At 41.2% G+C, this 72,089-nt stretch overlaps 1 protein-coding gene across 3 annotated transcripts; it reads left to right on the forward strand.

Annotated features, from left to right (window-relative positions):
* Positions 1-14,426: 14,426 nt before the first annotated feature.
* NTF3 (neurotrophin 3) lies at positions 14,427-56,632 on the forward strand. Of its 3 annotated transcripts, none has more exons than XM_075275099.1 (2): positions 14,427-15,317; positions 55,035-56,632. In XM_075275099.1, the coding sequence occupies exon 2, from the start codon at positions 55,056-55,058 to the stop codon at positions 55,833-55,835; it is 780 nt and encodes a 259-aa protein (XP_075131200.1). In that variant the 5' UTR covers positions 14,427-15,317; positions 55,035-55,055; the 3' UTR covers positions 55,836-56,632. The 3 variants fall into 3 exon arrangements, with proteins under 3 accessions (XP_075131200.1, XP_075131201.1, XP_075131199.1); XM_075275100.1 differs by having other exon boundaries at positions 14,427-15,169; XM_075275098.1 differs by lacking the exon at positions 14,427-15,317 and adding an exon at positions 15,964-16,149 and having other exon boundaries at positions 55,035-56,630.
* The last annotated feature ends 15,457 nt before the right edge of the window (positions 56,633-72,089 follow it).

A 72,089-nucleotide genomic window follows, 5' to 3' on the forward strand; every position in this document is an offset into this window, starting at 1 on the left:
TCCTTCTTTTTCAGCTAGAAAATATTTAAAGGGAAACTCCAATGACGTAAAAACAAATCCCTGGTGTGAATACTGAAGTCTTGTTTTAAGGTTTTTTAATTGGCTTGGCATTTACTTAAAGGGAATGTGTCACCAGAAACGGACCTACTTTTTTTTATGAAAAAGTCTTTATGATAAGTCCTGTAAAGTACAATTTTCAATCTGACCACTGAGCCTAATAATGGGCTAACTCGAGCCAAATCTGTAGGGGTTTTCTTTGTCACAGTCACCCTTTACATCACAGACAGGATTACAATAGAAGATAACACCTAGCTAATACCAATGACCCATCATTACATCCAATACTGACAATAGATGAAGTCACAGGTTATCTCCTCCCAGTCTCTGTACTGAGCATGTCTAGAAAACTCCCATAGACCGCCATGAGTTGGCTTCAGTCACTTGGATCTATAATGGAGTTCTTGAATTCTCACACGGTTTTTGTTCAGTCTCCGATGGTCCCACCAGAGTATCAGAGGATCTTCCGGTGGGCCCAGACTCTAATGACCCAGCAGAGGACACTATGGTCTATTTCCTAGAGGTTGTTGCAGTGTATGAATCATATATGGTGGGCCCAAGGAACCACGGTCCAACACTGTTTTTCTAGCTTGGAGCAGAAGTATAGCAATAGACATGGATGAACCTCTGAAGAGTCCTTTTATTTTGGGTTTGGATGGTTTGATCCAAAAAGTTTGTCATGAACAGGAAGTGAAATTTTTATACTCTTGAGTCCCTTGAACCCCCAGAATATAATAGGTGGAGGTCCAAGTGAGGTACAAAATGCCCTATTCTGGGCATCCTTGTGGCATCCCACTGGGCCCTCTTCAGGCCTCTTGGGTGCCATCATGCGCCCTCACAAACTTCATGACTTTGGCGCTACCCAAGTGCCCTGAGTGGTGACCCAAGGGTGCATGACATTGCCTAGAAGGCCAGTAGAGGACCCAGATGGATCCCTGGATGCCGCAAGGTTGCCCAGAAGAGGGATGAAAGGTGAGTATATTTGGCCTCTGAGAGACTCCAGAGTATAATGATTTCACTTCTATTTTTGGGTGCCGAACCGCCAAAATTTCAGAGTCGAACCTGAAACTTTTTGATTGATTCGAAGCGATTAGCTCATCTCTAAATAGGCCTGATATCTGTGGCATCAGAAGCAAGTGTGAACATAGCCCAAAGCCTCTTTTATGTAATATGGGATGGATGATGTATGGTGGAATGGATGAGCCACGTGCAAATGGGAATTCTCAGCTGGATTTGCCTGGGGTGTAGGCCACACCATAAGAAGGTTGGCTGAGCCACCAGTGCAACACTATAACCTCAATACCAGGAAAGCCTGGAGATACTTCGTGCCATATCCTGTCCGGAATGGAAAATCCATTTGATAGAAGGAGGAATTTTTAGCCTCCAACGTAGAACTCGTCTGAAGTCGCCAACTGCGCAACAAAACGATGCAAAATATCATCATAAAAACCAAGGGGAAACGTTTGGGAACAAACCGGCGATGCCAACATAAGCAATAACCGAGCTTAACACAATCCTCCTATAAACGATGGATCATAGACGTTCCGCCGCTGAACTGTCGTGGATTCTTAATCTCCATCTTGAATTAACATTTGGAGGTTTTTCAAAGATAAACTATTGTGATTTTTTTCCTGCCAACGAAATTCTGACTAAAATCCTTATAAATACTACAGAAGATATTTCGGGCAGTCATCTGGGAACGTTTAGCAGTGCGAGGAAGGTTGTGATAAAGTGTTTTATAAGGGCTCGGAGGGAGAGACATCGAAATGGAGGTCACAGGGAGAAGCCCATAGGGTGGAAAGGAAAATATATAAGAAAGTATAGTAATATTTTATCACAAATTATATTCATAGATTATATACAGTAATGGAAGATATATGTAAGATCATTCCTATCTATCTATCTATCTATCTATCTATCTATCTATCTATCTATCTAGCTCCTATCTATCTCCTATCTATCTATCTATCTATCTATCTATCTATCTATCTATCATCTATCTCCTATCTATCTATCTATCTATCTATCTATCTATCTATCTATCTATCTATCTATCTATCTATCCATATCTATCTTCTATCTATCTATCTATCTATCTATCTATCTATCTATCTATTATCTATCTATCTATCTATCTATCTATCTATCTATCTATCTATCCATATCTATCTATCATCTATCTATCTATCTATCTATCTATCTATCTATCTATCTATCTATCTATCTATCCATATCTATCTATCTCCTATCTATCTATCTATCTATCTATCTATCTATCTATCTATCTATCTATCATCTATCTCCTATCTATCTATCTATCTATCTATCTATCTATCTATCTATCTATTATCTTCTATCTATCTATCTATCTATCTATCCAAATCTATCTATCTATCTTCTATCTATCTATCTATCTATCTATCTATCTATCTATCTATCTATCTATCTATCCAAATCTATCTATCATCTATCTATCTATCTATCTATCTATCTATCTATCTCCTATCTATCTATCTATCTATCTATCTATCTATCTATTATCATCTATCTATCTATCTATCTATCTATCTATCTATCTATCTATCTATCTATCCAAATCTATCTATCTTCTATCTATCTATCTATCTATCTATCTATCTATCTATCTATCTCCTATCTATCTATCTATCTATCTATCTATCTATCTATCTATCTATTTATCTATCTATCCATTTCTATCTATCGATCTATCTCCTATCTATCTATCTATCTATCTATCTATCTATCTATCTATCTATCTATCTATCTATCTCCTATCTATCTATCTATCTATCTATCTATCTATCCATATCTATCTATCTATCTATCTATCTATCTATCTATCTATCTCCTATCTATCTATCTATCTATCTATCTATCTCCTATCTATCTATCTATCTATCTATCTATCTATCTATCTATCTAATATCTATCTATCTCCTATCTATCTATCTATCTATCTATCTATCTATCTATCTAATATCTATCTATCTCCTATCTATCTATCTATCTATCTAGCTATCTATCTATCTTTCTATCTATCTAATATCTATCTATCTATCTATCTATCTATCTATCTATCTATCCCTTTAGCCATCTATCTAGAATGACGCTGATCTGAGCTGCAGTACCAGACTAAGCCAACAGACAATGGTGGCGCTGTTTTTGTGAAATATTTTTCAGACCCTGGATAACCCTTTATTCCTTATACAGTATCTATAAGGTTCCTTTAAGAACAATTTTAGTCTGTGTTATTATCAAATAAAGCCACATACAGGCCAGTTACATGTATGGTTATATTACGTACAATGTTCCACCATTGATCAAGCAGGGTTTACCATGGCAATTCTTTTCCTGCCGCCTCCTGCCAGAGGACCGCGCTCCCTTGGTATTCACATGCACACCTGTCTTACCTTGCAGCTGTCTCTTGGAAACCAAATCTCTTGCATCAGAACGACAGAAATACAATGGAAAACAATTACTGTTCATTAAAGAAAAAGCGCCAAATGGGAGGCAAAAAATAGAATTAAGACGCAGGTCGTTGTTATGACGAAAACTTTGGGATTTCCTTCTCCGGATTCGCATCTCAAGGTTATTAATCTGACGGAGCCGGGGGGAGAACCACGTACAAGAGGAACCCAGAAAACAGGAGCGACCCTTCTGGAGTAGGACACCATCTAGAATCTCCGATGTGGACCCGGGAGTCAGATGGGATGAAAAAGTGGCCGACATCCTTCCAAATGTGATATGACAAAGGTAACGTAAGCGACTATTGCACCTATGATCACCCCCCCCAAGAAAAAATTTCAATGTTAGTTCATATTGTGATATGTTATGGTCTTAGTATAAGGCTTATTATATGAGATTATGTGTTACGTTAACAAACCCACAAAGGGTTAAGATCTGGTTGATGTTGATTGGGTATTGCTTATGTTATGTCATCTTAGAGTATGAGTGTGTGTGTGTGTGTGGGGGGGGGGGTGAGTACAGTTCGGTATATTGGATATAAGGGTTAAATTTAGTCTAGGTCATAGCTCCAGTGATCTTGCAATTCCTTTAGTGATGTCATCATTCACTTAACAGCTGCAGCCAATCACTGGCCACACCTGTCGTGTGCTGTACATGGTCACGTGATGCCATCCTGTAGTCATAAAACCCCCAAACCCCTGTGATCCTAAAAGGAGTTGTACCGCTAAAATAACTTTGGTGGATAGGTGATAAATGTCCACCACTTGATCCTTCACCACTCACAAGAATAGGGACACCATGTCCGCCACTGGAATGGAGCAACGGTTGTGCATATACGGTGCGGCTCCATTCCACCCAAGGATGGGCAGCATGAGCGTTGCTCCATTTAAAGGGAACCTGCCAGGTTCATATGGCGGAAAATGAAGAGGCATTCCTCTACATTTTCCGCCACTGGCATTTCCGCCGCAGTCTGGCCGCAACGGGATACTGATGCAGTGCATTCCGTCGCGGCCTCCCACTACTGATTAGCCTCGGATGACTGCTCCGAATCAGCAGGGAGTCTTGAGGCGCGCACACCGTGGCTTAATCAGCTGTGGAATCCGTGGCAAGATCGAGCAGGACGCTTTTTTCTGCCCCCCATTGAAAACATCCGGGAGGTTTAGTATCCCAGATCTTTGTGTTGTAAAGCCAGGAAACAAAACCTAAACTTTATACTTACCTAGAGATGAGTCTGAGAGTCTCATCGGACTCATCTCTGGGGCTCCTGGCACCAGTAAAGCTGAAGAAGAGCAACCCCGCTTCACTGTGCATGCACCCTAAGTCATATAGTTACATAGTAGATGAGGTTGGATGAAGACATCAGTCCATCAAGTCCAACCTATAACCCTACAGTTCCCTACCGTGTTGATCTAGGGGAAGGCAAAAAACCCCATGAGGCTCATGCCAATTGCCCCATTTCAGGAGAAAAATTCTGGCATTCAGTAGTCCTTAAAATCTAGAGTCCATAACTTGTTATATTTCTCTCTTCAAGATAGTCATCCAGGCCCTCTTTGAACTTGCTTAATGAGTCCACCATCACCACTTCCTGGGGCAGAGAGTTCCATAGCCTCGCTGTTCTTACTGTCTGGCGCATGCGCACTGAAACCAAGGTGCACTCTGGGCCAGGCGATTTCGGACACAAAACACTTGGTCCATAAGGATCTGTATGTGGTTTAGTGTCCCAAATCATCCAGACAGGTTCTATTTCAGTGGCGGATGGAGGACATCATTCTTGCATTTGTTAGAGGTCCCAGTAGTTAGAGAATTTGTCATGAACTGGACATGACCTGAATTTTCCAAAATGGAGCCTTATGGGTTTCACCACTTTTTTAAACCCTATTTATGGGGTAGAGGTCCCAGAAATGGGACTCTCCAATCAGATGTTCCTGTAGATAGGACAAGTTGCTGTTATGGGACAACCCCATAAATAAAGGAACATAAGGCTGAGGCCCCACGTTGTAGAAACGCAGCTTTTTTGTTGCAGATTTTTGAGACAAAGCCAAGAGTGGTTTGATCAAAGGAGAAGTAAAAGAACTTCCTATATGTTTCCCATTCCTTTTGTAACCATTCTTGGCTTTGCTTCAAAAACCACACAAACTTTGCAACACAAAAAGCTGCGTTTCAGCAACATGGCCCCTTGGCCTAAAGGGTTTTTCTTGGAAAAGACCCGGAGAATAATAGTGATTCGTGGTGGTGACACCCAAAAGATTCAGGATGAACCAAAAATTTTTGGAAACTCAGAACGAATCCAGTTCATTCCAAACAGGCACAATCTGAAAAGTAATATCTACAGGTAGGGTTGCAATATTTTGGAAATTTCAAAGATATAGACATAGACCTAGAAAGCAACATGGAAAACAGCAAGAAGACATGAAAATAATTTACATAAAAAAATTTTTTTCTTGTTCTCATGGCATGCATTAGTCACGGGAACCAATATAAATATTCAGCAGACAGAGAGATTAAGAAGAGAACAATCCGGAAATTAAAAGTTGCATCATTTACCCACAGAGAGCGGAGTGCTAAGCCAGGCGGGAGGATGGAGGAGTGTTGACACACATATGTGTTTATGAAAGAGATATCACCAGCTACTGTGTAAGGGACCAAACATTTTCAGTCCCGGGGAGTTGTTGAAGGGTCTCTTAATCTTCTCGGAAGAAGCAGAAACAAATGTGGGCTCAACAGAAGTGTTACGAGGATCTGTTGCTAATACTACATATGAGACGCATGTAATAGAGAGATCAGAACACACAGATAAAGATTACGCTGAACCGTCACATTGTACGGAAGGGTGGATGCACCACATGGCTGCCAGGAGGCTCTTGGAGAGATCTACTCCAACTTGGATGGTCCCATCCTCTTTGCAACTGACACTCGTCTTCAGATGAACAACACTGGTCCATGTTTAATGGAACGGGACGGTAGTCAAGTCTTTCCTCTTTAAAGGTTAATTTGTCACCATCTTCACCAACTCCAACTCTTTGCCTTCAATGCGCCCCACTCCGCTGATTCCGAGGTAGTTGGAATTTTTTCTCTAACCCCCACCGTTCCTGAGTAATCATAGTATTTAGTTTTAGCACCCAATTTGGCTCTCTACTGTCAAGTGGGTGGTCTTGGGCTGTAGCAGATAGTCCAGGGCCACCCACTTGACAATAAAGAGCCTAATTAGTATATTGGGTGCTTAAATGAATTCAATGATTGCTCAGGAGCGGTGGGGGTTAGATAAAAAATTCCAAGTCCACGAGTGACGGTCGGGCTGGATTCCCCTTGAAGTCTTCTCCCGGCGCAGTGCCCCCGTGGCGTCTTCCGGCTGGAATTTACTCTGCCTAGGCATCGGGGCCTAGGCAGAGCCAACTGCGCATGCGCGGTTGGCTCTGCCCGGCCTGACGCCTGAGCAGAGCCGACTGCGCATGCGAGGGCATGCCTGCGCATGCGCAGTCGGCTCTGCCTAGGCCGGATGCCTAGGCAGAGTGAATTCCAGCCGGAAGACTCCGCGGGGACGCTGTACGGAGAAGACTTCTAAAGGTAAGAGAAGAACCAGCGTTGAATGGCAGAATGTATAGCATTCTGCCAATCAACGCTGGTTCTGCATCGAACCTTAAACTTCGAACAACTAGTAGTGTTCGATTGAGTACGAGTATTTCGAATACCGTAGTATTCGATCGAACACCTACTTGATCGAACACTACTCGCTCATCTCTATTTACAACATATCATGTAAGAAGGAAGAGGTTCATGGCAACTCCCGGACCTCTTTCTGAGAATCAACCTTTGTGTGGCTTCCTCCAACCCTGTGGGTCATGTGATCCACTGGGGGCTATGAACTACAGGAGATGTTGGGTCCCAGAAGACCCAGATTAGCCCTGCGTTATATACTAGGGTACATTTCTTCTGTAACTGGGGATAACATATCAGCCCCTGTTACAAAAGAAATCAGAAAAAAAAAGGTCCTGCTCGTGAGGTCTAAACATCATCCACCGTGTCCTTCATATCTTCACGGGAAGAATTCTCCATTCTGTTTTTCTCAATGCTAATTATCCTAATGAGAATTGAATGTTTTCAGAGTGATAACAATTAGGAAGATTGCTAAAACCACCGGAGGCCACCAATGCAAAAATAGACCCAACGCATTTCATTTATGCCATTGATAGGTGCACATCCAACACCTCTCATGGAAAATTTCCCTTTGATGAATGGCTCAACAATCCAAGTCCTATATACAATGTTATTGAAATGGAATCTGAGACCTTATCTGGATCTTCAAGGTTATCTTGACTGTTCCAACATGTGGTGACCCAAATAAATATTTCGAGAGATCGGGTGTAAGAGGTAATGATGGAGTTTCCACTCATTTCTATTAAAATTCTCCTTATCGTTGCGGTCCCTAAATCCAAGCTTAAGGCTTTATCAGATTACACGTTGGAACACTTAGTACTTGTGTCAGGATCGGACTATATTTGGCGCAAGTATAAACTCATCTAGTAAGAGATAAGATACAGACGGACTCTCCATTTTCAGATGACTTTGACTTGTTGTATATATTTAGCCTTACGACATTGAACACCGTGATTTTTTTCACGCAGGCAAAACTTCTTGTAGTAGAACATTTTTATGCATTGGGTTTTCCGATCCCTGGTGGCCCGGTGGAGTAGCATGTGCTTCCTGATAAGCCCATGTGATAGCATTCATTCCCTTGCGATCCAGTTAAGTAGTATCTAGTCCCTGATGATCTAGTTGAGTAACACCTAGTCTGTGGTGATAGTCTACAGGGACCCAGTGGGAGAGCAACTACGAATGAAATGGTATCTGTTCCCCGGTAACCTCATTGACTAGCATGAAGTCTCCGATGATCTACATTTGGTCTGTGAACAACTATTTTATGGTAAACCCTTCATTTAGTACCTGGTGAGCTTATGAGATGGCATTCATTATCAAGTGACGTCATTGAGTATGTGACAGCTTGGTGACCAAATAGCTCACAAGGTTGACATCTTCTAGGTGAGCTGGCTCAAACACCATGATATGTCAGTCCAACACTTGGGTTTTGGTTTTCATCACAAATGGCAAATGTACATCATGGTACAGACCTTGAAATTAAAAATTTACTAGCCTCTGACTCCTTGCCATGTTCTTCACTATGAGACCCTTAGCCTCCAAACATACAAAGTTCATACCAACGTCATGGTGGAGATGACTCCCACAGACAGGTCACACTTGTTCTCCTATTGTGGAAAAGCTTGCCACCATCTTACTGAGCACCTGTATGAGTCTCGTAATGAACCTAATAGAGTAGAATAGGAATCCAAGAAGTATCAAGTCTCTGTTACCAAATGGGTTGACACCAATTTTGTTAACCTAGTAACCACTTTTATCGGAGAGGATGGGATGGCATTCATGCCCAGTTGGTTTATTGAGTAGTATCAGGTCTGTGGTGACCAGTTGGATATCACCTATACTACTGTGATATAGTGTCCATTACCTATAACCCTGTAGTTTCCAGTTAGACAGCATCTGCTCCCTGAGATCACCAGGATATGGGATAAGTAATGGCATCCATCCTCTGGTGATCCCAATGTAGTGTGAAGTCTCTGGTGAGAATGAACCTTTGGATAGCACCTAATGTTTGGTGATCCATTGGGATTGGTTCCATTCCCTGTAATCTCATTAAGTAGATTGGAGCCTCTGGCGATGTAGCTGGACAACACCCAGTCTGCAGATAGCAAATTGTACTAGTGGCAGATCATCCATTACCCGATAGTATGAAGTCTCTGGTGATATTGATGATACTGTGGTGACCCAGTGGGAGAATATACGCTACTATACACTACTTAGTGTACCTATATACTGGCCTTTAATCCCTGGTGAATTTATTGAGTAGTATCAAGTCTCTTGTGACTTGGTGATCTAGTTGGATAACAGCTATTCTGTAGTAATCCGGTCGTATAGCATCTATTCCCCAGTGGTCTCTACTTTGTACCCTCGCTTAAGCCCCTCCTCTCCCTACTGTTTGTGGGATTCCAAAGGCAGACTAAGTCCACCATAGGCCTTGGGCTGTTCACAACATTTGGATCTTCCACCTCCAACCAAGTCTATAGTCAATTATGGAATGGCCCATCTAGCAGCCAAGCCAAGAGCAGGAGTTTGGAGTCCATGAAATAGATAGGCAGCTACTTGAGACCAGTCATGGAGTAGAGGTGGGAAAACAGGTGTCAAGAAATGTGGGGGTCAGCAAGGGCCTTTGTATCTAGAAGATCCACCAGCCTGCCAGGAGCACGTGGCCCACCCTTTCCCTTCTCGGTGACCATGCTCTGAAGGCCTGAAGCCAACTGAAGTTATACACCAACAGCTAATAACAATTAACTTGTATTGGGTGGTTTGGTCGGCCATGGGTCCTCCAGGAACCTCAGGCTTTGAGCAACCCCCCAACTTGGCCACATTATCACACCCAACTTGAGAGATTCCTTACTCTAAACTATTCCTAGCTAAATAAAATTGTATGAGAGATGAATGAGATTTCCAGACACAATAATGAAGTACACCCTGATGCGTAGAATATTATGGACATACTATTAGGATGGTCACCTGCCCTAAAATGTACAGAACTATAGAAACGCTTCTCGAATTTCCATCCCAATAAAATAAAACCAATTGGCAGTGCGTATCACAAGTTGTTTTTTCTCTCATTTTCCTGTAATAAAGATTATCTTGATGAATATGTTGTATTTTAAGCCAAATTCTTCCAGCAGACGTCTGGGAATGTGAAAATTATTTTTTCCTTTCATACGTTTCGTTCTGTTGTTTTGTTTTTATGCTCAAGATAGGGAAAATATTAATGGAACTTTCCTCGCAGGACTCGACATGCACGCCGGACACACCTTAGGGTTATTACTTATTTCTAAGGGGTTGACTCAGGATAGACATTGGTGGAAGATTGTCTCCTGTTGCTTCTGCTCAGTTTTCATTGAAGGCTTTGTGGTTGACCTATTATACTAAATGGGCCACCATGGGTTTGCCTTGAGTTTCTACATCAGGGAACTTTTTCTCTGAATCCTATTTCCTCTTCCTTTTACCATGACCATTCATTATTTCACCCCTAGACCTTCACAATTCTTCTTTGGGTCCCCTATTCAACCTCCAACTGCTCCACCTTCACTTTCTTACGACCATTGTTTCAGTGTATATTACATTCCTGGTTTTACCCTTGACTAAATCTCTGGTTCTGCTTTTGGATACTAAGTTCTTTGGATTCCCATGATATGGCCATTTTATGAGGATTTTCCTACAATAGACTGGAATCCAAACCATGTGAGGGGCCTATGGTGAATATCCACGGATCTCATAGCCCCAATAACTCCATTAAAGCTAGGGTCGGAGTCCACCACATTAACCACAGAGGATCGGCAGAGAGATCTTTTCTCTCCGGTGGTTTCAGTATAAAAATGGTGGACATCTCACGGACATTATAGCCTATGGGGTCTCCAGGTGTCCACGGGTGACTGCTGTTTTAGTCGATGGGCTCTTCGGGCGGGGGGGTGGGGGGACACCTGCACGCCTTAGGCAGGATCTTGTCCAAGAGGTATTGTGCTCCTTCTTCTGTTGGTAGCCCTAAACTCCTTATGGTATTTTTTTTTCTGTTTTTGGGTTAACAAATATACTTATATATGCCAAAAAAAATGAGGGTATACGTGCATGACTAGTAGACAACCACAAATATATCTGATAGAGGTGATCCCGTAAAGCTCATACAATGTCATACTCAATTATCGCACTCCTACCTATGTCCAGAATCCTTCTTCTATTGTCCTCTCCCCTGGCCGGATTCCTTCTCTTGTCCTCTGTAATTCCGTGGCCCTGGACAATCCTGCCACATCTAGTTCTGTGCACAGGTGCGGGGCCAATCCGGCCAACCTAGTTTTTTTTCTGTGCCCTTTCTCTGTCACCAGTCTAAGTACTAAGGTCCTTTAGGTACCATTTAGCTGTCATGGTGTTCTTCTATTTGGTATTCTTGGCTTTTCCTCTGATAACCTCAACCTGTTTGCTGTTATTTGTGACTAGAGATGAGAGAGTAGTACTCAATCGAGTAGGTATTTGATTGAATACTACGGTATTCGAAATACTCGTACTCGATCGAGTACCACTCGCTATTTGAATGTAAAAGTTCGATGAAGAACCAGCATCAATTGGCCGAATGCTATACAGTCGGCCAATCAACGCTGGTTCTTCTCCTACCTTTAGAAGTCTTCTCCGTGCAGCTTCCCTGCGGTGTCTTCCGGCTCTGAATTTACTCTGCCAGGCATCGGGCCTGGGCAGAGCCGATTGCGTATGTCCGCTTGTAGTGCAGGCATGCGCAGTCGGCTCTGCCCAGGCCCGATGCCTGGCAGAGTGAATTCAGAGCCGGAAGATGCCGCGGGGACGCTGCACGGAGAAGACTTCTCGGAGGATCCAGCCCGACCCTCACTCGTGGACTTGGTAAGTATAATTTGATCAAACGTTGCCTACCCCTGAAACGAGCATTTTCCCCCCATAGACTATAATAGGGTTCGATATTCGATTCGAATAGTCAAATATTGAGGGGCTACTTGAAACGAATATCGAACCTCGAACATTTTACTGTTTGCTCCTCTCTATTTGTGACCTATTGCCTGTCCTAACCATGGCCTGTCTACAGTGGTGAACCAACTGCACCTGTCCTAACCTCTACCGATCTCACTACGTCCTCCGAGTATTGCATCCTGATGTCATCTGCTCAGATTTCCATCAGTTTCTGGTAATGGAGACCACGTCTGGGGCAGAAATATAGAATATTCTCTGCAGCAAAGTAGAGGTTAAAGGGTAAAAACTTGGGGGCAGGGGTGAACCTGCCCCTTTCGCCACCCGAGGCAAAGTGCAGAAAGCTTAGTGGAGGGGGCGGGGCTTAGTGCCGTTCGCCAGCAGAGAGCAGGCCCGGAGACTGCCTGCTCTCTGCCTGAGCGTGCGGGGAGGCTGCTGGAGCAGCGCTGCTCCAGTGGCCTCCCCAAACCACCGCTCCGTGCTAAACCAGTCCAGGACAGCTTGTCCTGGACTGGCTTAGGTTAGCAAAAATGCCGCCCTCCCTGAGGCCCTGGCATAGCGCCGCCTGAAGCGCTCGCTTCAGGTCGCCTCATGGGAGGTGCGGCGCTGCTTGGGGGAAATCCTTACTGGGTTGAGTCGAAAGTCAAATCCAAGCACTTCGAGATTCCATCTTCCCCTTATCTGAGGTTCCCTTCAGATAAAATGATGGGGGCCCATCATCTAACACGCCATAGGAAAGACCATAATACCCTTCACATTTGGGTGTCTTCTCCTGAGCTTGAGGAGAACTCTTCTGGAGTTCTGGTGGGCCAGTCTGACTCTAATGAGATATAGGTCCTTATGGAGCCATAGGCACTCTGTCTATGATGTCTATGATGTCTGTAGGGTACCAATTAGGATTGAGCGATCGGGATCGGAAAAGATCAGATTCCGATAGGTGATCGAGTAAATTTCACAATCGCGATCGGCATTCCGACCCGATCTTTTCCAGTGGGATCGAGATCGGAGGTTATCTCAAGGTCGGCTTAACCCTAAAAGTGACTTTTCCCATAGAAATGCATTGACTAGGGTTGAAGATCGGGATCGGAAAAGATCGGATTCCGATCGGTGATTGAGCAAATTTCACGATCGAGATCGGCTGGAAAATGATCAGAAATCGGATTTTAAAATCGATCTTGAAATCTCAAGATCGGCTTAACCCTAGCACCAATACATATTGTACTTAATATCCTATCCTATCAGACAAGATTCATTTAGAAAACAGTGAATACAAAAATCAGAGGCACACGATTTACGATATGGGCCCAATATTTTGGATAAGCAACCTACTCCAGATTCCAACAATGCAATATGGTTGTGTGATCGGGTCCTCACTATATAATAAGGGGGGCCCTATTAACCCCCTAGTTGCATGTAACATAAGCATTCCATTGTCTTTTTTTTTTTTTTCTAAATTTTTACCTTTTTTAGCCACATAGTGGCGCTGTTGCCGTAGCTGAAACACCATCATTCGATTTCAGCTTCTCATCCTCGTTTTTTTTGCAGAACCGCGTGTTCCTTCACTTCTAAGTACAAAAAAGACAAAACGCGAAAAACCTCTAAAAAATATTTATATCGCGAATGAGATACCCCAGGCGAGTCTTCATCTGTTACCGTGATTATTTTTGGACTCTTTAGCGGTCTTCAGGAATATTTCCGCGCACGTGCCGCCTTTCATGTTTGTTGACATGGTCAGGGTAAAGGTACCTAAAAATATAACAGTTAATTCCCCCAGGAAGGGGCCTAGGACAATCGGATCTGGATTATAACACGTCTTAGCTGCCAGTCTATCGGCCTTGTAGAGGAGCAGAACATCCTCGATCTGCGAGACGGGTTCTTCTGTTTAGAAAAAAAAAATGTACAAAAAATTCATGGGATATAATAAAATCCAGAATCGGTTTCAAAGGGTCGGTATGATGAAGATTAAATAGACTTCCACCGTGATCAAAGATAAGTGATGTTTGAAGAACCGAGAACATGTTTGGTGCTGAGATGTTTCATATTTCATCCCTTCTCCGCAATGTTTTTTAACTTTTTTTTTTTTGGAGACTTTTCTTCTGTGTACACATTTTTGGCAAGTTTTAGCTGTCAGATATCGTATTACAAGGCGTGTTGTTTGCATGCAAATGTGTACAGTACACACACATACGTTATCCCCTCTCGCACACACACTCACGAACACATTTAGGCTTATGACCCCCCCACCCCACCCTCCCACCACCCTTAACAATCCTTATGCAATAGAAAAGTCAGCCTTGGTCCACGTCTCTGCCTGTCTCTCGGGAGCTCAGTAATAACAGCGAGCCTTGTGCGGTGCTTATCGTAGTCAGATTTTCACGAGGCTTGGTGGGGATGAAAGAACCTCCTAGATCTACCTTATCTGCCTTCGAGTGTTAACCCTTGTGGTGGCCACCAAGACTGGTTGACTCTTTGTTCGACTCTGAAGCCTTCTCTCCCTCTCTAAAATCTGCATTGGATGGCTTAATCTGTCACTCAACTATCCAGGGGGGGTGGTGTATCCCTATGGGAAAACATATTCCGAGATTTGCCAGCCAACTCTTTCACTGCACTTCGTTTGACTTGGCTTGTTCGAAACTCCCTGATCGGTTTGTTGGGACTCATGTTGGAGAGTCGATCTAAGAGTGCTGGGAAACCTTTGCACACTTTGCAATTTTTTCTTTCAACTTTTGCGGACTCAGAAAAATGCTCAGACCATTGACATTGCTACCAGCTACCGAGAAGCAGTTTTCGAAACAATTTTCCGCCCAGGAGCGCGTGGCTGATACCTCTTTCGTGTCCGATCGTGAGCTTCCAACTGTGACCATTACAACAGCCGGGGATGTTCAGACCAGGGCAATTTGTATAGAGCAGATTTTTTTCAAGCTGTTTTGTCTATTTCATCTGATTGGAAAAACTCTTCGGATTCCAAGTGAAATTTACCCTACTGAGAATCCTAGACCCAGAAGAGGGTGTAGGATTTCCTGAAAAGAGGGCACAGGTAGGGTCAAAATGCCAAAAGATATTTGAAGATGCAAAAGGGGAAACTGGAGATGGATATACTCAGGAACAAAAGGAGTTTTGGGAAAGTGGAATAGAAGCAACTACACCTAATTTCAATGTAACCCAATGCTTTCAGTCTCTAAAAGGTATTTGAAGGTCCACTTAACAATCGCATCTTAACTGTTCCACCGATAGTCTAACCGATACCTTGACACGTACCCATGGTTGTTTTTGCTAAATAAGATAAGATTTCGAGATGTGCGTTGCGAATATGGGCTGAACATAGATCTTTATGGGTAAAAATGTCCAAAAAATTGACCATGATACGTGATTTCACATTCGCTAGACTAATGGAGGTATGTTTTTGTTTAGATAATATTGTTAACTTTTTGACGCCGTGACTGGTGGTGTTTAACGAGAAAGAGCTAAGTAATTTTTTATTTTTCTTTAATTAAATTTTATCCATGTTACCATGTCGTAAAATAATTTTATAAAAAAAGAAGAAAAAAATTGGGGTGATAAAAAAAAATTTTGAAATTTTTTTTTTTTTCAAAAAGGAAATAAGTTAAAAAAATATATAAATAATGCAAAAATGTTAGTTCTAGTATATATTAAAAAAAAAAAAAGAATAAAAAAATGAGAAAGCTAAGAAATTAAAATGAAGTAGCAGCTCCCGAGATCCTGCACAGCGTTGCTTAGACACTTGGCAGGGAAAGGGTTACTCTTCAGAGCACCGAGCCATCTGGCTGGGCTGGTTTGGTATAATCGAGCAGATTATGTTCACAAGACTCAGAGTTTAAGGCTCCTCACCCATAGAGCAACTCAGAAAAATCTTTTGTACAAGGCTCGCAAAAAAAAAAGCAACTTTTTTTTTTTTTTTTGGTGACTCTGAATGAATACACTTCCAGCAAACTACAGCTTCATGTCGATGTTTCTTAATAGATTAACACGGATGCCATGGTCAATCCAACCACCACGGTAAGGAGAAAAAAAAATTACCTATTAAGGTAGGCAGCTGAGACTGGGAAAAAGGGGGTGGAGGGGTAAATTTAGAAATTTAATCAAAAATTTTTGAAAAAAAAAAATTGAGTTTCAAAAATATTCAGCCTATTTTGCAGGTGTTTTTTATGTAGCATTTGGAAAAGTTATAGGTTTAGATTTTAGTTAAAAAAAATAATACATAGAGAAGAAAAAAAAAAAAATCTTTGTTCGCAAAAGGAATGTAGAACTAGCTGTAACAGACCTCATTTACCCCAGAGGCAAATTTTAGCCCTTGCAAAAAGTAGTCAAAAATCTCTCTGCTCTTACTGCTTTCCTGCTCAGGTAATGCACTTAAGCTGCCAGCTTAGTTAAACATTCGCCACCATTGTTTGTGTTGTTTTTTTTTTTATATTACAGTCTTCCACCCACATGTGCTGGATACTGTAAGTGTTCTCGTAGAGCGTGGTGATAGGGTTATTTACTATTCCAGCCATCTCTCGGGTATACTAATTCTGAACATACCATTTCCACATGCTTAAAAAGTTACTTAATAGAGTGCGGTATCCAAAAATAACGTCCCGTTCCTTAGGACACGTCAAGCTGTTTTATGGCCGTATTTATTTTAGTTAAGTGTAGAAAAATAAATCTTGAAATAATATATTAGGCAAAAAAAATTTCTCTATGTGTTCAGGTGCCTTTAGGAGGTTAAAATTCGAAAAACGTCACTTTAGGTGGTGATTTATAGAGTTGCGACCTCACCGGGTCGAGTGTTGTTTTTGTGTTGCTTGAGAGTCGGTCTTCTGGGTTCTCGTGGTGGGAATCAGTTGACGATGGAGTGGTTGGGTTAGGAGTGTCATCTGTGTTTAGACGTAGGTAGGTTTACAGAGAAAAAAAATTGAAAGTGCGAAAATGTTTGGCATGGACGACGATAAACTTGACGGATGGTAAAGGAGTCATCGCGACATGCATGGGCATAATAGATGGTTATGACTAAACGCTAAAGGGAAGCTCCGGGTGTTAAAGCGATGAATGATCTCAGCTAATTACTTTGCTCGCTCGAAAAAACCATTAACGTGAAGCATTTATGTGTGTTTTTGAAATCCTTAAGTCACAAGTTCACATTCTCTTGGAATCCTTCGCTTTTTTTTCTCCCCCCACCCTATCAGTAATTACTTTAAGGCAATGAGTTAGCGCGGTATTGGAATCTCATTTGGTAATTCTCGACTAATAGGATTGGACCGGATATTTCTAAATAGCCGTTGCCAGTTTGCTGTGAGCAAATCTTTGTCACGTGTTGATTTATTTATGGACAAGTGAAACCGGAATGCAACTTTTTGAATCCTCTCAGACTTGGTTTCAATTTTTTGGGGGAATTGTGTTCTTCAAGATGCTTATGGATTTTTTTCTCGAGCAGGTAGACTTGGGCCACGAAGTTCTACTGAATCTCGTAATAGTGGAAATGGCATGAGTTGGAGAAATTGGTAGACCTGTAATGGATTGTTTACTCCACTCTTAGATCTTCACCATTTTTGGCACCTGTTGCCCTCACAACAAGTTGAGGGCTTGCTTCTAGGAGTAATGTGTAGGCCCAGACATTAAGAAGGTCCTTTAGGCCAGAAATCACTATAGAGTCCACCATATACAGGGAAGCAGGTAAGTAGTTGAGGAATGAGGTGGTATGTAGTCAGAACATTTGATAAAATGTTAATTTTTGGGATTTGGGTTGGTAACCTACAGGTATGGAGGAAAGTGTTGGCAGTGTTGATGGTCCTGATGTCTTGAAGATGGTTCACAAAGTCAGTCTTTTTGATCTTGTTGTTTTATGTCAGATGGTACAACTCTATGGACTGTTCAACTGGACAATGGAAAAAGATCCTTAACATTCTATTGTATTTCTTCTTGTGAATATGTCCCTTCATCTTGTGTCTTGAGTGCCTATACCAGGAGTCATTTAGATCTTCCAGTTCAGAAGAACACTTGAGAACATGTTGTTGGCTAATATAATGTGACTGTAGGTAAGGGTCTTTCAAAAGGGAATAATACTAAATATTGTCATAGTCGAGAAGATGTTATCCTACTACTGAGATCCTCAGTGATCAGCTGAGTCAACCTTACAGAAGGTGGTCAGTTTCTCTACAGCACCACCGCAGGAGAAAAGAAGCATTACACATTTCTCAGTGAAATCAATAGGCTGCAAGTGTCGTGTACAGCTAGGTTGGGTCCTCCACAGTGGGTCATGTTCTTTAGAACCTCTAAAAGATGATGTTCTTTAGAACCTCTATGAGATGTGGGTCAATGACTGAGGGATACACATCTAGACACATATCTAGACTTGTATTTTGTTATATGGGATTTGGTTAGATATAGAGTAGGCCACATTCAACGACAACCCCAGTAAGATGAGGCTTGGCTGGGATATTCTTTTGGTGAAAAGCTAATCTTAATATTAAGGGGTGGCTTGTAGGACTTTTGTTGAAGAGGTCCTCCTAAAGAAAGGTAACCTTGGAGCATCTAGGTGGTCAACATGAGCAAGGGAATTCTTAGGGTCGACGGGATTCGTAAACTGGAGTTCACCCAAATGAAATTCTCATGGAATCATTCCAGTTTGTAAAATTCCCACCAAGGTCTAGATGTTGTAGATCTTTAAGATATTGAATGAGTTTTGCAACCAATTGTTTTTGCCTGCAGTAACTCACTGCCAAGTTTCCAGTGCAAACAAATGGAAACCTCCCCCCTTACTAAGACTTTCCTCCACTAGATCTGGGCCATGTAGACATGTCTAGTTTGTGGTGTATTTGGATATATGAAAAGATAGGCAGATAGAGATACTTTATTTCCAAGTGGCAATGCGTGTTTACATGAAATATAGATGGTTATTGCTATCGATGGTGTTTACAGATTGGTGGGACGTCTTTAGAAGAGTTGGGTTGTGTTGGGTATTACTAAGTTGCCCGATAGAGTGCCACAAGATCCAACTAGAGTCTATGACTCAATATTGAGCTGTAATATGAAGTAGAAGACAACCACCATTTTTAGATGACTTTGGGGTCAATCGCTTGCCCTTAGCCTCTATTACTTATGTATGGGTTGATCTTATATATCCTATAGATCTTATTGGTGATCTGTTGCGTGTACTATTTGGGAAACTGGTGGCCAATTTACGACAAAATGAAGAGGAGAATGAGAAATAGTTGCTTTAAAGGGGTTTCCCAGGCTAAATAATTGACGACGTATAGGTCATCCATTAAAGACTGTCACCTGAGCCCCCAGCTGATCAGCAGTTTGAAACAGCTGTAGGGTTCCGGTGAGTGCTACTTACCAATGACAGTGCTGTGCTTTTGTATAGTGGCTGTGCTTGGTATCACAGTTCAGCCTATTCACTTGAAAGGGTCCGAGCTTGCGATCAGGCTGTGTGGCCAATGAACGTGACATCACATGGCCTGTGGCAGGGTTCCAGGACGTTGGATCCCCACCTCTTCAGTTGACCCTTTAGATTGGTTTTCAAGTAAACAGTTCCCTTTAAGATTATAGAGATGTATTAATTCTATATCTAGACATGTATTTATGAAACCTTGAAGACGTTTATGGATGGCTTTGAATGTTTTGAGCACTTTTGGACATGACTTCTACGTGACACTACATGATCCTTATAGGGATTTCCAAAATTGAAAAAAAAAATGGTTATTTTCTTCTGAAAACAGCGCCACACCTGTTCACAGGCTCTGTACGGTATTGCAGCCACTTCAATACTCGACACAACCCCTGGACAGGTGTGGCGCTGTCTCCGGAAGGAAGCCGCCATGTTTTTCTAATCCTATCCAATCCGGTACAGAATTTTGTTACTTGTGACCATAGACTGGCCCATGTACAGGGTTTCAGGTTACAATCGGGGGTTAAATTTAAGACATCCAAAGCCAAATTAACAGATGTGCACTTAGGAATGCGAATGAACCTAAATGTATTTAAGACTCCATTGTCTACAAATCAATGCCTAGAAGGGATGGAAGTAAAACTATGCCTGCATTTATGTTGTAAAAATTTGGAGCGGATCCAAAAGAAAGAAGCTTGTTCTTCGGCTGTACCCACGGCTGACATATTAAGTGCACTTCTCAGGACCGGGCCTGAGTGGAGGTTACCTATGTAAGAAGCTGACGGCACTTGTTGTGTTGAGGACGATGACTTGTTACTATAGTAATTGTACTTGTTCCGCCATATACCCTTCAGTTTACAATAGCCACTTTTACACCATTGTCTTTTTGATATCCTTCCCACTTAGTCATAGTGTTTGTCTTCATCATTAAGTTTTTGCTTTAGGGAGTGGTAACAGTGAAGACGTGGAGTACAATACAGGCCCACTTTAATGATAGGGTAAATGGTACAGCCCAACAGATCACTCCCTCTTCTTAGTATGGTCCATCACCTCGCCCATGGCCCACCACCAGTTGTGGTACATTTGGGTATGTTTTGTGTGGCAATCGTTGGATGGTGCCTCCAACTATACAGTATATACGTGCCTAATGCAGGGGAGTAGCTATATAGTGCAGAGGTAGCAGTCACTACTGGGCCCGGGAGCCTCAGGGGGGCCCAAAGTCCTGTCTATAGCATTAGAAGGTTCACCCATGTCTAGCACCGGGATGATAGACAGCACATGGTAAGTGGGGGCCCTGTTACCTTTAAGCTTTACCTCTTCTTATGAGCATGTATTTATGTATCAATTTATATCACTGGCATCCATGTATATGGTCAGCGGATAATGGTATGGCTTATGGTAAGCATACAAGTACTTGCATCATTACATGTAGTGTGTATGTGTAGGCATGTATCTATGTATCTGGTCTGTGTACATACATGTGAGCATCGATATATGTTACTATTATTTATTTATATAGCACCATTAATTCCATGGTGCTTTACATTCTTAGTATGTCATAAATCAGTCCATGTACTCAATATGTTGACTGTGATCTGTGGGATATCTGTGGAGGACTTGGTGCATTTAAATGGATTTTCCAGGAGCCAAATGTGGGTGACCCATCCAATAGGAGATCGGTGGAAGTCTACTGCCTCTTCACTAAAAGCCAATAACAGTGTGTACATTGTGTAGTGGTTATGCGTGGTATTACATTGTGTAGTGGTTGTGCGTGGTATTACAGTGTGTAGTGGTTGTGGGTGGTATTACATTGTGTAGTGGTTGTGCGTGGTATTACATTGTGTAGTGGTTGTGCGTGGTATTATATTGTGTAGTGGTTGTGCGTGGTATTACATTGTGTAGTGGTTGTGCGTGGTATTACATTGTGTAGTGGTTGTGTGTGGTATTACATTGTGTAGTGGTTGTGCGTGGTATTACATTGTGTAGTGGTTGTGCGTGGTATTACATTGTGTAGTGGTTGTGCGTGGTATTACATTGTGTAGTGGTTGTGTGTGGTATTACATTGTGTAGTGGTTGTGCGTGGTATTACATTGTGTAGTGGTTGTGTGTGGTATTATATTGTGTAGTGGTTGTGCGTGGTATTACATTGTGTAGTGGTTGTGCGTGGTATTATATTGTGTAGTGGTTGTGCGTGGTATTACATTGTGTAGTGGTTGTGCGTGGTATTACATTGTGTAGTGGTTGTACATGGTATTACATTGTGTAGTGGTTGTGTGTGGTATTATATTGTGTAGTGGTTGTGCGTGGTATTACATTGTGTAGTGGTTGTGCGTGGTATTACATTGTGTAGTGGTTGTGTGTGGTATTATATTGTGTAGTGGTTGTGCGTGGTATTACATTGTGTAGTGGTTGTGCGTGGTATTATATTGTGTAGTGGTTGTGCGTGGTATTACATTGTGTAGTGGTTGTGCGTGGTATTACATTGTGTAGTGGTTGTACATGGTATTACATTGTGTAGTGGTTGTGTGTGGTATTATATTGTGTAGTGGTTGTGCGTGGTATTACATTGTGTAGGGGTTGTGCGTGGTATTATATTGTGTAGTGGTTGTGCGTGGTATTACTTTGTGTAGTGGTTGTGCTGGTATTACATTGTGTAGTGGTTGTGCATGGTATTACATTGTGTAGTGGTTGTGCGTGGTATTACATTGTGTAGTGGTTGTGCGTGGTATTACATTGTGTAGTGGTTGTGCGTGGTATTACATTGTGTAGTGGTTGTGCGTGGTATTACATTGTGTAGTGGTTGTGCGTGGTATTACATTGTGTAGTGGTTGTGCGTGGTATTACATTGTGTAGTGGTTGTGCGTGGTATTTCAGTTGAACCCCATTCACTGGACCAATGAAAATAACGTCATAGGCCTGTCAAGTGGAAGTGGCCTTCACACTCTTTGAGCAGCTGATTTGTTGGGGTCCCAAGTATTGGACATCCACTAATCGGATATTGATAGCCTAGTCTAAGGATAAGTCATCAATATGTAACTCCCAGAAAACCTACTACACTCAGCCATGATATGTGGGGTTACAGGAAGGTCCTATATAGGCTATTGCTTGGCATGGTCCTCACATTGGACATCTCATCTAAGTTTCTTTTCCTAACTAGTGAAGTATGGAGACCCCCATGTCTTGGTCTTTCGTACCCTATGACAAGTGAGAATTGGTGTAAATATTCAGATTTTCAGGAAGTTTTGAAGGAACCTTTAACCATCTCATGTGTATGGGTATATCCAACTTTGCCACAACAGTAGATGTCGGGGGAGGTAAGGATGGACCTCTTGGATTCCTACATACCTCATCCTGCCCCATACACACATGGCCTAGCTGATCACAGGGGGCTTTCAAAAGTCAGATTCTCCATGATCACTCGATCTCTGGGTCCACATGAATACAAAAAGTGGTTGTCCAGCTGGGACAAGTCTAGGTAGTCTTCCATGCCCCATCAGACAGATACCACCCATCATTTTTCTGACTGAATGCAGCTGACATCCTTCCTTTTGAAATGTTATACCATTGTAGTCTAGGGAACGCATAAAAACCTTTTCTTGCATGTTTAAGTCAAGCTCGAAAAGTTTAGACAACTCTTCATTATAGTTTACAATTCACAATTCACTTGAGTACAATTGAAATCAACCACAGCGAAATCCAACCGTAAACCTCAAGTGTTTGTTTGTCTGCGGTAACCCCTTACCAGCCCTCTCCGATCTGCTCCATCCAACCTTCTCTAACGTTGTACGTTATAGAAAGAGACTGGAGTAGACTGGGAAGACAATGACCTGACCTAGAACGGCATGAAGAAGCAAATATCTTCCAGTGTTTTGTAAAGAACCATTGTGAGGTAATGCTTGTAGACGTCGCCAATTATATGTCTAATAATAACAGATATAGAGTATTGTGTAGAAGGGCTTAATGGGGTCTGGGTGACTGAAGAAGGACACGTTCAAGATGACCACACACTTATAGGGGGTCTCCAGGAAACATTCTAACCTTAGGGGTAGCAAGGATCGACGTAAAACAACTGGTCCTCCTTCTGTCTACTTCAGTTCTAAGCCAGATCAGAAGTAGAAGGCCCACATGACCAGTCATGGTCTCAGTGGTCAATGGTAAGAAATTGGTGATGTATTTGAGTGATTGGCCTCAATAGTCTTGTGAGTCCTTCCACTTCCAGTCCAGCCAATGCTGGTCCAGTTTGAACAGGGATCGGGGTGCACAATGGAGCACCAAGCACTGACCTCCTTGGTCACTAGTAAGGGATTAGTGAGTGATTGGCCTCAGTGGTCTTGTAAACATCTCCACCTCTGATCTGCCCATTGCGGACACCGGAGGGAAAGTGGACTTTGGTTGTAAAATGAGCACTGTGGATAAGTGAGTATTGCTTTTTTGATTTACATCTACCCCAGCTGCCCCCAACTTTGTAATATTTCCAGGACACCCCTATTAAGATAAGTTATTGGCCAAATGTTCATCCAGTTGGTGTTGTTCCCAACTACTCCATATACACACTTGCTCGACTCAATAAACAGAAGGGATTAAGCCCCATGATTGTGGGTGACTTATCTACTTTAAGAATACAAGGATGGTGGTGGTCTTCCATTCTGAACTCCGTACAGATTGTTGCAGCTATCTGATGGCCACCTTATTTAACTCAAAAGTCAACAGTGAAAGACTTAGCTTGAACTGGAGTCGCAGGACCCGCGCAATCCCTGTCTGAGCAGGAAAGCTCCTGGTGGTGCCGCGGTGCTGTGACCCCTACTTTACTGTGTAACAACTACTTTACTTACATGTCTGTAGTAATCTTATTGGAGTTAATGGTCAGGGATGGTCATTGACGGTCTGTGTAATGAGAATGACCCATATCTGAGCTGAGAGGATTAGTGGATTATTGCCTAACGGAATGGAAGGGACCGAGTTATCACTAGTTGTTAGTAGTACAGAGGTCACTGCTCGAGGCAATATGGAAGATAAAAATTGTTTAGTCAAGAGTCCTTTTAGAATATTTGATAAGAAATATCTATTTATCTCTATCTATCTATCTATCTATCTATCTATCTATCTATCTATCTATCTATCTATCTATCGCCTATCTATCTATCTATCTATCTATCTCCTATCTATCTATCTATCTATCTATATCTATATCTCGTATCTATCTATCTATCTATATCTATCTATATCTCGTATCTATCTATCTATCTATCTATCTATCTATCTATCTATCTATCTCTCGTATCTATCTATCTATCTATCTATCTATCTATCTATCTATCTATCTATCTATCTATCTATCTATCTATCATCTGTCTTTCATCCATCTATCTATCTCATATTATTCTATTCTATTCTATTCTATTCTATTCTATTCTATTCTATCTTATCTATCTATCTATCTATCTATCTATCTATCTATCTATCTATCAATCATGATGATGATGAATATGGGCCATGGCACGTCAGTGTGTGAAATCCAGCCCTGTTGGATTGCAGTGGGACCATATTCATCAGTTCATTAGTTGCGACTTGACATTGCAATCTTATGTTGCGCAGTCAAAAACCCATTGGTTAGCCCTGGCCTGGTGTAATTCTTTGCCTACAACCCCCAAATGAGGGCAAATGATAGGAGAAACCTACAAGTATGAGACTTCCAGTTATATCATGACTGAGGACAATTACATCTCTTTAAGTCTCTTAAGCAGGATTTAGAAGGAGAGAACTGTAACAGGTCTGCCCAAATGCAACCAAAGAATCCGCTTAGTCAAGGAATTACCCATGACGTTGTAACTGTGACTTCAGAGGATTTCCTTTTGTCTAATTTCAGATCTTTAGGAATATTTACTGAAATAGAATCATAGAATCTTGAGTATCTTGAGAATCTATTCTTACATATAGTATCTAGAATATCTTCCAAGTCTGTCCTATAAATCCCATAACTTAAGGCTTGATGTTCCCTTTGGTTGTAATCAAGGGTTGTTCGATTACCTGTAGTGATCTATGGAGAAATATCCAACCTCAGCAGGTATCTAAATGCAAGTAGTACATGAGTGTAGTAGTAGTGCTAGCCAAGGTCATAAGACGTGAAGGTCCAACTGAGAGGAACTAAGTACTGTAATATCCGTGAATATGGTAATATGAATGACCTTGGTGGTTGTACACCAAGACTGTGTCACCAAACTGGTTTGTCTTAGGGTCAATCCTAAGGATGTTGTCTAATTGGTCCCATGATCTTCCCTATATAGCCCTTCTATAGGGATCTGGACTTCACTGCAAGGAAACCACCAGGAGAGTTTTGGTGTTACATTAACTTCTGGAGGGCTTTTGGAAAGTCTTCTTACTAGCATTTAGACATGGGCAAACCTCTCAAGATTCCTTTTGTTTTGTGTTTGATTGTTTCCCGTTGAACAGGTTTGGATAGAATCGAAAGTGAAATTATTATACTCTGGCGTCTCCGCTTTTGAGCCTCCACATGGCACACGGGGCTCTCTCACGGTCTTCTTAATGACGACATATGGCCATGGATGTGTTGAGTATCATGACATCATGACTCTTGGCTTGCCCATGTGACCACTGTGGCCCAATTACAGGTCTCCGAGATGGCCCAGTACTCAACATGTCACCAAGAGATGAATTCAGGTCAAACCCGGGTCATGCTAAAGTGGTTCATCCAACTCTACTATTATTTTTGGCCTACAACATCCAAAATGCCATGGTATTCACAGTCACCCAATGGATTTCTTAGATGTGAAAGTCTATATTATTTAGGATAAATGGCCTACAGATGAACATTAGACGATGATCTTGGTGGTTGCCCTGCATGTACGGTCTCAATTGACAGCTGTTGTTTTTGGGTTCATTCATTCATTGAGATGTTACGATCTAGGAACATGGTTTTGAGTATTTACGTAGCTTAAAAGCTTATTCATGTGAGGTGCTTCCTTCGGGAGCCGCCTTGTACTGACGTAAAATGGGTCTAGGTGTGACCCAAAGAAGAGACACGTAACGCAAACTCAACGAGAAATCTTATACATAAAGAAGACTTTCTATGTTATGGGAACTAGATCAGTGATGGTATTGATAAGGAAATGGACTCATTTTAAGGAATAGTTGGGGTAGGCAAGCACTGAGATGTGGGGTCAGACTGGCCCACCATGGTACAAGGATGTCCTCTGGTGGAGGATTTTTACTGGTTATCTATTTTTTATTATTTTCCATTTCCTTTCCTATTGCCATATGAAGAAGAACGGACCTAAAACCAAGTACTGATAAAAAGTTTTTTTAACCCTCCCAGTATTATTAATCTTTGACTGTCTTGCTTATTTGGTACGCTCTTAGTCGCGAACCGTACTTGGCCGGGAAGACTTGGCTAGTTAAACGACAGAATCTGAATTTCTTACCTTCCTGTTTGGAATATCATATTTTTGGCTTTGGAAAGCTGCTAGGAAACATCAGTGAGTCTTGTAGCGGCTACCCTTTAACTAGGTGAAGATGAGATAGCGAGCACAAGTGATGACATTTTACAGTTGGCAACCTTCTCCTGTGAGAGGTTTATGTATCGGATTTGGTTTACTCTCGAGTAAAGATGACTCTTACGAGGGAAAGGAACACTTTTGACTTTAGGGCAAATGAGGGTTGACCCTGTTCTCGTGGAGAAACTTGATAAACACAAATTTGGTGGCTTGAATTACCGAAGCTTACGACATCGGAAAACATATCTGGTGCCAATTATGGTCTTATTACAATTCTCCACTTGCAGGGAACGTATGAAGTGTAAAGCTGGCCACACACTTTCAATAGCTGTTGGCTTGACATTCATTCAGACCACCGCTATTTTTCAAGGGGTTTTCCAGGACTATAATATTGATGTCCTGAGGCTAGACCACCACTATTAGATTGGTAAAGTCCTACAGTTGTGACACGTGGTCAGCTGTTTGAAGAGTTTGTGACACTTGGGTGAGCTTCACCTCCTCTTCTCAGGCTAATGTCATTACATCCTTTGGTCATATGGTCATGTTGAGTCCCATTCAAATGAAGGGGGTTAAGCTTCAATACCAAGCAAAGTCATTTCATAGGTCCAATCGTTTCTTAGAGGTTCCTTGGGCCCACTAAATAAAATGATTCTTGGGACCCACCATCCAACAACGCCTAGGAACTAGACCATAGTACCCTTCAAAGTTGGTTGTCTTCTGCTGGTCCATTATAGTTTTAGAACCTTGGCCACCAGAAGATACTTTCATACTCTGGTGGGCCAGTCCAACTTTGCTTTTTTACCCTCACATACTGATCTGTAGTTTTGGCCTACCTAAGTTTATTGTATTTGGCCACCTCTTAACCATTGTGGAGATGTCACAAAGCATAGCTGGTACCAGAACAGTTACTAGGGTCCATGTCTATCTGGGCCAAACCTTCTCATCACTCATGAAGCCGAACACAGAGTAGACAAAACACACTGTGACTTGTTTGTTCCAGGACCTACATTCTACATTTCAGCACCAGCCCTACATAAGACTTTATTACCTGATAGAACAACTTTTAGGACAATTATAACATCTTCTGGTTGGGTTCAATCCCAAGACTGCCCAATGCTGCATGGTACCTTTTAGGGCCATGGTAGGTACAACTCTCATCATGCTCCATTCACTTCCATGGGAGTTCCAAGAACAGCAGAGCAAGTATGCATGCTGGGAATTGTAGTTTTGCAACAGCTGGAGAGCCGAACGTTCCCTACCCCTGTTTTAGGGTATGGGGGTACCACAAAGACCCTAGCTCGAGGATCTCTAACTTGTGGCTGTATAATTTAGAACCCAAGTTCTAAGTGATGCTAGACTGCAGAATTGTCCTTAAGGAACCTCTTCTATGATCTGAGAAAGACACTGTATTCTTGTGCTGGGAAAATCTGTGTTATCAGGAAATGAAGTAAATCATTGACCATCGAGTAGATGACTTACGTTACATGGCCGACAATTCATTTAGACGGTTAGCATGTAATATGACATCTCCCCCAGAGCCCCCACCTCATTCAGACCTTAGCCTGGCCAATGGCCATACAGTACACATTAGGTAGCTGATTAGGCCTACAACTTTTTCTCCCAATCTCCCCCACATCCCCCCATAGACATACTTGCCAACATTTGTTCTCATTCACTGTTAGGAAGAATGACTGTTCTCATGCCTGTATAACAAATTTTTGGGTGAGGCCAAGCCCACAAATATTCTGCCATGTTACCTTCTGGACATTGCTTTGACCCTTTTTTGTGATGAGGACAGGAAGGGAGCACCAAACAGATGATCCCGGATTCCTGGGTATTGGACCACCACAAATCTTCAGTTGATGATCCATCCTATAAAGTCATCGATTTAAGGGATTTATAGGGTTGTTTGGTCACAGTAAGTTAATCTACCCACAGCATAGGGGGTAACTTTATGACCAGTGGAGGCGCCATCTTACAGCGTGCATGTAGTTCAATGGGACTACCAAAGGTAGCCAAAACTCTGCACTCGATTATTTCTGGAGATCCCATTGAAATTTGCCCCACTAGAGGGTCCATTCAAAACAGGAATGCAAAACACCCCAATTCTCATAATCTGTGACCCCCCCACCCCATGACTTGACATGTTCTCCTGTTGTCTATGGCACAGCTCAACAGTCTCTTTTCCAAGACGGACAGGGCAAGCTGGATTTTAACCAGTCAGTTTGACCCCTAGGATATGACTGGGGCCAGAAAAGTCTGGCGGCCCCTAATCCCGTGTTGATATCTCCGTCGCACATGTTTGGGGGGAGTCAGGGGGTGCAGCTGTTAGCTGAACTATCATCTAAGCTAATACAGGATGAAGTTATGAATTAGAATTTTTGATCATTTTTTTATTTTCAGTATAAAGTATTATTTAGTTCAAGAGAAAATCCTCAAAATGACGGGGACTCCGTTACAGCTTCTCATTCAGTCCTGATGGTGCGGCCCCTGCAATCTATACATCAGCCCCCCCCCATCCCTACAAAATACCAGAACATTCTATGATGGGAATACCCGGCCCTTATACCTTTTATTACCATTATTACCACCTGCTATCCAATTGGGATATTTTTCGTGAATCTTGTTGGTATCGGCCAGGCTTCGACTCTTCCATTACATGCTCATAAACCTGATTTTCATGCACTGAATAGAAAACGGAGCAGAACGTTGCAGAGTCGTGTCTGAGATGTATCCATGCCCCGTAGCCATTCATGTATTCATGTTATGTCTTATTTATTTCTCCTACTTGTATAGAACTTATACCGCGCTTCTATAGATATTGTCAGTCTCTGTCCCATATAGGGCTCACAATCTACATTCTCTATCAGGATGTCTTTGGAGTGGGGAGGAAATAGATAGATAGATAGATAGATAGATAGATAGATAGATAGATAGATAGATAGATAGATAGATAGATAGATAATATAGATTAATATGAGATGGATAGATGGATGGATAGATAGATAGATAGATAGATAGATAGATAGATAGATAGATAGATAGATAGATAGATAATATAGATTCATATGAGATGGATAGATGGATGGATGGATAGATAGATAGATAGATAGATAGATAGATAGATAGATAGATAGATAGATAGATAGATAGATAGATAATATAGATTAATATGAGATGGATGGATGCATGGATGAATAGATATATAGATAGATAGATAGATAGATAGATAGATAGATAGATAGATAGATAGATAGATATGAGCCAGACAGATGCATGTACGAATGGATGGATGGATAGATAGATAGATAGATAGATAGATAGATAGATAGATAGATAGATAGATAGATAATATAGATTAATATGAGATGGATGGATGGATGGATGGATGAATAGATAGATAGATAGATAGATAGATAGATAGATAGATCAATAGATAGCTATATACTTGTAGATAGATAGATAGATAGATGTGTTACGAGTCACCATATCAGGGTCTCGTGCCACGCAAGCTAACCTAATGGTGTATCTCAAGATGGTTATTGGATTACGGGGGACGCTGGATAGATAGGTTATATTCACACCTGCTTTAGAGGCTCCATTAGGACCAAATGACAGAGATCCCATAGATGAATACCTTGCTAAGAATGCTAGGTAAGGTATAAAAATAAGACCTCATTGGTAAAAAAAAGGAATTTTGCACCTAGCGCCACCTTTTGCAAGGTAGCTCCCTATAGATTAATACCTGGTTTTCAAAGATGGGAACCTCTTCCGTCTGGAGGAATCATACTTTAATGGTTATTATTCCCATATTATGTCCTTAGGTTTTGTTGACAGACAGGTATTACTCTATAGGGTGCTACCTTCTAATAGGTGGTGCTAGGAGCAAATTTCACTTTTTCACCAATGAGGTCTTATGTGTATTCCTAACCCTATGTGTATATAGGGTAGTGGTTCTTGTACATACTGTACATCCTTACTTGACCCCTACCCGTAGTACCATCTCAGTCCTCCATTGCTTTCTGTTGATAACATAGCTTTCCTTTCGCAGCAGGGCTGGAGGGGCTGGCCACATATTTGTTCTATGTAGCGTTGACAAGCTGGATCATGATTTAGGAGAGGACATTGGTGCAGGTTCCCATGAGAAAGCGCTCTGATCACGGTCCCTGACTCACAAGGTCAACTATGTTCAGCATGTCAACAATGGTAATAGCATTCACTGCTGGACTCGTGCGCACAAAACATCCATTTTCAGAGTTTTTAATGTGAACAACGTCTAGATGTAGACGCATGAGATAGGAGACGAGGGCTGTTTAATAACAATGTCAATTCGAGGGTTGAAGGTGATCTCATGTTCTGCTCAGTGGCCCGAACGATGCCCCTCTGTCCCCAGACCGTGTCACCAAACCTCATTGCAATGTGCTTGGCATCCCCCGACTACTGGAATAGATTCAGATGTAGAAAGATAAAATAAATGATCAAAAGTTGACTTTGTGATGGATGTGAGGAGTGTGTGGGAAAGCTCGGCCTCTGCTTCTAATATCATTTCCCATGCAATTCAATCTGATTTGATGTGGCCATAAATGTCCTTGTTTTTATAGAAACGTTGGCAAGTTTAAGGGAATGTGACTTTCCAGGATGGCTTTAGTAGGAGGTGCAGGTTTTAGGTTATATAAGGCTAGCTTCACACCATACATAGAATATGGCTAGCTTCACTCTATGCATAATATATGGCTAGCTTCACACCATACATAGTATAAGGCTATCTTCACACCATACATAGTATAAGGCTATCTTCACACCATACATAGTATATGGCTATCTTCACAACATACATAATATATGGCTAGCTTCACACCATACATAGTATATGGCTAGCTTCACACCATACATAGTATATGGCTAGCTTCACACCATACATAGTATATGGCTATCTGCACACCATACATAGTATAAGGCTATCTTCACAACATACATAATATATGGCTAGCTTCACACCATACATAGTATATGGCTAGCTTCACAACATACATAATATATGGCTATCTTCACAACATACATAATATATGGCTAGCTTCACACCATACATAGTATATGGCTATCTTCACAACATACATAATATATGGCTATCTTCACAACATACATAATATATGGCTAGCTTCACACCATACATAGTATATGGCTAGCTTCACACCATACATAGTATATGGCTATCTTCACAACATACATAATATATGGCTAGCTTCACACCATACATAGTATATGGCTAGCTTCACACCATACATAGTATATGGCTAGCTTCACACCATACATAGTATATGGCTATCTGCACACCATACATAGTATAAGGCTAGGTTCACACCATACATAGTATAAGGCTAGGTTCACACCATACATAGTATAAGGCTAGGTTCACACCATACATAGTATAAGGCTAACTTCACACCATACATAGTATAAGGCTAGCTTCACACCATACATAGTATATGGTTAGCTTCACACCATACATAGTATATGGCTAGCTTCACACCATACATAGTATAAGGCTAGCTTCACACCATACATAGTATATGGCTAGCTTCACACCATACATAGTATAAGGCTAACTTCACACTATACATACTATGAGGCTAGCTTCACACCATACATAGTATATGGTTAGCTTCACACCATACATAGTATAAGGCTATCTTCACACCATGCATAGTATAAGGCTAGCTTCACACTATGCATAGTATATGGCTATCTACACACCATACATAGTATAAGGCTAGCTTCACACCATACATAGTATAAGGCTAGCTTCACACCATACATAGTATAAGGCTAGCTTCACACCATACATAGTATATGGCTAGCTTCACACTATACATGGTATATGGCTAGCTTCACACTATACATGGTATATGGCTATCTGCACACCCTACATAGTATAAGGCTAACTTCAGGTAGGTTGCATAAGTTTAGCTTTACACCATAGGTAGGTTGTATAAGGCTAGCTTTACACCATAGGTAGGTTGTATAGGGCTAGCTTTACACCACAGGTAGGTTGTATAAGGCTAGCTTTACACCACAGGTAGGTTGCATAGGGCAAGCTTTACACCATAGGTTAATTTTCACTTGCTAGCTCAATGGCGCTTCTTTCACTGTCAAAACTTTTAGACACTTTTGGAGCTGACTTTTAGGGTCCATTCACACAGAGTAACGTGCCGCGTGACTTGGCATGTATACGGCGTGTGAGATTTTGAGTGCCGTAAAAGCTCCCATTGAATTCAATGGGAGCCTGGATCGTATACGTCGCGTTATTTTGCGGCCGTGATTTTGTGGAATTAGGATATGGCTTTTTTTAATGCTTTTTTTTACATGATGCGTTTTATATCACATTTTTTGTAAGCGGTTTTTGCCTTGTTTTTTTTTTTGCTCCAGCTTATCGTATGAACCAGGAAACTTCCTTTTAAAAAAACTGATGTGTTTTTTTTGTGGTTTTTGCAAAAACCATGTAAAAAAAAATGCATCCAAAACCACATAAGGGTCCGTTCACATGGAGTAACTTGGCGCCGTTTATGGCGCCGAATTCTCCGTGTCGAAAAAAAAAAGCCTCCCATTGATTTCAATGGGTGCCGCTAGCTTTTTTTTTCTACGCTTGCTAGCCATAAACAGTGCCACATTACTCCGTGTGAATGGACCCTAAAAAACCACGTTGAATTTTTTTTCCGCCTCAAGATAAGTCAGGTCGCTACTGACTCCCATTGAAATGAATGGGAAGCATTTTTTGAGGCAAAAACCTGACTCTGGCTAGTGTGGAATTTGCTCATTCGGTCTATTCCTGAAGCCGAACAGGTCTTGTTGCACACAGCAACCAATCAGAGCACAGTTTTCATTCTTCCACAGCAGATTTAAAAATCAAACCTGCGTTCTGATTGGTTGCTGAGTAGTTGGGCGCTGACAGGTGCTGTGTGGGGCTGATCGGTGGGGTTGCCAGGTATACTAATAGAAAATTTGGTCTTTTTGCCCATAGCAACTAATCAAGGCTTTAATTCAGGCCTGTGACTGGTATCCCTGCACGTACCCATTAGTATTGTGAAGCTTTATTGATAGTGACGCACACAATGTACACGCACTAGAAAACATCTAGAAAATGTAGGCTGATAGCTGCGAGCAAGGATTTACTAACACAAGGCTTTATAGGAATGTGATATCAAAGCAAAATTTTAGCCCCGCCCACACTGAGTCGCTCAGGAGGGTAAATATGGGGGATGAAACATCGTCGGCTATCAATAGATGAGAACGTTTTTGACTTTATGCTCTTACAGCTCACATGCCTATATTTTAACGCAGAAGTCCGCATGTATCCCACGCCCGAACCAGAGTAGAAAGTGCCTGAACTCTTCGTCCCCTTGAGTTCAATAGGATTTCATGTTGCTGTTAATACAGAGGAAGAATTTATTGTTGTGGCGTTGAGGAAAAAGAAATATAATGTCATCTATGCAAATCCAGACAGCAAATCTGCGCACGACGGAGCCTATCAATCTTTCTTTTAGGGCGCAGTGCTCGGTGGGAACCAGATCCTTAGTAGTGATATTGATGCTGTTTATGGGAGATCACTGGGTACAAAATGCAGGTTATCTTACAACAACTAGTGTCTCATGGCTGACAACTAGAGATGGACGAAGATTTGTTTCAGTTCGGACTCTGGTTCCTGATTTATTTCATGTCGAACAAGTTGGATAGAACCAAAAGTGAAATGATTATACTGTGGGGTCTCTTTAGGCCCCACGATATAATAGGTGGAGGCCCAGGGGAGGTGTAAAAGATAAAAAAAATAAATCCATTTTTATATTCACCTTCCCTCACCTCTTTTGGATCTCCTCATGAAGTCCAGCACTCTCTCCATCTCCTCAATAACACCGCTGAGATCTGGGAACCTGTTTGTGGGGCTAGGTTGATGTACAGGTTTTGCTGACACTAACCTATCTATCTGCAAGACTGGGGTGATATGCTGGTTCTGCTGACACTAACCTATCTATCTGCAAGACTGGGGTGATATGCTGGTTCTGGTGACACTAACCTATCTATCTGCAGGACTGGGGTGATATGCTGGTTCTGGTGACACTAACCTATCTATCTGCAGGGCTGGGGTGATATGCTGGTTCTGGTGACAGTAACCTATCTATCTGCAGGGCTGGGGTGATATGCTGGTTCTGGTGACAGTAACCTATCTATCTGCAGGGCTGGGGTGATATGCTGGTTCTGGTGACAGTAACTTATCTATCTGCAGGGCTGGGGTGATATGCTGGTTCTGGTGACACTAACCTATCTATCTGCAGGGCTGGGGTGATATGCTGGTTCTGCTGACACTAACCTATCTATCTGCAAGACTGGGGTGATATGCTGGTTCTGGTGACACTAACCTATCTATCTGCAGGACTGGGGTGATATGCTGGTACTGGTGACACTAACCTATCTATCTGCAGGGCTGGGGTGATATGCTGGTTCTGCTGACACTAACCTATCTATCTGCAAGACTGGGGTGATATGCTGGTTCTGGTGACACTAACCTATCTATCTGCAGGACTGGGGTGATATGCTGGTACTGGTGACACTAACCTATCTATCTGCAGGGCTGGGGTGATATGCTGGTTCTGGTGACACTAACCTATCTATCTGCAGGGCTGGGGTGATATGCTGGGTCTGGTGACACTAACCTATCTATCTGCAGGGCTGGGGTGATATGCTGGTTCTGGTGACAGTAACCTATCTATCTGCAGGGCTGGGGTGATATGCTGGTTCTGCTGACACTAACCTATCTATCTGCAAGACTGGGGTGATATGCTGGTTCTGGTGACACTAACCTATCTATCTGCAGGGCTGGGGTGATATGCTGGATCTGGTGACACTAACCTATCTATCTGCAGGACTGGGGTGATATGCTGGGGTCTGGTGACTCTAACCTACCTATCTGCAGGACTGAGGTGATATGCTGGGTCTGGTAACACTAACCTATCTATCTGCAGGGCTGGGGTGATATGCTGGATCTGGTGACAGTAACCTATCTATCTGCAGGGCTGGGATGATATGCTGGTTCTGGTGACAGTAACCTATCTATCTGCAGGGCTGGGGTTATATGCTGGTTCTGGTGACAGTAACCTATCTATCTGCAGGGCTGGGGTTATATGCTGGTTCTGGTGACAGTAACCTATCTATCTGCAAGACTGGGGAGATTTGCTGGTTCTGATGACACTAACCTATCTATCTGCAGGGCTGGGGTGATATGCTGGTTCTGGTGTTAGTAACCTATCTGCAGAGCTGGGGTGATAGGCTGGTTCTGTTGACACTAACCTATCTATCTGCAGGGCTGGGGTGATATGCTGGTTCTGGTGACAGTAACCTATCTATCTGCAGGGCTGGGGTGATATGCTGGTTCTGGTGACACTAACCTATCTATCTGCAGGGCGGGGTGATATGCTGGTTCTGGTGACACTAACCTATCTATCTGCGGGGCTGGGGTGATATGCCGATTCTGGTGACACTAACCTATCTATCTGCAGGGCCGGGGTGATATGCTGGTTCTGGTGACAGTAACCTATCAATCTGCAAGGCTGGGGTGATATGCTGGTTCTGGTGACACTAACCTATCTATCTGCAGGGCTGGGGTGATATGCTGGGTCTGGTGACACTAACCTATCTATCTGCAGGGCTGGGGTGATATGCTGGTCCTGGTGACACTAACCTATCTATCTGCAGGGCTGGGGTGATAAGCTGGTTCTGGTGACAGTAACCTATCAATCTGCAAGGCTGGGGTGATATGCTGGTTCTGGTGACAGTAACCTATCTATCTGCAGGGCGGGGTGATATGCTGGTTCTGGTGACACTAACCTATCTATCTGCAGGGCTGGTTCTGCACAGGAGCTTTCGGGATCCTTATATCAACAGCACAAGTCTCTCAGTCAGACGAATGTCTAGACTGGATCTAAAAGTCCCAGATGTGAGAAGTTTAGGATCTGTTTAAGTTTTCAGCCACTGAATGGAAATACAAATGTTAGACGTCAGAGATAGTGAGGAAAATCCTTTATATGTGAAATGAACTACCATAAATTGGATTGTGCCATAAACAACCATGTAAAAAAAACCAACATTTCTTCAATTATTTTTATGCTTTCTCATTGTATGATATGTCCAAAAATCTAAATAATTTCTAAGAATTCTCACTGAACAGCATAATATATCAATACCTAACATGCATATCCAATGATATGATCATATATATATATATATATATATATATATATATATATATATATATATATATATATATACATATATATATATATATATATAATGTATAATAATATAAAAAGTTTTTAGTAAGATTTTATTAGAGACTTTTAGAGTACGGCATTTGGTGAAATTTGGTCCGGGTCCTTGTCATGAAGTGGTTAAGCATCTACATTTACTACTCCACGGCAGGAAGTTGTTTAACTTGTGAATTTTTATTAGAACACATGTTTACCATGATCTCTGGAATTAAACCTGCAAATAGGCCTTAGAGACCCCGGCACTGATATCGTAAAGGTATTGGCACGTAGCCTAATACAATATATATAATATATAATGGCAAAATACGCTTGGTAAAAAATATTTCTGAAGTTGTATTCTCTTTAGGAATGTGGATGGGTAGAATATATTATTACATGTTGTGTGGACTAGAAAAAACGTCATCAATATACCGTAAAAATGAGACTATATGTGAGGAGCGATGCTGTACTCTCATTCTATAGATTAGCATGGTTGTTTAGTAAAAAAAAAAAAAAGCAGAATGGGTAAAAATCTAGATCGTTTTAAGGAAAATCCTAATTGGCATACTTGCTTGAGACTACTGTATAGGTCCCTTTCCTAAAGAGTTGCCCTAAGGCTTTATAACTTTATAAGGCTCCCCTGCAGCACAATAACAGAGGAAATGAATCATTCCATGTTCTCAGTTTCCCTTTCTTTTGTAGAAGATATTCCGATTTGGCTTTAATCCCAGACCATATCTCTAGGTTTCTTGAAAATCAGGCATTGGTCTGTAGGGAGCTTCCTTCCAGAAGGTGGTGATAGAGCAAATTATGTTTTCAATCTTGAAGCTTATTTGCATATTCATATTCCACATTGAAAACATAAGGGTTATCTAAGAACCTGTCGACACATTCTACCCCAAAATTAGGCAGAGATCGGAGCATGGCGTGGAAAAAATAAACTTCCTGATGGATTCAAGTCCGAGGCTTGCCTGTTCAGAGGTGGCAGAAAGCCAATGGGGTCAGAAAATTAAGTGAAATTGATTTTGTCCACCTTGAATTCCTCTCTATTTTCCACCATGTGGATGTAGCTTAAAAGGTACAATACATCTTCAATGACCCTTAGTCAACCCCCCGATGTCCCCATACGTGTACATGCCTAGCATGACTGAGTATGTGTTCACCCTCAATAGGGCAAAGGGAATAAACCACCATCATTTGTTACAATGTATATCCCTTAAGAACAAAGAATTGAGCAGGTTCAAATCCAACATGCCCAATCCTTTTTTGAGGGGAGAAAGTTGGTACACCCCCATATATACATTAGATGTCCGACCAGTCGTGCGGATAGGGATGAATTTAGCAGATGTACATCTAATGTGTACGGACACCTTACTATGTGATCTTTTCTTTCTCCCATTTCTGACTTTTCATGGTTTTATGGTTTTGAGATGTGAACTTATTGCTTTTTCTTGACTTTCTTTTTTAGATTTAGTCATCATCAGGGGAATACTGACTGTATAACTATAAGAAATTCCTGGTAGTAGATTTTATTACAAGCTCGGTCACTATATTTGCATCCACTACAAATCTTTAGGCAATGGCAATGGGTGTAGCTATAGAGGGCCCTAGACCCTGAGGAACCCAAAGGTTCCTCTGCCACATAAAATATACCTCTACTGTAAATGGTGTTAGGTAGATATGGGCCCCATTGTAAATTTTGCATTGAGGACTTGGAACTTGTAGTTACAGCTCTGATAATGGTCCACCTAGTTGTAGGAGTGGGGCAATAACATGCCTTGGCAAGGGTATCGAAACAGAGGGCTGCAAAGTGAGTTTGTGGGTGATGGAAAGTTTTGGATCTTGTCCACATCCTTCATTTGTCGTCCATCGTGAACCCTCCATTGAACTGGCTATTGTGTGAACCTTTAGTTTATGGTATACGTATAACATTCACCTCAGAACATGTATGGTTTCCAGGAGATCAAATTGAGTACAAAAAGCTGGGTATATGGGACGCTAAGGGACAAGACCATAGAAGAGCTAAAACCCAGAAATAAGGCTTCAGTGATCTTTTTAGGTTTAAGAAGCAACGTGTTTTGACATTATATCGTTGTCTTCCTCGGAGATCCATTACCTCTGATCAGAATTTTGATATTTTTGGTCTACTGTAAGTAAGTCACCAATTAAGTGCTAAAATGTGTCACCACCTAAACCAATAAAGGTACCCGATCCTCTCTTTCTGTATTTAGGCTTATCTATGTTCCGTGGTTGCCTAATTGTACCCAGTCAAGATAATTAAGATGGTGACTATTTTGAATCTCTGTACCTTGCATCATCTTCTTTAAACATGGCACTGGTATAACATGGTGTCTCAGTTTTGCCGGGAGTGTTCCCTTTACAAAGCTGGAACATTCAGACAATCAGAAATGTTGAGAGGTACTAGTCACAATTGGGCCCTGTTGCCTAAAGGGGCACATAGGCCCATCTGACACATAAGAATTCATCAGTATTATTAAGGGTGGTTTGTTGGTCCCCTGTCTTGGATCTTGCATTGAGATCCAGGACCTTCAAGTTATGGCTATGACCAGTCATATTTTCATAATGGTTTTGTAGTCGTAAATCCATTGCCAAGGGTGCCATTTTTACATAACCATTATATAGATCCACTGGTGACCTAAACATGACTTGCGTAGAACAATGCCAAAATGTGGCCAGTCTAGCAATGATTTTTCACCACCTCCACCAACATCAACTCTTTAATAGGCCCCACTCCACTGATTCCAGCGCAGTTGGAATTTTCTCTCTAGCTCCCACCATTCCTGAGTTATCTACACTGTTAACTTCACTCCGATTAGACTCTACTGATAGGTGGGTGGTCCTAAACTGGAAGAGATAGTCTAGGACCGCCCACCTGATAGTAAAGAGCCTAATTGTACTGAAAGTTAGAACATCATTTGCTCAGGAATGGTAGGGGCTAGAGAAAAAATTCTAACTGTGTTAGAATCAGTGGAGGGGCACCTATTGATGGATCCAGAGACTTGAAGAGGTTGGAGGTGGTGAAAAGTCCTCCTTAAAATACTATATAATGAATAAATGACTCCATAATCATTAATAACAATGAAAACTTTGTTCTGTTCTAGAACTATTTAGTTTATTCAAGATTTCTAAGAAGTATTAGAAGGAATTTTCAAAGGTGAGATCACTTTATACACGCATTCCATATAGGCCAAGGGATCCTAATCCATTGCTCTGCCCTTGAGTTACCCGCCCGTGAAAGCCTTCTAAATAAAGAACCATACTTTCCTAATCCTATGTTGACTTTAGGAAGCGATTTATCAAACACAGAGGTGTTTTATACGACACTTTAATAAATCGACCTAATAAAAGGAGAGCACAAAGTGAAAATTTTCTCGACACTGTTTTCTTTGGCACCAGACAAACCAGAGGTTCGGGTTTTATTAGAAGAACCCAATGAGACTCTTTTTTTTTTTTTTTTTGGAAAGCTCATGACGTCTTCAGAGAGGTATCGAGATCTACAGACCATCAGCCACTGTCCTACAATAAATCCTCCATAGTTTAATACCTGTTGTCTCCAGACAGTAACGTCAACCCACTCTCGTTCCAATTTCGGCCAAAGAATAGAATTACCCAGAAATCTTGTTGAACTGGGAACTAAATTTTTACTGTGTTATTAAACCTATTCACTACAAGCTGTCATCCCGGTTAGGCGTGATCTATTACTCTACCATGTGTCTTTAGTACGGGGCTGCCAGTTACTCCTACTAGCCAAGTTTTCACACACTGGGGAACGTGAGGGATGTTCAGTGTTTGCAATCTTACACTTACTCTTCGGTAACCATCATAATATTTCCAAGAAGTTACAGGGGTTTCCTGGTTTAGAAAATCCAGTTTCAAAGATCCCATTAGGAGATATTAAAAGGTATCTCCTCTTTGAGTAAGATGGTACAAAGACTATCTTCTACTCTGAAATAACTGATTTTAATAGGACCGGTGTAATACTGATTTTGCCCTGTGGGGGCACTGTCGGGGAAAATGAACACTTGCTGCCAAGTTCCTTTACAGGTCCACAGATGATCCTGAGAGATCTAAGCAGCAGAATATCTCGTGAATAGCTTTACGTTGGCGTTTTAAGTCTCAAAAATGGATATTATGGATTGGAAAACCTCTATAGAGTGAACATTTCATGTGATATGTGATGTACAAGAAAGTCGGGAAGTAATAGTGGGAGAGAAGCTGAGCTCTGTGATATATAGGGATATATGATAGAGAAGAGAAGCTGAGCTCAGTGATATATAGGGCTATATGATAGAGGGAGAGAAGCTGAGCTCTGTGATATATAGGGATATATGATAGAGAAGAGAAGCTGAGCTCTGTGATATATAGGGTTATATGGTAGAGGGAGAGAAGCTGAGCTCTGTGACATATAGGTTATATGATAGAGGAGAGAAGCTGAGCTCTGTGATATATTGGGTTATATGATAGAGGAGAGAAGCTGAGCTCTGTGATATATAGGTTATATGATAGAGGAGAGAAGCTGAGCTCAGTGATATATAGGGCTATATGGTAGAGGGAGAGAAGCTGAGCTCTGTGACATATAGGTTATATGATAGAGGAGAGAAGCTGAGCTCTGTGATATATTGGGTTATATGATAGAGGAGAGAAGCTGAGCTCTGTGATATATAGGTTATAGGATAGAGGGGAGAAGCTGAGCTCTGTGATATATAGGTTATAGGATAGAGGAGAGAAGCTGAGCTCTGTGATATATAGGGTTATATGATAGAGGAGAGAAGCTGAGCTCTGTGATATATAGGTTATATGATAGAGGAGAGAAGCTGAGCTTTGTGAGATATAGGTTATATGATAGAGGAGAGAAGCTGAGGTCTGTGATATATAGGGTTATATGATAGAGGAGAGAAGCTGAGCTCTGTGATATATTGGGTTATATGATAGAGGAGAGAAGCTGAGCTCTGTGACATATAGGTTATATGATAGAGGAGAGAAGCTGAGCTCTGTGATATATAGGTTATAGGATAGAGGGGAGAAGCTGAGCTCTGTGATATATAGGTTATAGGATAGAGAAGAGAAGCTGAGCTTTGTGATATATAGGGTTATATGATAGAGGAGAGAAGCTGAGCTCTGTGATATATAGGGTTATATGATAGAGGAGAGAAGCTGAGCTCTGTGATATATATAGGGTTATATGATAGAGGAGAGAAGCTGAGCTCTGTGATATATAGGTTATATGATAGAGGAGAGAAGCTGAGCTCTGTGATATATAGGGTTATAGGATAGAGGAGAGAAGCTGAGCTCTGTGATATATAGGTTATATGATAGAGGAGAAAAGCTGAGCTCTGTGATATATAGGTTATATGATAGAGGAGAGAAGCTGAACTCTGTGATATATAGGTTATATGATAGAGGAGAGAAGCTGAGCTCTGTGATATATAGGGTTATATGATAGAGGAGAGAAGCTGAGCTCTGTGATATATATAGGGTTATATGATAGAGGAGAGAAGCTGAGCTCTGTGATATATCGGGTTATATGATAGAGGAGAGAAGCTGAGCTCTGTGATATATAGGGTTATATGATAGAGGAGAGAAGCTGAGCTCTGTGATATATATAGGGTTATATGATAGAGGAGAGAAGCTGAGCTCTGTGATATATAGGGTTATATGATAGAGGAGAGAAGCTGAGCTCTGTGATATATATAGGGTTATATGATAGAGGAGAGAAGCTGAGCTCTGTGATATATAGGGTTATATGATAGAGGAGAGAAGCTGAGCTCTGTGATATATATAGGGTTATATGATACCTCTATCATATAACCTATATATCACAGAGCTCAGCTTCTCTCCTCTGTCATATCCTGCTTCTAGATAGGGCAGTAGAAATTACCTGTTTGGTTCCCTTTGAGGTTTATTTTGCAGGTAGGGGCAGTTGATATATACTGGTAAGGTTTTGTAACCTTTATCCGGCTTGTGTAATGTTTGTCTATTACTGCAGCGGCCCTCCCTGGCCTATTGCTTGGGCACTCAGCCTGTATTCAGAGATATTGGCACTTGGCCTGAATGTGAATAGACTCATACCTTTAAATAGAAGCATGTTAAGTAATCACTGAGATACTTCTCATAATTCCTGCGTGTAAAGAACTTTTGCTTTTGAATAATTGCTCGTAGATGAAAGGTATTTATTATGTTTATGTAGATTTGTGATTTATTGCAAGTGAAGGCGGATTCTGATACTTAGAGGCTAAACATGGGGAAAGGGACACACAAGGGTGACCATTCTCAGGGGGGTAAATATTCAGTAGGATGATAGGCCTAATCGTAATGGACCCTATTTGCCTGGACCCACATAATGCATGGTCACAATGAGCCCTATATACATGGACCCACTGAATGCATGGTCACAATGAGCCCTATATGCATGGACCCACTGAATGCATGGTCACAATGGACCCAATGGACCTTATATACATGCACCCACTGAATGCATGGTCACAATGAGCCCTATATACATGGACCCACTGAATGCACGGTCACAATGAGCCCTATATACATGGACCCACTGAATGCACGGTCACAATGAGCCCTATATGCATGGACCCACTGAATGCATGGTCACAATGGACCCAATGGACCTTATATACATGGACCCACTGAATGCATGGTCACAATGAGCCCTATATACATGGACCCACTGAATGCATGGTCACAATGAGCCCTATATGCATGGACCCACAGAATTCATGGTCACAATGGACCCAATGGACCTTATATACATGGGCCCACTGAATGCACGGTCACAATGAGCCCTATATGCATGGGCCCAAAGAATTCATGGTCACAATGGACTCTAGTTGCATCACAATACAACTGGCCATAGCTATAGAAAGTGTAGCAGTAACAGTGTTAACTTGGCCCAAACCACATCTGAGTCTCTGAGCCAATAAGACACAAATTTTGTTATGGGGACCAGAAACTTCAAATTCTATCCCTGCTTAGGTGGAGCCATGGGTGGGACAAGTCTTCTTGGTGCCCTAGATAGGACATACATGCCAACTATTGTAGATTATCTGGGAGGCTCTAGAAAAGAGGATTGACCTTCCACAGTCCCGGAAGAGTGGGCAAATCTCTTGGTCCCATTTGGGATCTGGCTCTCTGTGATTTTACATAGGACATAGTCACTTTATGTTCCTGGCCTAAAAAAGGCTTGAGGCCTGCACATTTACACCTACACATAGCCCCGAAGGGTTCGGTCTCATTAATGAGTCCAAGATGCGAAATGGACAATAATAGGACCTGTCCTGAGTTTTGCCCTGAGCTCACAATCCACTATATGGCCGTGGTCATGTGTATGTGGCCATAAGAAAATAAAGGGGCCATTAAAAACTCAGGTAGCTCACTATCAAAGAAGAAGGTTGTGTGCATGGGGGCTAATACATAGTTGTTTTGTCTTATTTGATCACAAATACTCATGAATACAAATCTCGTTCCATATTTATCTACAGCAACCATATAAACGTATGTGTCTCCATGATAACAGACTACAAACAGAACCTGCGTAGACTGATCCTGTAGCCTTGCTTCTCTACTCTCTCGCAGATGGAGAGTAAGACCTGACATTGCTTCATTATATAGCGCACATTTATTATCATTACTGTGATGATCGCTGTGCAAACATCCCTTTAATAATTGCTGTCAGTGGTAAATAGGACGGGATAAACACCGGCCGTCACCGGGATCAGCAGAATGCAACCAGGGGATATCTGTTGCCATCAGTCATTGAAACGTGAAAGATCATGGTGACTGAAGGGACAGATGTGTAATATGTTTATTTGTTAGGAGGCTTTTGTCTAAGCTTAGATGGATGACGGATGGTCCCAAATATTAAATAAGGCTAGGACGACATGGTGACATGAAGTTGATTGCGATTTTATCATATTTGCGTCCAAAGTGTATAATATAATTGTTCTGACTATCACAAAAATTGCAATATTGTTGATATTGTGGCCCCTATCATCTCTGGTATCCATAGGGGACAATTAAAGAGCCCCTCCAATTATAAAACAACCCCCATAAATGACTATTATAAGTGATTCTGAGAAATTTTGTCATATAGTTTGTTAAAGAAAAATGCTTTGTTCTCCATTTATCAGGATGAGTTACTTCTAACATAGAAGTCTATGGATCAGGGAGCTCTGTACACTTAGCAAGAGCCCATTTTGACTCTACTACTGTTTATCTAACAAGAATGAGGCATTAAATCACTTACTAGCTGGCCGCAGTCGCCTCCTCTCCTCTTCTTTTGGCTCTCTATAGACTTCTGTATGTGAGGTTGAATATAGATACTCATATGTGTGTTATTAGAGATAAGAGTCTGACAGAAGGAGGAGGAAAGCAGTCAGGTACGAGCCAGGGCACGGAGGCTGTTGTACTTTTTAGAGATAGGTGTGGGTCCTGGAGGTGTGTCCCACATCTATCAGATATTTATGGCATATCCTATGGATATAATGTATTCTTATCACTGAAGTCAGCTCCTCTCCATTTGATAGCTTCTTGTATGTGGCCATCATTGGTGGCTTTGACTTGAAGAATGGTGGTCCAGTTAGACATGACCCATCTGATAACACTGAGACTAAAAGCACAAAATTTCCAGGAACCGTATGGGCTAGAGAAAAAATTCCAACTGTGCTGGAATCATTGGTACCTACTGAAGGGTACAAAGAATTGGAGTTGGTCCTATTTAATAGGTCTCACTATCAACCAGAGCTGTTCCAAAGAGGGGTTCCTGCTGTGGAGGACTGGGCATTCATTAGTTCATGTGATACCACTTTTCTCCAGTAGTGGCCACTATAGGAGAAATGTGTGACTGCTGCAGTATCTTATCTTTGGTGATCATGACTGATCACTAGAGGACCTTCAAGAAGGTGTTGTCCTCAGTATTTATTAGCCCTGTCCATGGGCTGTGTCTGTTATGGCAGCTCAATCCATGGAACTGAAGTGGGCAGAGCGGTAATACCACTCACGGCTTGGGTGAGGACTGGGGTGGCCCTGTTTTTTTTTTGAAGAAGTCAGTAATGCTTTTTGAAGATCCTTTCAAATTGATTATTATATTCCATGAAATACTAGAAGAAATCATTGAGTGAAGTGACACATCATCACGGATGGATTTGTGGTTTGTGAACTGTTTTTGTGGTTGCTCCATAGTCATGAACTTCTAATTACTTCCTGAGAGGCTCGTTGAGTAATGACTTCATATCATCATCATCTATCTCTGTGCTGAGCCGTGTACCAGTTTTCTTGAACTGTCTTGTAGTAGACCATAACATCGGAGTAGTCATCGGCACCTCCTCGACCCCGAGCCTTTGAAAAATGAGGTTCCTGGTTTCGGAGAACCCAAGCATGGCCGTAACTTGAGGGAATGTAATAACACCGGGACCTAGGAGTCTTAGGGGGCCCATAAGCATTGGCATCAGTACTGAGATTGCAACTTCCATCTGGCCCATAAGCCAAGGAGCCCCACAGATTACCCCAACCACACTATTGAACTCCTCAGCACCCGAAACCATCACTATCAAGAATTCGAGGTGGTGGGCCCAGACAAAAGATTTCACTGGGGCCCACAAGACTTTAGTTACGCCACTATGGGGTCATCATGTTGACATCCTGTGACGTCCTATGTTCAGAATCCTTATCTGGAGAGCGGTTGATCCATGAAGTCTGTAGGCCAAACCCTAGTTCTGACTCTAGCAATTTTGTGACTACGACTACAACTTTTTCATACATAGCGGTCATGGTCAGAAAGAAGTAGATAATTCAGACAAAAAGCCAGCAATTGAATTCCCATGAAACTAAATATGCTAATTAATTATGCAATATTGCTAATTGTATAATATAATTAATCTATTTCGAACCCTGAGATGGAATCGGTAACTTTTCGGACTCTGCCTCCACTCCACAACCCTGTTCTCTGGAGGACCTGTCCTGTCCTGCATTACACAAACAGCCCATTGATTTGAATGGACAAGGTGTAATGCTTAATTCCCCCTGTGGGGGTGCTGTTGGGAAAATAAACACTTACTGCCGGATTTTCCCAATGATAATAGCTGATTGTATGGGGGATACTTTTCTTAATCTAGGTATTGTCAAGGTAGGGATGGAAAACTACTTACGGTTTCCAGTTCCATAATGGGTTTCTTAAAGGGATAGTCCATCTAAGAACATATGTCCACAGGATATAGGATATAAGAATCCTCATGATCATCACAATGGAGGACTACCGTCTGCTTACACTTCCTATACCTAATATACTTAATATATGTGCCTAATTGTTGATGTAGATTTTGCCGATTTTGCCGTCATTTGTGGTGTAAATGATGATGAATGTGACACAAGTGACCGTTCTGCTCACACCCTTCTCCCCGCTCACGAAAAAGCGGCAAGTCTGGCACCAAAATGACTAATATAACTGTCGATTTGTGACTATTTTGTGCCAAAAAAAGTGATATTACAACAATGAATTCCTCATATCCTCTAAATTGCACAGGATTAGAAAACCATGACCAGAAATAACGCCACACCTGTGCGTTGGTTGTGTCGGGTATTACAATTAGTTTTGTTCCGCATGCAGTACCACAAACAACCTGTGAACAAATGTGGCGCTGTTTTTGAAAAAAAAAAAAAAATGTAATACTTTTCTAATCTCATCCTTAAAGGTGACCTATTAGGACTCATGATATGGGGTCATTTACAGTCGACAAACCCTTTAACCAAGATGCGCTAGAGATCAAGTGCGGAGCAGAGAATTCTCATTATCTACACCAGTAGGCTGCTTTATATCAGATGTAGAGCTAATGGCTTCACTAAATTATCTAACATATTGGCTAATGACTGAGCTTCAGACGGAATAATCACAAGCAGATTCATGGCCGCCGCTCGTGTGTGACGGGATAATTGGTATCACTTGTTTAATTGCGGAATAATAACCACGTTTGAATCAATTTGGATCAATTTACTTCACCAAATAAACAGAATTATTTCGGAATAATGTTTCCAAGCATCCCTTTAAGATAGAATTTCTTAAAGGGGTGGTCTGAGACCCATGTATAATGCATACAGGTGATTTATGATGACCAGGATAGGTCACCAGTATCTGATCGGTGGGTGTCCGACACCAGACCCTGCACCGATCAGCTGATTTGGGTGCCTGAAGCCATATACAAGGTATACCGACAGAGCAGCTCTACTCCTATTCACCGAATGGTGCTCCCAAAAAGTATTTCATGGGTGACACACCCCAAAAACTTTGGGCTTGAGTTGAACCCAAATTTTTTGGAATTTGATCTGAATGCATTCAATCATCCCTAATTCTCACCATTGCACGTAGGTGACAATACAATCCACGTGGGGTATGACCTGATTGTTTTGTTCTGTGCTTCCATTTGAGATCAGAGGTAAAGAGAGGTACAAGGCAACCTCATAAAAGTCTGTGGGCACCATGTTATAGCTGTGGTGGTTTATAGCCATATTATGGTCATGTGCGGCCTCCTTAAAGGGCTTGAGCAAGTCTTGAAATCACAGCTTATTTCTTCCTGAAACAGTGCCACACCAGTTCACTGGTTGGGTCCGGTATTGCAGCTCCATTGACCTGAATGGGGAAATGAATGAAGACAGGTTGTTTTATCGCCTGTACCTGGGTCATGTGCCTATATGGAAATCTATGCTATCTTATAGCGTAAATTACTGGTATAAATGATGAGGATGAATCTGGTAGGGTCAATGGCATGGCTTCTTTTTGGAAATCGGTAAGGGGGCGACAATTTTCTGGTATAAAATAGGGTGTATTAGTCTGAATCCCACAGCTATGTCTCATCAAAGACTCCGACTGCTGTCCCTCCCCTCTTCCATGCTTTACACTGTACCCGTGTCTTGACATCCCCTCGTGTACATAGAACCAGTGTTGCGGCTACAACATGGACACTCCAATAGGGCCATATTAGTAGCCTGAATACATTTACAGACGACGTCTATAATCCATAGGTCACAGGTTTTCATTCCCTCTGATCTCATGAGTCAGACTGAAATATTATCCTGTGACATCTCTTTCCCATTCTAAATGAGGTTTCCATTTGACTTCGGCTTCTGTTCCAAATTGTGAAATCCAAGACTCTGAAGTCTCTTGATGCCATTAATCCATATGTAATATAGGTTATAGTTATTATAACATATCCACTTGGAGCACCTGGTTGTGGGTAATGGAGGTTGGTAATCTCATTAATGGAGACGTAAAGAGGTATTAATCGAAGGACATGTGTCTTGTAAATAGTATAGTAGTCTTATCCTAGTCCGACTAATGCTTCAAACAGAAACCTCTTACCCCAAAAACAGCTGTGTCAATGTATTCCACATGTGTGTGTGTCAGGATTCATGGTAATAGAAAGTTCAGGACCTTATCTATAGAAGAAAGCAACTACTAAGAAAGTCTTAAACTTTGGAGGACCCAATACATGTAATGCTTCTTTTCCCCTGTGGAGGCGCTGCAGAGAAATTGAACACCTTTTATTGAATTCCTAAAGAGTATAGCTGATTGGTTGGGGTCTAAACATCAGGAAAACCTGCTATACATCATATATATCAAGGGTCCCTTGTAACCAAAATGAATGTCCAAGGTGTAAAGCTTCTGGTATTCAGTTATCAGATGACACAGACTGGAGCTTGGAACCATTAGTGTACTTTTATGGGTTTAGGAGACTTGGTGGGATCCATGTAATATTTTAGGTTCTTATGAATATCCAGGCCAAAAGACTATAGATTCACCTATAGACTCTCTTTGGTTTAGGTCACCCATGCACTGTTAACTCCAGAAATGAGGTGTAATTTGCTTCTCCCCAGGCAATGCCACCCATTGGAGTATCAAAGGAACCTCTGATGGGCCCAGGCTCTAAAACAATAATAGTCCAACAGTAGACACCCAAATGTGAAGGGTACTATGATCTATTTCCTAAAGGTTGTTGGAGGGTGGCCCCTCATAACCAGGTGGGCCCAAGGAACCTCAGTTTTGCAATGTCCTCACTCACCAGACATACATCTTAAATAACTTTAACTTAAAGGGAACCTACCATCAGTTTTGTGACCACCAAATTGTGGCCTTAATGTTGTAGGGCTTCTATACAGTATTACAACTAGGCCTGGAGTCATCATAACAATATTGAAGGCCTGAAGAGTCCTCCTCACCAGCTAGTATGGACGTCAACAGGAAAGGGGGATATCCATCAGCGCTGACTCCATGACTCTTCAGCCAAGTGAGTCCACCCCCATGACTCCATGTACACTCTTGGTATACTGCCAGAGCCATGATTAAAGGGGTTGTCTGGGGAAATAAATTTACCCTAATGCGTGTGGCAGATTCCTCATGATGGCTGACTATAGCAAAGCCACCCACCATTGCATGGGTAATGGCATCAAGGGAGGAAAGTAGGGATGGGGCCTATTCCGATCAAATGACCCACTCTGGTCCATCATGAAGAATCTGCCCACGAAGAATCCCTTTAAACATATTTTTCTACAAGACTGACCACCTAAAGATGTTCTCTGCCTAAGGCCTTAGTAAGGAAATGACCGAAGTAGTTGATTGGCCATGCATGCTCTGGCAACGTTTGCCAATTCCCTACTATCAAGAGTGTCTCCCATTCTGGAGGAGTAAACATGACCATATAATCCATGGTTGTCCATGTATTTAAATGGGTTCCATGCAATACCACATTTCTCCAGCAGTGGCCACTGTAGAATAAACGTGTTGATACCCAAGCAGTAACAGCTGATTGTAGGGTTTTCAGCTGCTGGACCCAAAGGTGGTGAACTGGAGGTCCTTTACTCCAGATGGGACAACCCTCATGACTTTACACATCTGGACGCAACCCTTTCCTTTTCAGTTGTGTTACTTAGGGAGAATTGATTTTGCTCCGTGTAGCTACAATACTAGGAATGTAGCATATTAGTCACAATCTCAGATACCAGTACATCTGTGGTCGTCAAAACTTCAATGACATTTTTATTAAACACGTCCAAGAACGCCCTGTGGACCTAATTACTAAATCCCTCAATTACATCTGAACACCACAGGCAAAGCCTTCAATATAAGTCCTCAGTTCAACTGAGGACGATGCAGGAACGAGGCGGCTGTGGATTCTGATTGGAAGCAGAGTGTTTGGAGAACGCGTCCTATCTCTTCTACACCACTGGTTGCTATATTAAGCTTTGGCTCCTTTGAGACTCTGAACAATCTCGGAACTTCAATGTCACATTTTATCTTCGACATTGAAGTTGTGGTCAATGTTGACATTTGTTAAGCTGGCGAATGTTTCTCTTTGTTTTATGAATATCCATAGCGTGTAGGTGGAGAACAGTACAGTGGGGGGGGTCATATACATTGTATGAAACTAACATGGTTAGTAGAGGGGGAGAAAACCTTTCCTTAAAGGGATATTCCAGCCCAAAACATAAATCACTTGATTGGACTAGAATGGAGATGCCATGGTGGTCCTCTGGTATCAGTTGCATGGCTATTGCTAAGAGGTGTCCGACATTCCAAGTGTGTGAAGGAGCAGATACTGTATATGTTGACCATTATATGACTGCCATACTGTTCTGTTCCGTATGCTTCTTTTCTAATTCTCAGCAGACCTTGAGCTAGCCAGAGCAAGCTACATGCAAAAACACAGAAATGCTGCTCCCTAACTCTCTCTAACTCACCCATAAGAGGTGAGGGATTCTCTGATCAGTAGTGACGTCAATAAAGCACTTGGGGTGACATAGAAAAGGAAGTATTAGCTGCAGCAGAATCTGTGTTTTTGTTTCTCCTACTTAGCTTTGCATCCCTTCGTCTTCCCCTCTCCATAGACTTCTATGGGCATCTGTAATCTGATACCTCTGCAAGCGGAAAGTCAATCTTAGGAGACCGAGACAGATTTAAGCAAACTTAAGTTGCAATTAAGTGGCAATTGAGCTTGTTCGCTGTTCACACATGTATAGCTTGTTATGAGAGATTGTGTTGATAAGTTTGAGCAGATTGGAAAGAGCCAAGTGCCCTTTGAAGTACAGAGGAGGGGATTGATCAAGACTAGAGATGAGCGAACAGTAAAATGTTCGAGGTTCGATATTCGTTTCGAGTAGCCCCTCAATATTCGACTACTCGAATCGAATATCGAACCCTATTATAGTCTATGGGGGGAAAATGCTCGTTTCAGGGATAGGCAACGTTCGATCAAATTATACTTACTAAGTCCACGAGTGAGGGTCGGGCTGGATCCTCCGTGCAGTCTTCTCCTTGCAGTGTCCCCGCGGCATCTTCCGGCTCTGAATTCACTCTGCCAGGCATCGGGCCTGGGAAGAGCCGACTGCGCATGTCCGCACTACAAGTGGACATGCGCAGTCGGCTCTGCCCAGGCCCGATGCCTGGCAGAGTGAATGAAGAGCCGGAAGACGCCGCAGGGAAGCTGCACGGAGAAGACTTCTAAAGGTAGGAGAAGAACCAGCGTTGATTGGCCGACTGTATAGCATTCGGGCCAATCAATGCTGGTTCTTCATCAGCTTTTACATTCGAACAGCGAGCGGTACTTGATCGAGTACGAGTATTTCGAATACCGTAGTATTCGATTGAATACCTACTCGATCGAGTACTACTCGCTCATCTCTAATCAAGACCTGTTGGTCGTGATAATCCCTACGCCTTGTTTAGCACATGTTCTGGTGGGCTGTGCGCCTGCACTGAAGTCGTAAGTAATGGCAAAGCATCGGTAAACAGCATAGGATGAGGCCTACCTAGATGTTCCTAAACCCCTGAAGATTGTAATATCCACTGAACGTTGTCCAAGAGTGTCTGAAGGTCCTCTCTATCTAAAGGCTTGATATTCCCCCATGGTATGACTACATCTCCTGTGTAGACCTATGTGTCATCAAGGTTACAGACTACAAATATGTGTGGTCTGATCAATGGCTCAATGAAAAAAATGTAAACAGTTCACATAATGTATCAAAAACGTTACAAGTCTGCGCCGTGATGAATATCTTTGTTCCAATTTTGTGATAGGTTTCATTATTGTGTTCGGAGTAAAGACTTCGAAGTAGTTGCAGATGTTGAAATGTCTACTCGGGAAATCAATGTAAATATTTGTGGAATATTTTCCTAAAAAATGAGAGTAAAATCTTGTCTTTCGTTTGTCATCTTGATTGCTTTTGACTGCTCTGTGCCGTTGGTCGATAACTATATGTAATCTGGTAGATTATACGATGCGGCGATGCGGTTTTTATATCTATAATATAATAAAATAACTTCTAATATGTAATCATCTCGAAACAATTGCATCTTTTTGTCTTCATCTCTTTACGATGGCAATGGACCTTCTAGAACATCTAATTATATGTGGTCTAGTATACTTCTAGAGGAAATCCAGGTCTCTCCAGTCTCCGCTGCCACACTTGTCCTTGGGTTACATTTGGCATTCTAACTCAACTTTTTGAAGCTGAGCTACAAGACCATAAAGAACCTGTGGGCAGGCATGACACTGTTTTTGGAAGAAAGCAGACATGTTTTGTAGGCCTGTGTCTAACATTATGAACCAAAGAGGGAGATGATCAGTCTATGTTAGGTTTCGAAGATGTTTGCATACTAGGCTAGGTCATGTTTGGAAGATATCTCCAAATCTAGGTCATGTTTGGAAGATATCTCTGTAGTAGGTTGAGTTATAAAGATGTCTCCATACTTGTTTAGGATAGAATATGAAGATATCTCCATATCTAGGTCATGTTTGGACGATATCTCCATAGTAGGTTGGGTTATGAAGATGTCTCTATACTTGGTTAGGTTAGAATATGAAGATGTCTCCATATTTAGGTCATGTTTGGAATTATCTCCATAGTAGGTTGGGTTATGAAGATGTCTCCATACTTTGTTAGGTTAGAATATGATGTCTCCATACTTGATTAGGTTAGAATATGATGTCTCCATATTTAGGTCATGTTTGCAAGATATCTCCATAGAAGGTTGGATTATGAAGATGTCTCCATACTTGGTTAGGTTAGAATATGAAGATGTCTCCATATTTAGGTCATGTTTGGAATTATCTCTATAGTAGGTTGGATTATGAAGATGTCTCCATACTTGCTTAGGTTAGAATATGATGTCTCCATATTTAGGTCATGTTTATAAGATATCTCCATTGTAGGTTGAGTTATGAAGATGTCTCCATACTTGGTTAGGTTAGAATATGATGTCTCCATACTTGGTTAGGTTAGAATATGATGTCTCCATATTTAGGTCATGTTTGCAAGATATCTCCATAGTAGGTTGGATTATGAAGATGTCTCCATACTTGGTTAGGTTAGAATATGAAGATGTTTCCATATCTAGGTCATGTTTTGAAGATATTTCCATAGAAGTTTGGAATATGAAGATGTCTCCAAATTAGCCCCAAAGAAATTTTCCACCTTTAGCTCTTCCACCCACATAGGCATACTAGGGATGTGTCCAGAATTTGGCAATTGCCAAACCTTCATATTGTCAAATTTCCACCCATATTTATCTAAGAAGGTTGTCCTTACTCCTGTGGGTGAAAGTTAGAAAAGTGAAAAACCCCTTGTAGGACTTTAACAAATCTTCAATTTCCCTAAAACTCATTCTGTGTTTTTTTTTTTCTCTTTCAGATCTTACAGGTGAATAAGGTGATGTCCATCCTGTTCTGTGTGATGTTTCTTCCTTATCTTTGTGGCATCCACGCTACCACCATGGATAAAAGGAATTTGCCAGAAAATTCCATGAATTCCCTATTTATTAAGCTCATGCAAGCAGACCTTCTGAAAAACAAGATTCCCAAGCAAGTGGTCAACACCAAGGAAGTGAAACAGCAAAGTACGATACCGAAAGCAGAAATACTTGACATGGACATGGTAGACAATGGGAAATCTGACTTTCAACCAGTCATCTCAATAGAAGCGGAGCTGTTTAAGCAACAAAGACAAAAACGCTATAACTCACCACGTGTGCTTTTGAGTGATAGTCTTCCCTTGGAACCACCACCCTTGTATCTTATGGATGACTTTATTGGACACTCATCGTCCTCCAACAGAACCTCAAGGAGGAAAAGATTTGCAGACCACAAAAGTCACCGAGGGGAATATTCCGTGTGTGATAGTGAAAGTTTATGGGTCACAGATAAGTCGAATGCTATTGACATTCGGGGACACCAAGTAACTGTGTTGGGTGAAATTAAGACTGGGAATTCACCCGTCAAGCAATATTTTTACGAAACCAGATGTAAAGACGCGAGACCGGTCAAAAACGGCTGCCGAGGCATTGACGACAAACACTGGAATTCTCAATGTAAAACATCCCAAACTTATGTCCGAGCATTGACTTCAGAAAACAATAAACTGGTGGGCTGGCGATGGATAAGGATAGACACGTCTTGCGTGTGCGCATTATCGAGGAAAATCGGAAGAACATAGCTTCGACCTGTCACTATATAAATTATTACTTTAAATTATATAATATGCATGTAGCATATAAATGTCTATATTGTTTATATATTATAAGATGTTCTTATTTATTAAATTTCAGCAAACGTATATAAGCTTTATCTCCTCTCCAGATGGATCTCAGAAGAAGTCTGTGCCTTCTTTCGGGGGGCATTTTCCAAAAATTTCAAAAAAAAAAACACCCCAAAAAAGTATACATCCGACCGATTCTACTGCGAGCAGTATATAATATGACCCTAGGAACCCAAAATCTATACGTCAGTATTCCTCCTACAGTATTTTCACGCCACCGGCTCTTTCTAAGTAGACTTTTTGAAATCCGACTATATCAGAGATGTATAAAAAAAAAATTGTATGAACATTATATTCAATGGCAATATATTTTACCTCAATTAAAAGAAGAAAAAAAAATAATATTTAAAGAAAAAAAAAAATTAACTCGTTCCATTTCAGACAAATGTTGAAATAAGATCCTGGTGATGTTATACGTGACTTTAGTTTGTTTCTTTTTGTATATATGAGATGTTTTTATCGATATAGACTTTTTTTTTCTTAGCTCTGACCTTTCTAAAAAGTTGTAGCCCATCCTTAGAAGAAAAAGGGGCAACTAAGATGAAAATTGCCCCGTTACATTTTTCCGAACAGCCCTGATTTTTTTGATTTTCCCCACTACGCCCAATGGTGATCCAATTGTAGGCCAATTTCCCAATTTCTTTCCTTCTCATCTGGATTGGACCAACCAAGGTTGGGCCTATCAATGGAAGGGCTCCAAAGCACCCTTGTAGAAACCCAAATTAGATGCCCAATGGGTCTTGTTTTGCTTCCAACTTTAAAAAGTAAGCAGTATATACTATATTCAAAATGGCGTCACTGCCTATAGAGTTGACATTTGTCTCGCCTACCGAATATCTACAGTAGATCTAAGTATGCTTATACCGATTACATTTCATGTGGGTCCAATGTTGGTACCGATATGTCAAGTGTATCAGTGGAGGTCATGGAAATATCCAAATTGTTCTATAAATTTTTCTAAAAATTATTTCAAAATTTTACCTAAATCAAAAGGACTGTGTTTGTCCCACTTATGTCCAAGACCATAAAAGGGTCATAAAGGGGTTGTCTACTTGAGACAGATGTCCTTTGGTGATATGGGAATCCTAGCAATCATTTGCAAGGAAACCTACCTGATCAATTTATCTACAGTGCCACCACAGGAGAAAGGAAGAATTACACAGTGTCCAGTTAAATCAAAGGATTGTCTGTGTGATGTATGGATGTGTTGGGTCCTCCAGGCTATAAGATGCTCTCCTGTATGGGAACGACCCCTTTTTATCTAATTTCTAAAGTAGACAGCCTCTTTAACCCCTTAAATCTTAGAGTAAGGATTTTAGTGCCCACTTCCAAAACATATTTTGTTGGATTTCTCTTTTCAGGGGCTCCAGTGAACATATTGCTTGCCATGGTCCTATCATTCTGACCTCTAGTAGTCTAAACGTGGCCATTGATACTTGACACCTAAATGATGGTTCTGCCAACAATTATTCCTCTTAACCATCTCCTACAAATGTCCACTTGGCTAGGCCAAGAATATATGTATCCTCAATGCAGAGATGGAAACAAACCATCACCTATGGTGGTAGGTTCTTTCCTTTGAGAGCGAAGGACCGGGCATGTTAAAATCCAACATGGCCGATCTTTAATCCTGTGATACACATTAGATAACAGTCACCCAAACGCTTGTCCAGCTAACAGACATGTTGACCATTTCTTCCGAATGGAAACCATTGAAATCCAACTACCCCAACATTTGCAGTTGGGTGGAGAAGTCACAAAGCCTCCATACATTGCAAATGGTTGACCTAACCTGAAATGAGGGGTTCGGCCAACATACATCTAATGGGTATAGGTTGCTTTAATTACCTTAATATCTAGAATCAGGGAAGAGTGGCATCATACAATATACATTAGATGGTCAGATGGTTCCTCTCGAAAAAGGTGGGTTTGGCCGATGTGTTAGTAATATCTAATGTGTATGGTCACCTTACCTTATGGACCCTCACTGATGTGTATGGGTCTTTAACATCTGGTATTGGTGGAGAGTTGGGCTTGCCATACACATTAGACGGTGAGCTGGTCCCTGACGGAAAAGATGGTTTTGGCCAATGTTCTTCTAATGACTATGGCTCCTCACTACCATGATCTTCCACTATAAGTAACCAGTCATTAGATAGATGAAGACTAGGGTTGAGCCGATCTTGAGATTTCAGGATCGATTTTAAAATCCGATCTTTCCCGATCGCTCACTTTTAGGGTTGAGCCGATCTTGAGATTTCAAAATCCAATTTCCGATCATTTTCCAGCTGATCCCGATCATGATCGTGACGTTTGCTCGATCGCCAATCGGAATCCAATCTTTTCCGATCTCGATCGCTCAATCCTAATGAAGACAAAATTCCTACTGAGGGAACCTAACACAAAGACTATTTTTAGATCCAAACTATTTGAATACCCCTAGGAGGTAGCCCTCTGACTATAGGACTCCATTGTCCTACAGATTTTACAGGGTGGATCTTCTCACCATCTACCTACGACCTTGGCACTCAAAATGACCCGACTGGACTATAGGAAATGTGCAATTGTAAATTATAACGTAATATAGATCCAATATCCAAAGCCATGACTCTTCTAGAAATATTGGGACACGCACAATGATATAGGACAATCTGGTGGAAATTCTCCAGACACCTCCATATCCAAGCTTATGTCATCCTATATATAGTAGTGTGAATATATGAGGTGGAATAGCTCAACGCAAAATTTCATAGACAAAAACATCTTTCCTCTTATCAATACTGAATACACACGAGACAGAAAATCCATCAAGTCAGATCTGTTGATTCAAAAACAAAAGTAAAGAAATTTTTTTTAAAGTTTTTCTCCAGTTTGGATATTGTATAAAATGACCAAAGTTTTGCAAAGGATATTCTGTTTTCCACTCATGTTTCTGACAGATGTTTTGTGCAGTTCAAAGCTGAAACAAAATTTGATACGTCCTCCAAGTAGCCTTATACAATATGTTTTGTATTATTTTCTGTATGAAATAAATGTGTCTTTTGATATGGAAAGATCTTATTTAATCTCAGTGGTTTGTCTAAAATCTCCTGAACAACCTATTATATATGTATAGTTATCTATCTATCTATCTATCTATCTATCTATCTATCTATCTATCTATCTATTATCTATCTATCTATCTATCTATCTATCTATCTATCTATCTCTATCTATCTATCTATCTATCTATCTATTATCTATCTATCTATCTATCTATCTATCTATCTATCTATCTATCTCTATCTATCTATCTATCTATCTATCTATCTATCTATTATCTATCTATCTATCTATCTATCTCTATCTATCTATCTATCTATCTATCTATCTATCTATCTATCTATCTATCTATCTCTATCATCTATCTATCTATCTATCTATCTATCTATCTATCTATCTCCTATCTATCTATCTATCTATCTATCTATCTATCTATCTCCTATCTATCTATCTATCTATCTATCTATCTATCTATCTATCTCTATCTATCTATCTATCTATCTATCTATCTATCTATCTATCTATCTATCTATCTATCTATCTCTATCATCTATCTATCTATCTATCTATCTATCTATCTATCTCCTATCTATCTATCTATCTATCTATCTATCTATCTCTTATCTATCTATCTATCATCTCCTATCTATCTATTATCTATCTATCTATCTATCTATCTATCTATCTATCTATCTATCTATCGTCAGTACATGGATGAAGGGACTATGGTTCTCCACCCAGTCCCGTAACTCTTTATTTCTTGTGAGAGGTTTATCTCTCAGCCCCGTGGTCATAGCTTAAGGCTGTGCAGAGGTTTCCTGGAGATTGAGGGCACCCGTAAGTCCTTCTACCACATGAGCGGACCCTAATGCTATACTATGGCACACAGTAGATAATATCCCTATTACAGATATTCTATTAGACCCCAGGATACCCTACATTATCATATACTATACAGACTCCCTGGGGTAATCCCAAAAACAACTGTAGGGTCTCTACATATGTATATAGGAATATACTCGGCTGACAAATATCTTCAGCTTTCTTCTGCTGTCCATGATATAAATATTCTTTACCCTACAGACATAGTAAAGACAACATCATTTTTGAAGAATCGAGAAAACCTTGGAGAATCTGCTAGTGTGAACTAGTCCAGCCTCTCCATTCATGTGCAAGGCTTTAAATGTCATCTATAAGTTTCCCCGAGCGGTGATGCATAAGTAATGTGCGACACCAACGCCATCAAGGAAGCTTCATCCAACAATGGGCATCTTGTTGTGAAGTCACCATTTGTCATTTGTTATAGTGTCTTAGTATTGTATGTGGGTTTGGGAAGGAGGCTGGACTCAGCGGCTCTTTGTTATGTAAGGAGAATACATTGTATCTAAGGGTCTTTAGATTTTCTTATGGAATGCAAAACCCATTATCTCTCCACCGTAGAACCATAGCAGATCGAGAAATATGAGTATTATATACAGTGAGAATCAACTATACATGTAACCTATGTGGCTGGGCCTGGGCATGGCTTCCATTATAGTAGCAGTGTCCCATATGGGGCAAAGGGCCACCTCAAGCACCCAGGTGCACTAAATATCCACATATATGAATACAGTACAGATCCACATGGAGTGCCAATGGTGGATTCATTGTTTCTAGCAGTAATGAGCTGCAGTACCAAGCACAGCCACTATACAGCATGGGGCTCATTGGTTAGTATGGTTCTCTGGGTTCCAATCCAATCTAGGGCAACATTTGGAGCTTGTATGTTCTCCCTGTGTTTAAGAAGGTTTCCTCCAGTTCCCACAAGCCAAAAATATACTGATAGATGAATTGGCTTCCGGTAAAAACAGCTGACCTTAATGGGTGTTGGGGATGAGCGCCGGTATGGCAGCCACTGACTCCCCTACTCCACAACACTCCCTGTGCTTTGAGTCCCCATGAGAAAATCACATTGCAAATGTTTGCCATTATTATTGGTAAGTAACCCTAGGCCGGAGGCCTCTTCATCCCAGTGACCGGTATAGATGCGGTATCGGGTAGGATAGGTCATCAACAATAGGTCCCTTTTAATGAGGTTATCTCCCAAAAAAATCCCTATCCACAAAATAGATGATACATTTACGCTCAAGAGGATTCCCACCAAGCACTAGAACAGGTGTCTAGACTACCCAATGACGAGAACTATGGACCTCAATCCCCCTTTGAGTTGAGAGGCGATTACTCATACACCAACCCCCAATTTGAGTGGATGAAACTGATGGAGACAGTCGAGTACAGAACCCAACTATCTTTATCAGTTCCATTGGCGTTAACCAACACTCCATTTAGACATCTCTAGAATGGGGTCTCAGGACTACCCATTCTAGTGATCAGCGGGGCCACCAGGGATCACACAACTTTTGTGGGCCAATATTTTTCCTAAGACTAGGACCACAAGGTGACTTTGACCGTGACTCCCATCGCGTGACCAGGGATCACTGTGTGACCTTACAACTCTTTCACTCATGTTAGTGATTGGAGTTGAATTGTGACCCTGACATTGCCACAATCGCGACTTCCAGTCATAAAAAGCCAAATATTGTTCGAGTTTGGGTTGCGACATAACGCCATTCACTAACACGACTGAAGGAGTCACAAGGCAACACAGTGATCTTTGGTCACGCAACAGGAGTCCGAATAGATCTAGCCTTATCCATTAATCGATTGAATCAGGAAATAAAAAAAATTTAAATTCTCAAAAAAATTTGGTATTAAAACTATAAATGATTATTTTTTATAAAAATCAATACAATTTTTTTTTCAAATCAAAAGTTTAAACTTTTTTTGTTTTTTTATTTCCCTCACAAATCTGTGACATAAATTGGAAATATAGTAAAGCTATAGGTACTTATTTTTGTTAATTGAAAAAATATATAAAAATTTTTGCAAATCCAAAGTTTTTTCAAAAATTCTTTCACCAATCTGTGACAATTTTTGGTAATGTAGTAGAATTATATGTGTTTATGTTTAAAACAAATAAAAATGTCAAATTTTTGTCATCAAAAAATCTTAATTGTTTTTGAAATTCCTTCCCTCATCTGTGACGCATTTGACAAATCTAGTAGCGCAATATATGTTTATTGAAGCAAAAATCTAAAAAATGCTAATTTTTGTAATCAAAAGTTTAAAATTGTTTTTTTTTTTTGGGGGGGGGGGTTGGGAAATTCTTAACCTGATTCTGTAGAATTATAGTAGAGCTACATATAGTTTTATTTGCTGAGACACAAAAATTCTAAAAAAAATTTGGTAAATCGTAAGTTTAACTTTTTTTTAGAAAATTTCTGCCTTGATCTGTGATGTATTTTAAACATGTAGTAAAGCTGAAACACAAAAATTCTAAAAAAAAAATTGTAAATCAAAACTCAAATTTTTTGGGGGGGACGAGGGCAGAATTCCTATGCTGATCTGTGACATATTTTAGACATGCAGTAGAGTGATACATGTTTGCTGAGACATAAAAATTAAAAAAAAAAATTTGTAAATCAAGTTTAACTTTTTTTTTTTTTTGGGGGGGGGGGGGGGGGGGCAGAAGAGATTCCTGCCCTGACCTGTGACATGTTTTTTAGACATGTAATAGAGATAACTATTTATGTTTGCTGAGACACAAAAAAATTCAATTTTTTTAAAAACTATATTTATGTTTGCTGAGACAAAAATTCTAAAAAATTTTTGTAAATCAAAAGTTTAACTTTTTTTTTTTTTTTTTTTGGGGGGGGAGGGGGCAGAAGAAATTCCTGCCCTGATCTGTGACGTGTTTTAGACATGTAGTAGAGCTAACTCTATTTATGTTTGCTGAGACACAAAAATTCTAAAAAATTTTAACTATATTTATGTTTGCTGAGACCAAAATTCTAAAAAATTTATGTAAATTAAAAGTTTTAACATTTTTTGGAAATTCCTTCCACAATCTGCGACATATTTTGGAAATGTTTAATGAAATATAAAAAAACAAAAAACGTTCTAAACAAAACACAACTACAAAGCGCTTTGCCTCCAAAGCCCATTGTTCTAATATGGATTGCAAACATTAATCCAAATGATACAAAACAGATGGCAAGCACAGAGCTTTGTTAGGATTGTTTATAGGAAGGCTATGTGGTATTATTGGCTTCCAACAATCTTTTGTCAGGCTCCAGTCTCCTTTCTGTACTTGGTTTTATGTTACAAAAAGCATAAAAGCTATCATTAACCCTGTGGAGGCCGAGGCAACGGTGACATGTGACCTCCGCATTTCACAGATATCGCTTCCCTTCAGGAATTAAGTCTGGATTTGCTTCATAACGTTGCGACGCTGGGCCTGGAAGACTGGGTGGAGGCGCTCCAGATGTCAGGGAACTACAACTCCCATCAGTAAATAAAACAGTATAAAACACATTTGGGTGAATTTTTTGTAAGCGCGTTTTTGGGCTGGGAAATTTACTCTAATTTTTTGGACGGTTCCATAGACTGCGGAGTAAAAGTGATTTCAAAAATAGAAGGGTTAATAGTTTATTTTTGACAAAAATTTTAAAAATGAGAATTGTAAATCTTATCGATATTTGGTGCGACCTTTGTCCTTTGCCGTTCTTCTTGGTACTTGCAGACAGTTTTTGCCAGGGCTGGGCACGAGGTTGTTGCCATTGCCATCTTGGAGAACTAAGAGCTTGCTCCAATCCTTTTGTCTCTTCATGTTATCCAAGACAGACTGGATGATATTGAGATCAGGGCTCTGCGGGGGCCGGATCGTCACTTCCAGGACTCCTCCTCCAAAGGGCCAACTATTGATAAGACTTACATTTTTCCCTTTTCTTCTTTCACATCATTTTAGTAATTGACAAAAATTAACAATTTTTGAACCCATTTTTAATAACTTTTGCATACTACTGTATATGCCCATTTATTTTAATATATACCCAACAATACCCCAAAATTTTAATAAAATATAAAATTTTATAAAAATAAGAATGGGCCCTTAAAAATTATCGTCATGTTGATGGGACCTCCCGTGAACAGTTTTAAGATGTAGGTGTTTAATTTCCCTGCAGCACCCCCACAGGACAAACAAAGCATTACATGGTTTCTAATGAAGTCAGTAGACCATCTGAGTATAGGCTGAGGCCACTTTGTTGAAGGACCTTCTGAATGAGGTTCCTCCTCAAAATTTGTCCATGAATACTTCACAGGGTATTACAAAGAAGGTTTACTACCCCTTAAATATCAATATTATTGGGCCAGCAATTCGTTGCGACTGGTTAGGTAACGGCCCAGACCCGTGACTCCCACTCACACATCCTTCCAGTCGTCTCTTCGGTGTAACCTGTATCTGCTTTTCTCATCATCTTGCGTTTCCTTCTTGTGAATTGTGTCGCCCTGCCTATACCAGAAATCCGATATTGTGGTAATATCAGAAACATACACCTGATTCATAAAAATCTGGAACAAATTTTTCCCGTTTAGATTAAATAATTTTTTGTAGGAGAGCAGAGCGAGACTTCACGTTTTCTTTCTCCATATTGACCTGTTACCGATTGAAGAGTTTTCCAAAACATGTCATTATTTCATCGGGATCCAGATTGCTATCTTTATGGAGCCACCATTGAAGGAACGTCAGGGCTCGGAGGTGTAAGAAGATCCAGATCGTCCTTGATCTATGCTGGATTATAGGGTTAACTATCTGATGAACCACTGAGGACATTAGGACCCAGGACGGAAAATTAGAATTCATGGATGAAACAAATAGATCTTTATTAGATTATGGAGAATGTTCTGCCCCTGCTGTGTAGAAGAGATTGGTGCTTATTTTTGGAAACGTGGGATCAGATATCAAGACATACAGATGGAAATGGTAAAACTGAAGCCTAGTTGGGGGTATGCTGGGGAAAGTAAGGAAGGGGGGCAAATGCCCTCGTTTCCCTGTGTGGGCCACCTACAATCCAATTTACCCAGTGCATGTGATACAGAGATAGAACAGTAAACTGAATACTTCTAACTAGCTATGTCCTCCTCCCCCACTTATTGAACATTTTTGTATCTATAAAATTGAAAAAAATTTCAAAACTTTTTTCTAAAAATATTCACATTTTCAGATTATTTCCAAATTTCTTCCTTAACACGGCCCTAATACCTCTACCACATACATTCAGTCAGCCTTGGGTACCCATTCAGAATGCCTGCTTTAGAGATGCCCCCATGAATGGGGTCCTCCTACAGTCCTTACTGTAAGATCCCCCTATTTCCACTACACCCCAAAAAAGGGTTCCACTAGCTATAGAGAATGCATGAGTAGTAGTTGCCCCTAAGCTTTGGTCGCCAACTAAACTTCCGGATAAGTAGATACTAGAAATGAGTGTACCTCCCAAGATTTGTTCTGTTTTGGGTTTGGGTGGCTCGGGTCCCTGATTCTTTTCTAGCCAAACAAGTTTGGATAGAAACAGAAGTAAAATTATTATACTTTGGGGCTTCTTCAGGTGGAGGGCCAGGGGAGGTGTAAAAACTAAAAAAAAAAACATTCATACTCACTTTCCCTCACCTCTTTTGGGCCTCTCTCTTGGTCTCCTTTCTGACTCTCAGTGTGACTATGTCAAGGATGTAGCCCAATTATGAGACTCATCATTGACCTTGGGCACATGACTTCACCAATGTGATCGAGAGAGAGTGCCGGGTGGCACAAGGAGGCCCAAAAGAGGGCAAGTGAGTATACATGTTTTTTAAGACCCCAGAGTATAATATTTCCCCCAGTGCATGAGACGTTCCCCCATTAAAAACTAAACAATTTGGGTCGAACTCAACTCTTGCCAAATTGGCTTACCCATCTCCAGTAGATACTAGTATTGTAAATAGTACATGGTTGATATGGGCAGTGTCAAAATTGCAAATGGGCCCAATAGCTCGAATTTATACGTCTGTCTGCCACAGCCACAGAGGACCCTAAATATGTCTTAGCCCATGACTTAACCAAAAGTACCAGCAACAGATGACCTCCTTATCTCCTGGGCTGGGCTTCCTCACGAAATGTTATATCATCGGGGCATCATCATCAGATTGTGATGTATATGAGTGATATCTCCCCATAGGTTGCACCAATTCCTGGACAACCCCTTTAAGGCCCTATGCTCTAAGTGAAGACATTCTACAAAATATAGCAAAATAATAATATAAAAAATTTAAGTAAAATTAAAAATTGGCCCCGACATTCCAAGGCAGAACATAGGCAGAGGCTTTGACCGGTGTTAACTATTGTCAGCTTCTCTTGTAGGACCTTGTTCAATAGAAGTCAGAGCGGCGAGGCTGGAACGTGGTACTGTACAGGGTCCCCGGGGCTCAATAAATATCCATTGCCATGCCTGCGCTCACTTTACAATATAAAATGTGCATTGACACGTCCGCCCTCCCAGAGGTCTCCAGCAGATGGTTTACTTTCCTGCTAGGAGCTGGCGGGCTAAGAAAGACAAAACATCAGTGACAGTTCACATGAACTACACGCTTATTAACTGCACTTAGTAAACAAACATTGTAGGGTATTCACACTGTTTTCATCATATTTTAGCCAGAACGAGCATATCATTCCAGCCCTGCAGATAGATAGGTTACTGTCACCAGAACCAGCATATCACCCCAGCCCTGCAGATAGATAGGTTACTGTCATCAGAACCAGCATATTACCCCAGCCCTGCAGATAGATAGGTTAGTGTCACCAGAACCAGCATATCACCCCAGTCCTGCAGATAGATAGGTTAGTGTCACCAGAACCAGCATATCACCCCAGCCCTGCAGATAGATAGGTTAGTGTCAGCAGAACCAGCATATCACCGCAGCCCTGCAGATAGATAGGTTAGTGTCACCAGACCCAGCATATCACCCCAGCTCTGCAGATAGATAGGTTACTGTCACCAGAACCAGTATATCACCTCAGCCCTGCAGATAGGTAGGTTAGAGTCACCAGAACCAGCATATCACCCCAGCCCTGCAGATAGATAGGTTAGTGTCACCAGAACCAGCATATCACCCCAACCCTGCAGATAGATAGGTTACTGTCACCAGAACCAGCATATCACCCCAGCCCTGCAGATAGATAGGTTAGTGTCACCAGAACCAGCATATCACCCCAGCCCTGCAGATAGATAGGTTAGTGTCACCAGGACCAGCATATCACCCCAGCCCTGCAGATAGATAGGTTAGTGTCACCAGACCCAGCATATCACCTCAGTCCTGCAGATAGGTAGGTTAGAGTCACCAGACCCCAGCTTATCACCCCAGTCCTGCAGATAGATAGGTTAGTGTCACCAGATCCAGCATATCACCCCAGCCCTGCAGATAGATAGGTTACTGTCATCAGCCCCAGCATATCACCCCAGCCCTGCAGATAGATAGGTTACTGTCACCAGCCCCAGCATATCACCCCAGCCCTGCAGATAGATAGGTTAGTGTCTCCAGAACTAGCATATCACTCCAGCCCTGCAGATAGATAGGTTAGTGTCACCAGAACCAGCATATCACCCCAGTCCTGCAGATAGATAGGTTAGTGTCACCAGAACCAGCATATCACCCCAGCCCTGCAGATAGATAGGTTACTGTCACCAGAACCAGCATATCACCCCAGCCCTGCAGATAGATAGGTTAGTGTCTCCAGAACCAGCATATCACCCCAGCCCTGCAGATAGATAGGTTACTGTCACCAGAACCAGCATATCACCCCAGCCCTGCAGATAGATGGGTTAGGGTCGCCTGAAACAAACTATGTTTTCCTCCTTTTGAATTGGTGTCTCCTTTGGCGACATTACTATTTCCGTCTATATAATGAGCTCTTCGGAGTGATAGGGGCACTGCCATTGCTCCAAAAAGCTAATTTATATATTGATGAAAGCTGAGATGTCTCGGCAACAATTCACAAGGCGACACCTATTTATGGGAGGAGCGGGGTTCTCAGGAATTTTTTTGTCTCGGATTTCTGACAGACTCTGTAGAGAGATTCTGGCGCATAGTGTAAGGCTGCTAATACTCTTCATTTATTTATTTATTTATTTATTTATTTTGGGGGGGTTCCTACAGTTTTTGCCTTTTTGAACAGCTTGGGCATCGCCATTGCTATAGATAATACACTCCCTTTAAGGAGTAAGCACCACCCACAAGCCTCAGCTTTGCCATCGGGCCGGACATGGCGGTAGACATCCGATTTCCTCTCGATGCAATTTTTGATGCCAACTCCAATTGTGCATCATACAGGGGCGCAAAAGAACAGACGCTTCAGGATTTCTCTTTTCTTTCCAATTCACTTCAAAAAACTGCATTAAAAAACCTGCTTGTGTAAACACACCCTAACACAGACCTGCATTTTTTTGCGAGCTTATTCCTGCTCCATCTTTGCCGCCTTCTCTCCCCCCTTGACAAGTTTGACTTTCTTATTATTGGAGGGCTTATGACTCGTGTTGTATTCCCCGGTGTCATTGAGCAAGTCCACACTTGAAGTCTTTGCTGGTGGAATCAAGACGAGCGACATCCAGGTGTTTTCGCCTTGAGTACAAACTTCAGCTTAAACCTTTAATCCCCCACTGTTTTATAGCCGCGGTGTTCCTCTGTAAATGTCTGCCTTCCCAATATTTACTGCACTCTCTGACAGTCTTTCGCTCTATCCGGGGGAGCCAACACCCTGGGTGCCTTATTTTACTGTAAATGAAATAATGGCGTCCTGTCTAATCATGTCCGCCCGCCTGCCATGTATAAGGGATATTAATAGGAAACAAACCATACCGCAATTCACATTCCAGGAAAAGTAAGTCGCAGAGGGGCACATCTCGGGTAAAGGGGGGCGTATGGAAACCCAAGCACGAAAAAGTTGATATAAAAGTCCTATAAAGTATGTTTGCTATAAACTCCTGTCAGTTCTCCAGACTGTTTTAGTTTTCTGCTTCCCCCCCCCCCCCCCCCCCGACATGACAGATCCTAGGCATCCTTTAACTCTATGTTGTACCCAGTATTGTATCTACAGTCTGATGGGCCCTGGGACAATTTTTTGGACAGGGCCCCCTCCCCTCAGGTTCACTCACCCCATCCACCATGTAGCCCCGGAGGTCACAAGACCACCCCCCATGGATGCCCCAAACCTCCTCCCTCTTCATACTATACATGACCCCCATTATACTGTACTGTATATAAAGCCTCTCCCTTTATATTACACACTGACGGCTTATAGTATACTGAGCCCCCCTGACCTATATATTGCACAGTGTCCTCCAAGATTATATTATACACTGCCCCCTTTATATTATATACTGCCCCTTTATATTATACACTGCCCCCTTTATATTATATACTGCCCCTTTATATTATACACTGCCCCCTTTATATTATACACTGCCCCTTTATATTATACACTGCCCCCTCTATATTATACACTGCCCCCTTTATATTATACACTGCCCCCTTTATATTATACACTGCCCCTTTATATTATATACTGCCCCCTCTATATTATACACTGCCCCCCTTTACATTATACACTGCCCCTTTATATAATACACTGCCCCCTCTATATTATATACTGCCCCCTTTATATTATATACTGCCCCCTTTATATTACAGTCCTATGAAAAAGCACCCCTCTTAATCTTAATCATTTTTAGTTCTAAATATTTTGGTGTTTATAACAGCCATTTCAGTATGATATATCTAATAACTGATGGACACAGTAATATTTCAGGATTGAAATGAGGTTTATTGTACTAACAGAAAATGTGCAATATGCATTAAACCAAAATTTGACCGGTGCAAAAGTATGGGCACCTCAACAGAAAAGTGACATTAATATTTAGTAGATCCTCCTTTTGCAAAGATAACAGCCTCTAGTCGCTTCCTGTAGCTTTTAATCAGTTCCTGGATCCTGGATGAAGGTATTTTGGACAAACAATTCAAGTTCAGTTAAGTTAGATGGTGGCCGAGCATGGACAGCCCGCTTCCAATCATCCCACAGATGTTCAATGATATTCAGGTCTGGGGACTGGGATGGCCATTCCAGAACATTGTAATTGTTCCTCTGCATGAATGCCTGAGGATTTGGAGCGGTGTTTTGGATCATTGTCTTGCTGAAATATCCATCCCCGGCGTAACTTCAACTTCGTCACTGATTCTTGAACATTATTCTCAAGAATCTGCTGATACTGAGTGGAATCCATGCGACTCTCAACTTTAACAAGATTCCCGATGCCGGCATTGGCCACACAGCCCCAAAGCATGATGGAACCTCCACCAAATTTTACAGTGGGTAGCATGTGTTTTTCTTGGAATGCTGTTTCTTTTTGGACGCCATGCATAACGCCTTTTTTTATAACCAAACAACTCAATTTTTGTTTCCAAAATGAAGCTGCCTTGTCCAAATGTGCTTTTTCATACCTCAGGCGACTCTATTTGTGGCGTACGTGCAGAAACGGCTTCTTTCTCATCACTCTCCCATACAGCTTCTCCTTGTGCAAAGTGCGCTGTATTGTTGACCGATGCACAGTGACACCATCTGCAGCAAGATGATGCTGCAGCTCTTTGGAGGTGTCTGTGGATTGTCCTTGACTGTTCTCACCATTCTTCTTCTCTGCCTTTCTGATATTTTTCTTGGCCTGCCACTTCTGGGCTTAACAAGAACTGTCCCTGTGGTCTTCCATTTCCTTACTATGTCCCTCACAGTGGAAACTGACAGGTTAAATCTGAGACAACTTTTTGTATCCTTCCCCTGAACAACTATGTTGAACAATCTTTGTTTTCAGATCATTTGAGAGTTGTTTTGAGTAGCCCATGATGGCACTCTTCAGAGGAGATTCAAATAGGAGAACAACTTGCAATTGGCCACCTTAAATACCTTTTCTTATGATTGGATACATCTGGCTATGAAGTTCAAAACTCACTGAGGTTACAAAACCAATTTTGTGCTTCAGTAAGTCAATAAAAAGTAGTTAGGAGTATTCAAATCAATAAAATGATAAGGGTGCCCATACTTTTGCACCGGTCAAATTTTGGTTTAATGCATATTGCACATTTTCTGTTAGTACAATAAACCTCATTTCAATCCTGAAATATTACTGTGTCCATCAGTTATTAGATATATCAAACTGAAATGGCTGTTGCAAACACCAAAATATTTAGAACAAAAAATGATTAAGATTAATAGGGGTGCCCAAACTTTTTCATAGGACTGTATATACTGCCCCTTTATATTATACACTGCCCCGTTTATATTATATACTGCCCCCTCTATATTATATACTGCCCCCTTTATATTATATATTGCCCCCTTTATATTATACACTGCCCCCTTTATATTATACACTGCCCCGTTTATATTATATACTGCCCCCTCTATATTATATACTGCCCCCTTTATATTATACACTGCCCCCTTTATATTATATAATGCCCCCTTTATATTATGTACTGCCCCCTTTATGTTATACACTGCCCCATTCACATTATACACTGCCCCATTTACATTATACATTGCCCCTTTATATTATATACTGTCCCCTTTATATTATACACTTCTTCCCTTACATTATATACTGCCCGTAAATTATACACTGCCCTCTTTATATTATACACTGCCCCCTTTACATTATACACTGCCCCCTTTATATTATACACTGCCCCCTTTATATTATACACTGCCCCTTTTTTTGCATTATATACTGTCTACACTTCTCCCTTTCCAATATAGACTGCCCCCTTTTCATTATATACCGCCCCTTTATATTATACACTGCCCTTTTATATTATACACTGCCCCCTTTATATTATACACTGCCCCCTTTACATTATACACTGCCCCTTTACATTATATACTGTCTATACTTCTCCCTTTCCAATATAGACTGCCTCCATTTGCATTATATACCGCCCCTTTGTATTATATATAATTATTATATTATAATTATATAATACAACTGCTCCCTTGTCAGCTCGGGAGACTTCCTGTTGACCTGAAAGTTATCCCATTTTTTTTGGGGGGGGGGAGTCTACGGGAGTTGACAAGTATGTCTATAAGTATAAGAGAGTCCGGCTGTAGGTATAATAGTGCCTATCCGACCATATAGTGCCCAAATAATACACACAGGG

Source organism: Leptodactylus fuscus, chromosome 5 (genome assembly GCF_031893055.1).
Source record: "Leptodactylus fuscus isolate aLepFus1 chromosome 5, aLepFus1.hap2, whole genome shotgun sequence".
Lineage (NCBI taxonomy): Eukaryota > Metazoa > Chordata > Amphibia > Anura > Leptodactylidae > Leptodactylus > Leptodactylus fuscus.

Excerpts from the sequence above, each read along its gene's own strand:
- NTF3 (XM_075275098.1), top strand. The coding sequence starts at position 16,129 with ATGGTCAATCCAACCACCACG. Across the intron at positions 16,150-55,034 it reads TGGTCAATCCAACCACCACG|ATCTTACAGGTGAATAAGGT; the intron begins GTAAGGAGAAAA and ends TTTCTCTTTCAG.